Source organism: Juglans microcarpa x Juglans regia, chromosome 3S (genome assembly GCF_004785595.1).
Source record: "Juglans microcarpa x Juglans regia isolate MS1-56 chromosome 3S, Jm3101_v1.0, whole genome shotgun sequence".
NCBI lineage: Eukaryota > Viridiplantae > Streptophyta > Magnoliopsida > Fagales > Juglandaceae > Juglans > Juglans microcarpa x Juglans regia.
In genome coordinates this window covers 11,834,313-11,906,401 of record NC_054599.1, presented here as the reverse complement: position 1 = coordinate 11,906,401, position 72,089 = coordinate 11,834,313, and the positions used below count along the sequence as shown (strand labels likewise).

General features: G+C 39.9%; 3 protein-coding genes across 7 annotated transcripts in view; 2 read left to right on the top strand and 1 right to left on the bottom strand.

The window, feature by feature from the left end:
- Window positions 1-5,674, top strand: part of LOC121257130 (cyclin-J18) — a 9,496-nt gene extending 3,822 nt beyond the window's left edge. For both annotated transcript variants that reach the window (XM_041158029.1, XM_041158030.1), the window contains exons 9-10: window positions 5,177-5,269; window positions 5,375-5,674. In XM_041158029.1, coding sequence (XP_041013963.1) covers window positions 5,177-5,269; window positions 5,375-5,454 — 173 coding nt within the window. In that variant the 3' untranslated portion in view covers window positions 5,455-5,674. The remainder of the gene's footprint in view (window positions 1-5,176; window positions 5,270-5,374) is intronic.
- A 21,049-nt stretch (window positions 5,675-26,723) lies between these two features.
- On the top strand, window positions 26,724-38,045 carry LOC121257128 (65-kDa microtubule-associated protein 6-like). 3 transcript variants are annotated; one of them, XM_041158027.1, is made up of 13 exons: window positions 26,724-26,831; window positions 27,085-27,487; window positions 29,017-29,220; window positions 34,208-34,471; window positions 35,384-35,599; window positions 35,676-35,831; window positions 35,918-36,077; window positions 36,183-36,334; window positions 36,564-36,651; window positions 36,727-36,800; window positions 36,891-36,965; window positions 37,219-37,569; window positions 37,761-38,045. In XM_041158027.1, the coding sequence occupies exons 2-12, from the start codon at window positions 27,407-27,409 to the stop codon at window positions 37,552-37,554; spliced, it is 1,806 nt and encodes a 601-aa protein (XP_041013961.1). In that variant the 5' UTR covers window positions 26,724-26,831; window positions 27,085-27,406; the 3' UTR covers window positions 37,555-37,569; window positions 37,761-38,045. The 3 variants fall into 3 exon arrangements, with proteins under 3 accessions (XP_041013961.1, XP_041013960.1, XP_041013962.1); XM_041158026.1 differs by having other exon boundaries at window positions 26,767-26,886; XM_041158028.1 differs by having other exon boundaries at window positions 26,770-27,487; window positions 37,767-38,045.
- An 11,180-nt stretch (window positions 38,046-49,225) lies between these two features.
- LOC121257127 lies at window positions 49,226-52,371 on the bottom strand. Of its 2 annotated transcripts, none has more exons than XM_041158024.1 (3): window positions 51,675-52,371; window positions 51,319-51,510; window positions 49,226-49,668 (listed from the first exon to the last, which is right to left on the bottom strand). In XM_041158024.1, the coding sequence occupies exons 1-3, from the start codon at window positions 51,711-51,713 to the stop codon at window positions 49,405-49,407; spliced, it is 495 nt and encodes a 164-aa protein (XP_041013958.1). In that variant the 5' UTR covers window positions 51,714-52,371; the 3' UTR covers window positions 49,226-49,404. The 2 variants fall into 2 exon arrangements, with proteins under 2 accessions (XP_041013958.1, XP_041013959.1); XM_041158025.1 differs by having other exon boundaries at window positions 51,319-51,505.
- Window positions 52,372-72,089: the final 19,718 nt, after the last annotated feature.

The window sequence follows — 72,089 nt, the reverse complement described above, 5'->3', positions numbered from 1 at the left end:
TTAGGTCGAACCTTGTTTCGACGTGATGTGGCAACAGTTTTGGTGTTAAAATGCTATAGAAACTTATCTGTTTGCTCAAATAATTATTCAGCGATAATAATTCTGTCCTAAGTGGCAGCTTGCTCCCTGTTTCACATTCCAGCCATTATCAACTTCCATGTAGCAAGTGTAGTTTAAAGCTTGAACCCTTGGATGTCACTAAACTGATGCATGCTTCTATTCTAGACACAACTCTCTTTTCTGTTTTTGAAACAATATTTCCATGTTTCCTTTTTAGGCTTTGGGCTTTGTTTTAATGTCACTAGTGTAAATGTTGCGCCATGAAGTATCAGAAAAACAATTGAATGGTGAAGTTGTGACACTCAAGTTGGTTCCACCTAGAATCTTTTGAACTTTTTCCAATCATGATTCCTATCTCAACTATATCTCGGGGCAGGGATGCTGTCATCCTACTGCGACGCTGTCATGTGAGCTGTCGGACCTCACATCGACAGAGAAAGTGTCGCCTGTCACCGGCGACCGCCTTGGTGGGGTGAAATAGTCGCTGGGTTGAAAGGAAGCCGAGGAGGGTGAGCTGGTAGAGGAGCTCGATGGTGGGATTGTTTTGGCTGAGGAGATTAGGCTGCCTTCTGTGAAGCCCAGTCCTTCAGAGGGGGAGGTTCTCTTGAGGGAGATTGTTTCGTGGAGGGGTGGCATGGATGTTGGTGGAGAAGCTGAGGGTGCCATCGGGAACACAGAAGTGGCACGGTGCGGTGAGGTACAGATGGCGCGATTAACAGGGGTTGGGTTTTTAGACTCTATGCAGAAGGAAGTTAAGAAGGGTGGTGGATTTTTAGTGGAAGTGGAAGTGGAAGTGGGTTCTGAAGGAGAATTTGTGGATTCTCAGTTAGTGTTGGGCGAGAGTAAGGGACCTAATATGAAGGAGATGGGTAGCCCCATTCCTCTATGTGCTATTCTACCTAGTTCAGTTCCTCAGTCTTCGGATTGGGTGCTGAAAAAGGTGGTGGAGTTGCAGCAGTGGGTTGGGATTTCTTCCAATTGCTATGAGGAACAATTCAAAGCCCTCTTGGTGGCTATCGAATCGGGCAGATCAGCGGCATTGAAGTCAGCAGTTAAAAAAGACAGATAGTTGAAAAGATTGATGTGCACTATCAACTATGATAACAAGGAGGGAAGTGTTGGGAGGGAGAGAGTGAAGGGGCGGGGGAGTTGTTTATCTTATGAAGCCTAGAATTTTATCGTGGAATGTTAGGAGGATCAATGATGTTAACAAGAGACTTCGCATTTGATCCCTTCTACGTAGTTGGAAAGTTGATGTTGTGTGCCTTCAAGAGACCAAATTGTTTAATGTTGACAGAAGCATTATCCGAAGTCAATGGGGCTATTTGTGGGGTGGAGCTATTTAGCCTCTTTGGGGCTTCAGGAGGGGTGTTATTGATATGGGATAGAAGAGTGGTGGAACTAGTAGAGTTGTGCATAGGGGATTATTCTATTGCTGGTTCTTTCAAGAATATTGTGGATGGATGGGGATGGGCACTCGCAGGAGTTTATGGGCCTAATGTGGACAGTGAAAGAAGATATTTGTGGGAGGAATTGGCAGGGCATGATCTCTTTATGAGAACTTCCTTGGGTCGTGTGTGGGGACTTTAATGTTGTTCGCTTCCCTTGTGAGAGGGAGGGGGCCTCTTTCTTATCAAGGGCAATGGAAGAATTCTCAGAGTTGATTTTTGATCTTAACTTGATTGATCTTCCTTTGGTTGGGGGGTTGTTTACGTGGTCCAATAGTAGATGGGGGTCAAGGTTGAACAGATTTTTAGTCTCTACTTGTTGGGAGACCCAGTATCCAGACTTATGTCAGAAGAGAATGCCACGGGTATGTTTAGATCACTTTCCTATTTTGTTAGATTGTGGGGGTATTCATGGGGGTTGACGTTATTTCAAATTTGAGAATATGTGGCTTCAAACGACTGGCTTTGAGGAGAGGGTGAAGGATTGGTGGGCTTCCTATTCATTCCCTGGCACTCCTAGTTTCATTATGGCTAGGAAGCTTAAAGCTCTTAAGTCGGATCTGAAAAATTAGAATTATGAGGTTTTTAGACATACAAATGAGCAAAAGAGTCTTCTTTGGGATGAGTTGCATTCTCTAGAAGTAGAAGGGGGGGGGGGGGGGGGGGGGGGGGGGGGGGGGGGGGGGGGGGGGTCAATGAAGATGCTACTATGAGAAAGGTTGAGGTGGTGGCAGAGTTAGAGAAGGTGTTATTGTTAGAGGAAATTTCTTGGAGACAAAAATTTAGGATGATTTAGCTGAAGAAGGGTGATAGATGTACTAAGTTCTTTCACAAAATGGCAAATTCTCACAGGCATAACAATGTAATTGAGGCGATTCATTCTAGTAATATAGTGTATCAGTCCCCAGAGGATGTTCAAGATCATATTGTGTGCTATTATGAGGAGCTCCTCAAAGAGACGGCGAAGTGGCGTCCTAAACTGGATGGGTCATCTTTCGATCAGTGGATGACGGTGTTGCAAGTTGGTTGGAGAGACCTTTTGAGGAATCCGAGGTGCATCAAATGGTGTGCGGTATGTGTAAAGACAAGGCGCCGGGCCTGGACGGTTTTTCTTTGGCTTTCTTTCAAGAGTGCTGGGAAGTAGTGAAGGTTGATGTGTGCAGATGTTTCAAGAGTTATATCTTTGCCATAAGTTTGAAAAGTCCCTTAATGCCACCTTTATTACTCTCATTCCAAAGATTGCGGGGGCTATGGAATTGAAATATTTTTGTCCTATAAGTTTGGTTGGTGGGATTTATAAAATCATTTCAAAGGTGCTAGCAAATCGCATGTGCTTGGTGATGGAAAAAATAATTTCTAAACCTCAAAATGCCTTTGTTCGGGGTCGACAAATTTTGGATTCAGTTTTAATTGCAAACGAGTGCTTGGACAGCCGGGTGAGGGAGGGTAGACCAGGAGTCCTGTGTAAGTTAGACATGGAGAAGGCCTATGACCATGTGAGTTGGGATTTTTTACTTTATATGTTAAGGAGGTGTGGTTTCAGTAATAAGTGGTGTGGTTGGGTTAAACACTGTGTTTTGACGTTTTCCGTGCTTGTTAACGGCACACCTTGTGAATTTTGTTAGAGTTCAAGGGGTTTGAGACAAGGGGATCCGTTATCTCCTTTCATTTTTGTTTTAGTAATGGAGGCTTGAAGTCGTATGATGGAAGCTGCTGTAAGGGGTTGTTTTTTGGCTGGTTTTTCAGTGGGAAGCAATAGTAACGGGTTATCCATCTCTCACTTATTGTATGCGGATGACACTCTAATTTTCTACGATGCTGACAATGGAAATATTCAAGCTAAGGGATGTACTGTTGTATTTATAAATGGTTTCGGACGTCAAGGTGAACTTAGGAAACTCAGAATTGGTTCCGTTGGGGGAGGTGGGGAATATTGATTATCTAGTTGATTTGATGGGGGTTGTAAAGTGGCAGCTCTTCCTATGAGCTACCTTGGTCTTCCTTTGTGAGCATCTTTTAAAGCAAAATCTATTTGGGATGGAGTGGTAGAGAAGGTAGAAAAAAGGTTGTCGGGGTGGAAGCGGCTCTATCTTTCAAAAGGTGGGAGGTTAACGCTTATCAAGAGCACACTTTCTAACCTTCCTACATACTTTCTCTCTTTATTTCCTTTACTTGTGGGGGTGGCTAATCGGATTGAAAAACTTTTTAGGGCCTTTTTGTGGGGAGGTATGCGTAACGAATACAAGTTTCATCTTGTGGGTTGGCCAAGAGTGTGTTGTCCTAAGGAGATGGGAGGTTTAGGGGTGTGTAACCTGATTACATTCAATAAAGCCCTTTTAGGAAAGTGGTTGTGGAGATTTCAATTGGAGGATTCGCTTTGGAGAATGGTGGTGGATGGGAAGTATGGTTGTGATTGGGGGGGTTGGTGTTCTAAGGAGGGTAAGGGGACTTACAGAGTGAGTCTTTGGAAGTTTATTAGAAAGGGGTGGAAGGAGTTTGTAACACATACTAGTTTGGAGGTTGGTGAGGGCACAAGGATTGAAGAATGGTTGGTGAAAGAGCCCTGTTTTCTGCATTTCCTAGAGTTTTCCGATTAGCTGGAAATCAACAAGCTGCAGTGTCAGATGTGTTGCGTCGAGCCAATGACACAGTGTATTGGAACCTGTCCTTTTCAAGAAATGTGCAGGATTTGGAAGTGGAAGAGAGCAGGTTTTTACAGCTTTTTGTATTCAAGGAAGATAGGTGGTATTGTGGGCGACAGAATGTTGTGGAAACACTCAAAGAACAAGAAATTTTCTGTCAAATCCTTCTACAAGGTGCTGCAAAAACACCAGCCCTTAGTGTTTTCATGGAAGGGTATATGGAGAGTCCCAGTACCACCTAGAGTTGCATTTTTCATTTGGACTGCGGTTTTAGGTAAAATTCTGACAGCTGACAACTAAAGAAATGAGGGTTGATTATTTTGGAGTGGTGTTACTTGTGTAAGAAAGCTGGTGAATCGATTGATCATATTTTTCTGTATTGTGAGGTGGCGAGGGAGTTATGGGATGGCATTATCAGTAGGGCTGGGTTGTCATGGGTTATGCCTAGGGGTGTGGCGGAACCTCTAGCTTGCTAGAATAGGCAACATCTTAGTTCACAGTTGGCTGCGACATGGAGGATGGTCCTTTTGTGTTTATTGTGGTGTATATGGTTGGAAAGAAACGAGAGATGCTTCAACAACAAGGAGAGAACGACGGGGGAAATCTGAAACTTTTTTGTATTTTTTTGGGTTCAATGGTTTTCTGCTATTGGATTAAAGGGAGGGAATGTTCATGGGTTTTTACTTTCTTAATTTCTTTTCAGTTTGCTAGAGTGTAATTAGGGGGTCTCTTTTGTATACTACCTGTGTACATGGGTTTTGCCTAGTTGCATTCGATCAATAAAAGTTTATTACTTATCAAAATATGTATATATATCTCAACTATATGAAGTAATCTCCCTTGTCCGATTTATCTACATCACATCAGAAACTTCTGATGGCATGGCAATTTTATGAATTGTTTCATTAAGTTTATTCTGATATGTTTAATCTGTCAAGCAAGGCACCCAAAGCTGAGTCAGTTTGTCACATATGGATTGCAAGGCATACTATATAAGCACTAATAGAGGAAGTTTTGTGGTTGCAGTGAAGTTTGTAACCTCATGCGATGAAGAGCATATTATAAGGATCGTAACCGACATTCTCAGGCATGTGTTTGGGCCTTCTTGCTTGCTACAAGGTACTGGATTTTAACCAGAAAGCACTAAACACTTATGGATACGTTGTAAAGCTACTTAGATTTTACCCTGTGTTGAGGTTTTTATCTGTTAAAGTTGATGTAAAGATGAGCCCAGGAAACAAAGGAGAAAAGATGGTGGAGTGCCATTCATCCATTTCCAGAAAGTACTTTGTGGCACTTTATGAGCTATGGGCTCTACCACACGACCAGTTGATTCCATAGATAAAGTTCTTTAATTTCCAGTGTCTTGTGGTGGGGCCCTTTTGGATCAAGGGAGAGATGCCAAAACTTTTTACTTGCTGGTATGGGCACCACCGCGCCGTACGTGGTTTCTGTTCTTATTTCTTGTTTGTTCTCGATTCTCTCGGTAAAGGCTATGCATGTCTTCTCTCAGTTGAAACCTCTGCCCCCCTGTTCGTTTCACATTTTCTTCTGCCATATTTGGCATCATATGACTAATAATTCGTACTTCCAACGCGATATAGTGTCTATTATTGCAGTTCTACTACTAGATAATGTTTTTCTGATGATTGAAATAACACTTAAGGGCCTTACTCTTCAATTAGGTATGTAGTTGAAGTGTTTAACCCTAAAAGTTTGTACATGTCTGGTTTAATTTGACAGAGATCATCTTTCCTTGTCCACAAATCTTGTGAAGCATTTGGGTGAGCTATCATGTATGATAAAACACATGACAGCATTGTTCAGTCTTAGGAACAACAATTCCCATAATTGATTGTCTGCAATTTCATTTATGGGCGTCATGGTCTCACCGATTTCTTCTAGAATTGTCTTGTGAGAGAACCTTTCCAGCTTTTTTAGGATTATTTCATAGGGGGCTGTCTAGTACAAATTCAAAGATTGTTTCGAGTACAATAGCATAAACATGTAACATGAGAAGGACGAAGAGGCTGTAGTGGTTGAAAACCTAATTTGAGGGTGAAATTATTTGTGTAGCGATGCTTAGTACCCACTAAAACATGATTAGTTAGTCCTTAATAGAGTACATGATATCGCCCTCAGAGCTGTCCAAGGCCAAGTTTCTTTTGATTGTGTCGGCAAATAAACCAACCACACAGCCACTTGGTGCACAACTGTATTTCTTGTCTCCCCCACCCAGCTACCTCTTTTTTTTTTTTTTTTTTTTTTCTTTCCTGTAGAGTGGGTACCACTGAATTTGTCGTTCTTATTATTAATTGACTTCTTATTTTAGTTTTACCCTTTTCCTGGGATTCTCTCTCTCTCTCTCTCTGACATTAATATTCAACTCCCGATTAAGGAATTTGGTTGTTCTACATCCTTGTCATGTGTCCTGGTAAGTAGGAAAGTGCTAAGGAACTTTCAAAACTTCTGCTAGGGACATGATTAATGAGTAGGAGTTCAATCATTCAATGTGACTACTTGCTATTATCGCTACTGTTTTTTACAACTACACTTCTCAGACAAACGCGGCCTTTGGCAAGTTGTTTTGAAACGGGTTTCATGTTTCGAAACCAATATTAAGAGGAAAATGCTATTTGTACGCAGTCTTTTACGCGGTTCTCGTTACGTGCGATTTGAGTATTCTAAAAACAATCAAATGGCCTTGAAAGCACACTTGAGTATGGCGCAAAATGGCTAAGTCTGGTTCAATACTACTCATTTCAGTGCTCACAAAGTGGGCATTTATCCTTTCTTTTTGCTGGAATAAAAAGGTAAAAGATGTGCATCGTTGCATCCAGATTCAATCCAATACCACTAAAGTGGAAGTAGAAAATAGAGATCGAATTCGAAAGAAAGAGCGAGCAATAGCAATATGGCGTTCATGAGAGCCCAAGTACGAGTTTCTTCTGGAAGCCATGCTCGCTGCCCTCATTTACTCCTCCCCATCATCGTATCACACGCCCTATTGTACTTCAGCGTTATCTATTCCATATCTCACACGTCTTCTGGAAGTCTGATAAGTCCCCAAATCCCTCAAGGCTCCAGCGTTATTCTTTGTCCTAAATTCTGTAATTCCCATTGTGACTAAAGATCAAAATATAATTAAGACGAAGAAGAATATTATTCTATAATATACTAAATTTTTTTCCAAAAAAAAAAAAAATTATTATAAAATTTATAAAAGTAAATTATTTTATCGTGTGAATTATATTTTTATAAGATTTACTTTAGATAAAACATCTTCTCTACAATTTTCACATATGCTTTGCTTATTTTTCTTTTTTGAAGTTGTTTTCTTTTGTCAAAAGATAAATGGATGGATCGATATCATTTAGCAACTTCCAGTTGGATATGATTTGATGGGTGGTTGGGGTCGGAAGAATAGTAATAATTAATTGTCACATTTTTTATTAAAAAAAAAGTTGAAACATTTCTTTACCTAAAATTTATAAAGAGAAACTGAAAAAAAAAAAGGAAAAGAAAGGAAAAACACAAGCGGGGACCATGAGGAATCGTTTTTAAATAATCAAGATGGCAGCTTTCTTCCCATGTCATTATCGATGTTGATAACTTAATTGGTATGCTCTTGCCTTTTCGCAGTTTCCGAAGCGAGGTTAGGATGAACAGTAAGTTTGTTACGACTCCACGTCAACTATAATATCCATAGTCATCCTTCCCTTGTAAGCCCATTTTTAAAGATAAATTCTATCTTGTGAGTTTATAACAAATGGTATTAGAAACACCTCACGTATATAGATCATATTAGCACGGTTGCAATCGTACAGCACGGGAGTGATGCCTACATGACAGTGTTCATCCAGAATTAGGAAAGACTTAGCACACAGTCAACCCGTGTGAGCATCAGGACCGCCATGGACGTCGGCTACGGAGCGTGGTGGTTGTTACGATCCCACATCGACTAAGTATGTGATTAGTTGATGGTCTATAAGCTCCTATACACCTTTCCCTTGTAAGCTGATTTTTAAGAGTAAGTTCTACCTAGTGAGATCATAATAGAGTTTTTCTATACTCACAAGTGTATTTTCTCCCTTGATAGTAATTAAATACAATGCATCTTGTCTGTACTAGTCTGGTCCCCAACTACACTATTATAATCTGTCTCTCTTCCTAATCAATAGAGTAAGCTTGTATCATCACTATTACGGATATGATATTAGTGGCGACTAATTAAGCACTGGTGTGTCCTAAACCACCAAACTAATAGCAACTACTTATATTTTTGGTTTGGGGATTTCCTAGGGATGATATCGATTAAGCCTTATAAGTAGTAGATGAGACGTCAATCATTTTTAGTAGTTAGATATGGTACCCTATGCTTGTCCATATGATCTGTTTAATTGGATTTTGAGCATGATTGTAATTTAAAATGCTTTTCTATGATGTCTATCTTATATGGTTGATGATATATGCATGTTGAGCACAATTATTTGTTTCTTGTATTTACGTTCAATTCATTCTAGCCTATCAAAAGATTTGTTTTTTAAATCAGTTTTATATTTATTAGTTAATTTATTTTTATATATATATTTTTGATATATTTGGGGAGTGGGGTTTCGAACCCAAGACGAAGCTCTATTTTGAAGGTTGAGAGTTTATGTCAATCAGACCATATGTCTTTATTCGGGATCCTATAATTTTCTTAGGGTTATCTAACGGTAGGAGTTTTCTCAAAATTAATTGAAAAATCAGACTAATATTTAGGCAATCACGATATAAAACCAAAATTTTGGTAGTAAAAGCAATGAACACATGAAGATTTTGGTCCTGAAAGGAAAACTTTTGAAGAACTCTGGCAACTCTAGACCTCCGGCTTCTTCTATATATTCTGTATGACTACCAACTCGATTTTTGCAACTTGGCAGCTATGGAAATCCTTCTAGCCAATCTATTCTGCCACGAACCTCAATTCGATCTCTACCGTTGGTGGTTAGGGAAATGCTTTCGCCTAATGAACACGTCCACACCAATAAACTCAACAATCTAACATAAATTGAGGTATGTTTATTAAAAGAGGACTTGTTTTGAATGCTTGATAAATCTAATTAGGATTTTCTTTCAAGAATACAACGAAAATAGCAATTTTAACCGCTCTCCATACCTTATAAGTTATGCATAATGACCAATATATATTTAAGGTTTTTCTAGGTCATAATTTAGAGAACAAGTGAAATTGCGTTTCCTACAATTTTTGCTTGAGCCAAGGTCGAGTTTTTCGTTTAAAACAATGTTGAGCTATTTTGACAAAATAAAAGTTGAAGTTTGAAAACAAATCTAAGTTTTATAACAAGGAAGGAATACAAGAAGGACTAGTCTCCTCCATGTGATCAACACTAACATCAGAAATTCCTAAAGCATATTTTGCTAGTACATGGACCACAACATTTGCCTCTCTATTAATGTGTTAAGCTGACCAATGATAGAAACTTATGAGCTTTTATTTAATATCATTGATAATCTGTGCGCCTTCTTTGAGATTGACACCACATACCACACTTTTTTTTTTTTTTTGGTTTTATTCTTATTAAAGTTATTGAATTCTTCTACTCATCATCTATATACCGCACATTTGGTAAGAGAGAAAAAAAAAAAGTGTGGTGTGTGCATGGGATGATGAATATAATTTTTCTTATATTTATTTGCCTCATAATTTATATACAATTTTATGGTGACATTAGATTAGTTAAAGTCATTAAAAGAAAAAAGAAAACAAAAATTTATTAATGCAAATTGCTCAATATTTCCAGTTGCTTAATATATATTTGCAATAATTCCTGTTAAGAGTATCAGGATATATATAATATAGTAAATTAAAACATTACTTGGGTGCATGATTAATCAATCGTTGTTTAGGTAAAATAAAAACTTGTAAATATTGGCCCCTCCTCAATTCCCCTTCAGAAGATTTTTTTTTATATATATATATATATATATATATCTTATCCTAGGTTTGATCACCTTGTGCGCACAGACAAAATTGATGTGAAAAATATCTCACGTGTCATTAAGGGCATGATGCATTACATGGTTCTTTAGTTTTTGGATCAAATGCATTACTAGCTTGCCCACTTAGAATTGAGATTCTTAATAATTTTTTCTCTCATATATCTTCTACAATTCGGATAGAGATAAATAAGGACGTGACCCACACTATAAGAAAAAAGAGCAATTGTGACAAATTATTTGTAATGATAGTAACTAGTTGCGACGAAAATAAACTTATTTTGACAGAAAATAATCATTTTTACAAGAAGTAACTGACAAAAAATAAATAATTTTCTTGTAGTACCACTACACGAAATGTTGTATTAAGTGCTACCTACATAGAATGGTCTATATATTATTATATCTATCTCTTTCTAAATTATTAAAAGGTATTTGGATAAAAAAAAATGTAGGAAATCGTTATATGTCCAAGTGGCTCATTCATTTGAGAAGGGATTTTCTTTCCTGGACTCAAACCAGCTTTAATATATGAATTAGCCCATAAGCTGGAAATAATTTGCAGGAAATAATGAAATTAAAGAGATGGATGCTGATGACTTAACATACATGAATAGATGCAATATTGAAACCAATCAGAGTGAACTACTCATGAATGCGATGGCGTGCAACTAGGGTTGTTAAACTTGTCAATGGCATATAATAGAGGGTAAAGCCATTAATGGTACGTACATCAATTCAAACTGAAGTGCTTCTTGGAAAGGTGAAATCGACTTGAGCCCGTTTGGATTCAGAGAATCCAAATAATCATTGCAGAAATAAATAGTCTACCAACTTCTCGACCAGGCCTGAAAGGGCTTAATTACTATGACGAATTAGTTAGTAAACATCATTGATTATAAATTCATGTTGCCAAAGTAAGATGGAAGCAAATCATCAAAGCTGTCAAACTCTAGTATAAACAGCTACGTACATGATCGTGCAACTAAGACTTCATATATCATATCAAATTACCAGGACGTACGTACCGTTAGAACTAACCAAGTTTAATTAAATAAATCTCCATGCATCAACATGCAAGTTTGATGGAAGTACTCTTGTACATGTAATATTAGAATGCAGACCCATCTATTAGATTTGAATATTAATACTCTAGTCTTATAATATAAACAAAATTATAAAAATAGAAGTATATGGGGATGTGTAATTACTCAGTAATCTTTTAAGTACGGACAAGTGGTACTCCCATTGTTAAGACATGTTTGTAACCACCAATTTTGAACCACGCCCAAGACCCGTAAAAGGAATAAAATGGGAGGGTTGGGAGTTTCTGGGACATTTCCGATGCCCAAGTCAGAAGATGGTTTCCGTGAGAAAACCAGAGAGAAAAAAGAAAGTTAGGAATGCATACAGAGTGATTAATCCTTCATTTGTCAGCTTTAACGCTACTTGTACCCTCCCTGTCAGGGTCTTGTCAGCTCTAATTGCCATACTGTCGCATTAACTGCGGCAGTTCATTGTCTACAACAAGATCTTCAGCCAGGATCTCCGGCTTGCGCTCCATGCCGGTGCATTTAATGCAGCGCAACTGTTTTCCCATTACTTTGACGAGGATGTGCCATCGCTTATACCTGTCTAGTACATTGAAGGGGGAGGAGGGAAATATTCCCTTCCAATTATCACACTAATTCTTACCTTCCGAACAGTGAGAATTGTCCTTGATGCCACTGCGATGTTTCCATACCCCCAACCATGCAACGAGAGTATGTGTGACAGATACATGATTTTTAATGCATGTTTACATTATGAAAATACAAAAGTGAATAGACTAAGTAAGAGCTTCATCCTTCAAATAAGAGTAGATGAATCTTCCATTTCCACGCAATGTATCTTTTATGCGATTTTTTGGTATGTAGTTGGAGGAAAATGCTTTGTACAATTATAAAATGTGCAATCCTACTGCATTACTTTTGAGAAAAAGTAGGTGTTGATGTAATTTCCATCTATGCCTACGACGTGCCCTAACAACCTACAACTGGAAAGGAAAACTCGAGGAACCCAATAAGGGATGCCTTTAATGCTCAAGTTAGGGAAGTGTCTAGCTTTTTCAATGACTGATGAATCTATGAATCAACAGTATGTACGGGTAGGCTATTTATAAGGGTTGAGGTTTTCTACTATGGCAAAACCTCTTCAGAGGCCCGATTCTCAATGCCTAGTTTGTTATGTTATCTTTTAGAGCACGATTCGTTCGTTGATAGAGCCCATCCAGCGTGTATATCTCTCTTGGACTTATCTCTATAGATTTGTATCTTATCAGTATACATATAGATGGATTTCCATGTTGGTTATGTCTTTTAGGGTTTATCTCTATAGATTGATCCCAATATTAGAGAGCTGCAAGTAGTTGTCGTTATCCTTGAACACAGTAGGTGCGTTTGATGTAACTTTATGATCCTTTAGTTGCTAGTTATTCCTTCCTCACCTACTATGCCAGTGCGTTCCTCCATTCATTGATCTACGACTCTTTTCTCGCCCATAAAGAGTATTTATATCCAATAGTAGGCAAATTTGAGACCAACACGAAACAAAATTCACTTTTTAATATTATGACCATTTTTTTTTTCAAAAGTACGCAATATGCAAGCCTTACACACCTAAAACTTTATCTAGCATTACGTACTCATACTCATTAAAACTTTTCATCATCTAAGGTGTGGTCCCACTTAAGAATTAGATTTGAGCTATATTTTAATTGTTATAGACAATTCTCATAAGCCCCTTTTACATGGAAATAATGAAAACACAACGATGTCAGCATTACCCTTCACTATGGTAGGAAGGTGATTAGTTAATTAGTTAATCTTGATGTCTAAGGGTGCCTCGGCTTCCATTGTCTTTTTAACTTCCTGATGGTTGGATTTGGTGGGAGCGTCTCCCTACATTCTGCGTCGTGTATTGGTATTGCCTTCTACACGCCCAACATAGACTTCCCAGGTCTATGCGGATTCGCTTCGATTGGGTTCCATAAGGCCACCTACCCACGTCATTAATGTTTGCGTCGCCTTGGTTTCCATGGCCCTTCCAACTCCTGCTGGTTGATTTGGTCCCCAGGGGGGTCTCGCCACGTCCCGATCCGTGCATTGGTCCTTTCTCCCCACGCGCTCGACGTGGCTTCCCACGTCTATGCAAACTCGCGTCGGTTGTGCTTCACGAGGCCACTCGCCTGCTTCCTCAGCGATGCCTTGATTTCTACAGCCCCATTGAATACCCATCACTATATAAAGGCCCCTTCCTTTTTCATTTCCACCATTGCTGCCTCTTCCTTCTCTAAGCTCTTCACCATCACATTCTCCCTGGTTCCTTGAGCTTTTTATGTCTTTTTTTCTTACTTTCACCGTGGTCTTCAACTGTTACCATGGCCCCGAAGAGTTCTTCCAGTGCTAAGCCTGGAACTTCTCTAGGAGAAGTTGGGAGTCGTCAGTCCCTCCCGATGACCTCCGGGCATTCAAGACGAAGTACAACATCCATGCATTAGTGATTCTGGAGGTCCCAGGGCATTGAGTACACGTCGTGGACTCTGAAGGAATGGCCTCTCGAACACGAGGCTCTGAAAGTCTAAGGACTTGTATCCGAGAGGCCATGCTCTGGGCTCGACCAATCTAGGGACTTGTATCCGAGAGGCCATGTGGGGCACCTCGTAGCGAGTCTAGGGACTCGACTTTGTTGGGCACGAGGTTCGGCAAGTCTAGGGACATGTATTCGAGAGGCCATGTGGTCAACCCCACGGCGAGTTTAAGGACTCAGCTTTGTTGGACATGAGGCTCGACAAGTCTAGGGACTTGTATCCGAGTGACCATGTGGTTAGAGCTCAGGATGCTCTGGGTCCGACCTTAACCCCACGGTAAGTCTAAAGACTTGGCTTTGCTGGATACGAGGCTCGACAAGTCTAGGGATTTGTATCTGAGAGGCCATGTGGGCAAAGCTCAGGATGCTCTAAGCCCGACCTTAACCTCGCGGTAAGTCTAGGGACTCGACTTTGCTGGACACGAGGCTCGACAAGTCAATGGACTTGTATCCGATGGGCCATGTGGGCAACACCGCGGTAAGTCTAGGGACTCATCTTTGCTAGACACGAGGTTCATAAAGTCTAGGGACTTGTATCCTAGAGACCATATGAACAATGCCATGGCGAGTCTAGGGACTCGGCATTGTTGGATACGAGACTCGACAAGTCTAAGGACTTGTATCCGAGAGGCCATGTGGGGCACTCTGCGACGAGTTTAGGGACTCGGCTTTGCTGGACACGAGGCTCGACAAGTTTAGGGACTTGTATCCAAGAGGCCATGTGGGCAGAGCTCAGGATGCTCTGGGCCTAGCCTTATTCCCGCAACGAGTCTAGAGACTCGATTTTGTTGGACACGAAGCTTGGCAAGTCTAGGGACTTGTATCCGAGAGGTCATATGGGCACCCCGCAGTAAGTTTAAGGACTCGACTTTGCTGGACACGAGGCTTGGCAAGTTTAGGGACTTGTATTCGAGAGGCCATGTGGACAGAGCTCGGGATGCTCTGGGCCCGGCCATAACCCTGCAACGAGTCTAGGGACTTGGCTTTGCTTGACATGAGGCTCGGCAAGTCTGGGGACTTGTATCCCAAAGGCCGTGTGGGCAACCCGGGCGAGTCTAGGGACTCCACTTTGCTGGACACAAGGCTCGGCAAGTTTAGGAAGTTATATCCGAGAGGCCATGTGGACAACCCCACGGTGAGTCTAGGGACTCGACTTTGTTGGACACGGGGTTCGACAAGTCTAGGGACTTGTGTCCTAGTGGCCATGCGGGCAAAGCTCAAGATGCTCTAGGTCCAGCCTTAACCTCGCGGCTAGTGTAGGAACTTGACTTTGTTTGTTTCTAGTTTTAACCATTTGATGAGTTTGAGATGAACATCCATATATCTTTACTTATAAGTCCACTGGATACATTTACAAGTACACGGGTTTCATTCATGGATAACATTCGTAATCCATCGGTGAAGTACCTATTCAAGTGCTCGGCATTCCACGGATGGGGGAGTTCATGACCTTGATTGTCTTTGAGGTAGTAGAAACCAGGTTTATTACTTGTCATTATCATGAATGGGCCTTCTCATCGCGACCTCAACTTCCCCTCCTCCTAGGTGGTCACTTCGATCTGTTTTAGCACCAGGTCTCCTATTTTGAAGGAGTGTGGCCTGACTCGCTTGTTAAAGTACTGTTCTGCTTTCCTTTAATTACTCACCATCCGCACCGCAGCTTCTTCCCGTCTTTCTTCTAGGAGATCCAGGCTTTCTTTCAATCTCTCATCGTTGACGCTCGGGTCAAAGTGCTGGACTCGGTATGTGCGCATCCCTACCTCCATGGGAATAACAGCTTCGCTCTCGTAGTTGAGGGCGAAGGGAGTCTCTCTAGTGGGGGTCTTAATGGTCGTCCAGTATGCCCACAGTACCCTTGGAAGTTCTTTAGCCCATCATCCTTTATGGACCCCTGACTTTTTCTTTAAGGTGGACAATAGAGTTTTGTTAGCTGCCTTGGCTTGACCGTTGGCTTGTGGGTGCCTTGGGAAAAAGTATTTGACCTTAATCCTTAGCTCTAAGCACCATTCCCGATAGTGCAAGCAATCAAATTGTCTCTCATTGTCCGATATGAAGTGTTCGCATAAAAATATATCTACAAGTGTACAGAATCGTAACAAGTAGTAAAGTGTTTTAAAAAAAAAAAGATATTGAGCCTACAATGAATAATTATGCTACTGAGTATTGAAATTGACTAAATTAATTACTATTTGGAAAATCGAAATTAGAAAAATGGATTATCTAAATTAAACTAAAGAAAATAACATCAAAATTAAGTTTTTAAAGATAATAAGAATAGATTTAGAGCATTTGATTTCATCTAACAAATCTCACACAATTTATTCTTCCTTGTCATAGAATTTCGATTATCCCAAGTTGATGATAAAAATCTCTTAGCTATTCAATATCGAACAATACTAAAAATATCTTCAACTAATAACTTCATATCTCTATACGAATTTAACTAATTGGAAACTCATTAAGTTCTTTAGATTTTTCTTGAAAATCACACTAATCTTGGTAAAGTATCTCTACTTTCGCTCAACTAATAGTACTTAATTCTAGAGTTTGAATCACAAATCACCTCTCAGTCTCATTGTGATTCAATAAATTGAACAATAATTAGGTAGAAAATTGCAAGCATTAAGAACAAGGAATAAACACTCAATCATGGAATATTGAAATAAAATAACTTAGAATATAAATTGTATATTCAATGCTAGACTGCATCAAAACTCTAGAAAATAGAATTAGTTCATAATGAAATTGAAAACAAAAAGAATAAAACTAGTGTTCTTCGTTGAAGTTGGTTGATGAAACATGCGACTCTCGCCTCTGCTCTCCAGATCTGCCTCCTTCAAAGAAACTTCAAGAGTAAAATTTGAAATATTTTTACTCTAAAACTCAGACTCTCATCCATTCATCCCACAAGACGGGGATTAAATAGATGTCAAAATTTAAATAAGAAACAAGATAATTGTGGCTACAATGTAGCCTAAAGGTCTGGAAAATAGTTTCTAAAGACAAAAGTTAACATAAAAGGAATTATCCCAAGAATAATGAAATTATTTAAAATGGAAGATTCAGTGATATGCGACTTGATTTACGGAGTTCGGAAGGATTTGATAGTCAGCAAATTGATTGGGAACTCGGAAAGGTCCCATCGGGTAGATGCCGTATACGCTGAATATAACTGGTCTGCTCCCCTACCGAGAGGAAAGAATCCCAATCGGGATGATAGAACCATCTCACCAACCTACCTAGGGGTAAAGCTACTCGCATTTACTAGTTATTGCTCACGATGTCGTTTAAGTTGGTCGTTTAAGTCGATAGTTTAGATTGGTCACCCAATCTAGTTGCTCGGAGCCTTGCGCCAAGTCTTCTCACCCAGAAGATAAAATATCTCGCTTATCTCCTAACTCTTATTTCCAATTCTGGTCGCCATTGGGTTTCCTCGCCTAAATCTCCTCAGTTCTCTTCAAATTTCTTATTCTCTTGTTAGTCTGGATCCATAGTCTCTTATTTTATACCAAAATGCTCTCCTTTTAAACTAAATCTTCTCATTCCTTCAAATCCAAGAAAATAAAGAAAAATATATAGAAATAAAATAAAATCAATAGAATTGAAGAAAAACTGACACTTTTTATGATTAAAAGATTAATAAAAATCACACTTATCATGAAACTTTGGGGGATACCAAACCGACAAACTATCGACCTCTACAAGGACTTTGTGATAGCTCGGGCGGTGATGGTTGCCAAGGCCTCTGCTTCGACCCATTTTGTGAAGTAGTCGATTGCTACAACCACGAACTTTGTCCTTCCTCTAGTTGTCGGGAACGGGCCAATCAAGTCTAGTCCCCACGGCATAAAAGGTCATGGAGAGGTGATCAAAGTCAACTCCTCTAGCGGGCTACGCGGCGCGGGCATGTGTTCTTGGCATCTCGGACAGTTATTTGGGAAGTTCTCAGCGTCATGGAGGGAGTGGGGTCCGTAGTATCCAGTCCGGGTCACTCTCGTGGCCAATGCCCTTCCCCCTGAGTGGTTCCAGCAGATGCCTTCATGTATCTCGACTAGCACATATTGGGCTTCGTCCAACGAGATGCATCTTAGGAGAGGTTCGGAGAAACCCCTCTTGTACAGTACCCCTCCCAATAATGTGAACCATGCAGCCCTATTCTAGACTTTGCGCCTCCTCTAAGTCGCCCAGGACTTCGCCTTTCTACAAAAACTTCATGATGTCTATGGCCCACTCAGGAGGTGCCAAGGAGGTAACTGACACCTCGGCCTCGATGGCTGGGGCCTCGACCGTCCTGACCACTGTGTGTTCTGGAAGGGGGAGCTCCTCCTGTGCTGAGGCGGCATTTGTCAAGCGATCTGCCTTCTAGTTCTTTCCTCTCAGGATTTACAGTATGCAGAAGTAATGGAAGAGGTAGTGCCCCTCGCACACTTGCTGGAGGTACTTCTTCAATTTCTCGCCTTTTGTGGAGAATTCCCCCGACACCTGACTGACGACCACCTGGGAATTGGCCTTCACCTCGATTTCCATGGCTCCCAACAACCTAGCCACTGACATTCCCGCTAACAACGCTTTCATATTCGACCTCATTGTTGGTCGTATTGAAGGCGAGCTTTATCATATAGTTGTGCTCTCCCCTATGTTTGCTGACAATGTGCACCCCTACAACCAGTTAGAATGATCCGTCGACATAGACCTGCCAGGGCTTCGCCTAGGGTGCAACTTGTATGTCCTCAGGGAAGCTTGTGAACTCAGCCACAAAATCCGCCAGCACCTGCACTTTAATCGTTGTATGGGGCAAGTACTCTATGTCAAATTCACGTAGATCGATTACCCATTTGGCAAGCTGGCCAGACATGTTGGGCTTTTGCACGATCTTCTTGAAGGGAACATTGGTGAGCACTTTTCATAGGGTGGGCTGGGAAGTATGACTTCAACCTTCTCGCGGCAACTACCAACGCAAACACTAGCATTCCATCCGTGGGTACCTAGCCTCGATCTCGCGGAATGTTTGACTCATATAATAGATCGGCCGTTGTGCCTCTTCTGTATCTCGGATTAACATCGCGGACATGGCATGTGGCGACATGGCCAAGTACATAGTCAGGTTCTCACCTGGCTTAGTCTGGCTAAGAAGCAGTGGGTGGGCTAGGTACTTCTTCAGTTCGGCGAATGCCTCTTCATAGGTAGTGTCCCATTTCTCAGCATTACTCAAGACCTTGAAGAATGGAAGGCATCGGTCGATTGATTGGCCGATAAAGTGGCTTTAGGCCGCCACTTGGCCGGCGAGTCTACGGACTTCGTGAAGGTTCCCGGGGGGAGGGGGGCCATCCTAACTATTGCCTCAACTTTCTTTGGGTTGGCCTCGATACCTTGCTCAGAGACCATGAAACCCAAAAACTTGCCTGACTCTACTCCGAAGGCGCACTTTAGTGGGATGAGCTTCATCTAGTAGCTTAGGAGCGTCGTGAAAGTTTCTCATAGGTCCGATAGGTGCTGTTCGAGTTTACTGCTCTTCACCAGTAGGTCTTTTACATACAACTCCATCTTTTGGGCAATCTGCTGCTTGAACATCTGCTTGACTAGCCGCAGGTATGTGGCGCCAACGTTCTTTAGGCCGAACGTCATGGCCTTGTAACACTAGAGTCCTCTATTCGTGATGAAAGTCGTCTTGTCTTTATCATCGGGACTCATCTGGATTTGGTTGTATCTGGAGTATGCGTCCATAAAACTGAGGAGTGGGTGACCGGCCGTTGAGTTCACTATCAAATCAATACGGGGCAAAGGGAAGCTGTCTTTTGAGCAAGCCTTGTTCAGGTCCGCGAAGTCGAATCACATTCTCCACTTCCCACTCGCCTTCTTGACCAGCATCACATTGGAAAGCCATTCGGGATAGTGGGCTTTTCGGATGAACCCTACCATAAGGAGATAGTACACTTCCTCGACCATTGTCGCGTACTTTTTCGCGCTGAGACTTCGGCGCTTTTCCTTGACCTTTATAGCTATAGGGTCCACATAGAGAAGGTGTTTGATATTGAGTTGTTGATCCCAGGCATCTCGTCGTGACTCCAGGCAAACACATCTTGGTGCTCAATGAGCCGCTTCATGACCTGCCTTAATTTAGGAGCCATTTTGTTCCTTACCCGCATGGTGTGCTCGGGCTTTTTTCGATCTACAAAAACCAACTCCAAGGGCTCATTGGGTTTCGCCTGCCGCAATGCTTGCTTGTCTCGGATTGCCTCATCCCATTCAGCTAGGGTTGACGGCGGAGGTGGTTTGACTGCCTCCCCCACTTCCCCGATCATCTTGACTTCCTTAACTTCGTACCTTAGCCCTCGAGAGTAGCATTCCTGGGCTAGCACTTGCTCACCGCGGACCTTTCCCACCCTCAATGTTTTGGGGAACCTCATCTTGAGGTGGTAGGTGGAGGTTACCGCTCTCATTACTGTTAAGGGTCGGGCAGACCAGTGTTGCATTGTATGAGGATGGGGCCTTCATTATTAGGAAGTTAGCCATCGAGGCTAAAGTCTTGGGGGCTTCCCCGACTAGGACGGGTAGTGTGATGGCCCCAATTGGATGGACGATGTCACCCGGGAAACCCTTGAGCAGCGTCGATCTGGGTTGATTCCTATCCTGACAAAAGCTTTCCAGAATAGGATGTTCGCTGAACTATCATTGTTGATGAGGACTCTTCAGGTAGTGAAGTTGGCAATCTGTATGGTAACCACCTACGCATCATCGTAGGGGTGGAGGATGCCCTCCTCATCTTTCTCACTGAAGGTTATCGTTGTTCCCCCAGCGTGCTTCCTAGTGCCGATCGCAACCCTTCTCGTTGTGAACACCTCCTCGTATCAGGCCCTTTGGGCATGGGCCCTCCGAGCCTACAAGGTGGAACGTCATCCTTCATACCCTCCCACGATCGTGTGGATCTCACCCACTGGACTGTTTGCCCTCTTTGGGCTCCGGCGTCGCAGGCTCCTTCGGGCTCTCGGATGACCACCCTCTTGGCATTCCTATCAGTCTGCCATCTATTGCCGTTGGTCTAGTAGGCCCTCCAACACCTCCCTCCTTTGCTTCAAGGTATAGCAGTCCTTAGTATTGTGCCGGTCAGTCAGGTGGTAGGCGTAGTACTTGTAGCTCTCTTGGCCCCTCCATGGCTCCTTCCGCTGGCTCCCAGCGCATTTGCCTTCTATGGCCAGGCTCATGTGCATGGGGCCCACCGCGCACCCGAGCTGATGCTTCACCCCTTCTCTTGGCCTCTTATGCTCCCTTCTTGCCCCCTTGTGGTTCTATCCGCCTTTCTATCCAACAGCCTTCTTGTCCGCTTACTCTAGCATGGTCTCTGGGGGGTCGTCAAGGCCTTGAGAATGTCTTCAGCATTAATGAAGCCGTCAGCTCAGCCCATAAACTTTTTTAGTGTTGTGGGTGTTCTCCTGGCTATCTCGGTCATGAACAGATTTCGGGGCCAGATCCCCCCAGCAGGGCTGCCAGGGTGATCTTCTAATCCTGGTCGTCCATGGTCATATGCTCCGAATTAAACCGAGAGAGGTATGACTTCATGCTCTCGTCATCCCGCTGTTTCACTATTAGGAGGTAGGCGACCGGGCGCCTCCTCTTCCAGCTCGCCATGAACTGCGTCAGGAAGAGATAGGCTAGCTCGACGAAGCTGTCGATAGTATGTGGCAGCAAGGATCCGAACCAAGCCCTCGCCGCCCTTTCAATGTGAGCGAGAATGCTCTGCACATAACTTCTCCTGGGAACCCGTGTAGGGTCATGTGTGCCTTGAACGTTTCCAAGTGCTCCAGGGGGTCCTTGGACCCGTTGTACACATCCACTTGCGGAACTTTGAATCTTGGGGGGAGAGGAACCGCCATGAATTCGGTGCTATACGGCAAGTCTGTACTAGTGAGCAGTTGTTCCACTGAGGATGACGTGCCTATCCGTTTGGCCATTTCAGCGTATTTATCCCCAAGCTGCCGAAGTTCGAGATGCATTTTGTGACTCTCTTCTTCGGCCAAGGCAGCCTCCGGGATTCACCGTGATTCAGCGTGTTGGCTGGGCTCATCTCCCTCCAATCCCCCTTCGATTCTCCGCAGAGCGGCATTCTCCTAGCGGAGAGCCGTTACCTCTTCCATCAGTTTCCATATGGTTTCACCCTTGCTTCCATCACTTCGAGATGTTCTTCTTCTCGTCATGATGCTTGGGAATGTGTGGTTGCCGGCATACGAAGAACACACTAGTATAGGAAAAAGGATCCCATAGGCGGTGCCACAATTAATGTCGTGTTTCGTAGCCCTAGCAACTCCACGGGGGCCCAGTTTGTCCACCTGCAACTATGAGGAAATTGGAGTTTCGGGGTGGTGGAGGACACCTCCGGTGCTACAGTTAGCATGCGATCTCCTTATGAAAATTATGAAATCAAAGTACCCAAGAGTTTGAACCCCTCCCCTTGTGGAGGGAGGGGGTATATATATCTGGTCGAGAGCGATCTTTGGGAATGAGATTGTGGATGTGTCGCTGCGTACTCGAGCCATGTGTCCCTGCCAGCTCCTTATTGTGCAACCCAGGGGGCACGTTGTGCTGTGCTCGTTTCCACCATTCATTAAATGCGGCATGACTCTGGTTAGATGCGTCCACTTTTTAGGACTGTCTAGACGTCGGGCTTCAGGGACAGAGATTGTCTTTGACCTCGCACGCTGGGGCTGTCGGCCAGTAGTGGTATCAGACAATTTTGCCTTCCATCCTCTGGCCAATGTGTGTTGCCTGACTGCTTCTTCTTCTAGGCCACCCTTTCCCGGCCCACCCCTTGTCCTTGGGCCCTAGAACTGTTCAAGCCTTGTGGGCCATGCCTGTTCGTCCTGGACCAGCCCTGGGGATTACTCCCCTCACAATTCATTTATTGTAGAACTTCTGAGTAATATTGTTGGATGATTAATCTTGTTTGACCACTACAAGATTAATCTTGTGAGATTCTCAAGCGAAAAGTTCCCATATCATGTACTTATTGTAAATTTGAAAATTATGAACACAAAAGTGAACGGATTCATGAAGCCTCATCCTCTCGACTTACATAAACAAATAGAAAGCGACAGACAATGCTGGCTTGTTAACAAAAAGCTGCTAGCTTTCTCCGACTTGAGTTGGATCGACTGGCTCACTTTTGCAATTTCCATTGTTGTTGCAGTTAGTGAGATAAGTGTCGGTATCGGCATTACTTTTCTACAAAATATATATGGTATTGGCATTTTGATCATATATTGAATTCACACGAGCAAATTAAAGAAAAGAAAACGTTATTTTTCTAAAGAAAGAGAGAGTTTAATGCACTCATTGTATTTAAAAAACGAAAGGAAAAAAAATCTCCTTATTAATCCAATGATAATATTATTAAGAGGGATGTAACTCATCATCCTATATTACCACACTTTATATATTTTAATATTATTTTTTATCTTATTTTATTTTTGTTAAATTAATTGAGTTATTTTACTTATCATCCATACACTATATATTTATTATAAGAAAAAAATTAAAATAAATAAAATGTGTGATATATAGGAATGATAAATATAATTATTTTATTATTAAATTCACACGAACAAAAGAAAAACAAACGTTCTTTTTCTAAAGAAAGAGATAGCTTTAATGTAATCATTGTATTTAAAAAACGAAAGGAAAACATCTTATTAATCCATATCGCTATGATTGAACTATCGTTTCATCAATAGGTGTTGTATATTTTCGAAATTGACAATTCAGCTCAACATGATGAGTGCGAACGTAATAAACTAATGGAATGATAAATAAAAACTATAGACATGCATTATTCTTGCATGGAAAAGGTCGAGTACTAGAAACTGTAAAATAACATACATAAAATTAAAAAAAAAAAACTCAATCATCCCAGTAAAGCGATTTACGATTTACATTATAAAGGAAGAATATATATATATATATATATATATAACATACATATTGGATGTGGGTGAAACGTCGACCCACCCACTTGATGAAGACCTTGAGTCACATTAATTGGCAATCTGTCCCACCTTCCCACATTAATTGGCAGTATTTCTCCTATATTGTTTATTTACAATATTAATATAATCAATTAATCAACCATGCATATATAGGACATAGCCAAAGCAAATGATGAGCATACACTACAGGTAGTAGTATCAGGAGATATTCATGGAGAATTTTGAGGAACCCTAGGTCAGACGTCATAACTCCAAGTATACTTCATTATCTCACTCTCCGTTGGTCTCCTGCGCGCAGCTGCTTACCTTTGTAGGCCCCTACATCGACTTTATGAAACTTTTTGCCATTGATTAAAATCTTCTTAATATGCGTGCATGCAGAACATATTCGAATTTCTGTCCGTTTTAAATGCTAAATTTGGACGTACGTACCATATTGATCTATTCATTATGGGTGAAATGATTACGATGGTTAAACACTTTGAATATGACGGAAATATACAGAGTTTTTCTGTAAATGGGGACCAAACTTTCTGAAATATACAGAAAGTTTTTCTGTAAATGGCCTTAATCTGATACATGTTCATCGGTTATTGCGTTCCATGCTTGTTTCTTTCTATCTTATTGCGGGTTAAAGATGATGACACTTAGGGTTACATACCTTCTAATGATTGTTGAGGACACAAAGGATCAAGGATTGAAGTTTCTTTTGATCTCTTCTTTTATTCTGTTGCATGGTGAAAAGCTTTTACCCTATATGTGGTGTCAACTCATCAATGCATTAACATTTACAAAAATTAAGAAAAAAAAAAAAAAGGAAGGAAGGGAGAGCTTAGAACAGTTTATAATTAGTCCCACTTTTTGTCGGCCGTGTTTAGATGTTGAGCTGAGTAGAATTCTTTATGAATAGTAATGAGTTGAGATGGTAGAGTGAATTTTGTAGAGTCTACCTAAGATGAGTTTAAATGTATTTAGATGTTAAAATGAATTTAGATATATTTATGTAAAGTTGTGAATCTTGCGTGTAAAGAAATGTTAAATTGAAAAAGGTTATGAGTCTCATGTATAAAGAGGTTTTGAGTTGAGATGAGTTTAATAATTTGAGAGTTGAATATTTGTATGTTAAACTTAACTTAAAATTAGATTGAACTGAGTTGATTTAAGTTGAGTCTATCAACCAAACGTAACCAATTTAAGTTAAAAAAATGTAGTTGTCGCTTTAGTTGAGTCTATCAACCAAATGGGGCCAATTTAAATTAAAGAGTGTATTTGTCGCTTTAATTTATTAATGATATAATAAATTAAACAGAGCACCATCTATAAGTACCTTGACATGCATGAATGAGTTGCCGAGTTAGAACACAATGCGAGAAGAATACATGATGAGCTTATCCTGAAAACATTGTATTAATTGCTTTCAAAGTGATCATATATGCAATGCATATAGAGATGTTTTAGAAACATACAGAATTTAATTAGAATAACTCATATTATATTGATTATAGCAACTTCCTAGATAATAAGATGATACTATCTTATGCCCAGCTGCATTTTTTGGCCAAATAATACAGGATAAAGCCTAAAGGTGCAAGACCCTTATCTACTAAGAAGTAGTAGCCACTGAAAAAGATATGCATGATTAGATGGTTTCAAAATCAATTAAAAAAGAGAAAAAGACTTAACTACCAATATTATTGAGCATAAACCAATAATTGGTGTGTATATATATATATATAATGTATCTTATAATGTTGACCCCTAAGAAATATTAATGTTGTTACAAAAGATAATATAATGTGACAACATTAAAAGAAGTCGTTGTAAAAAAAGAATTTGGGACTTGCGTACTTGGTATGTATTCATAAATAATATCACGAGGGTTTCTTAGAGATATCTCGCATGTTCTTAACTTGAGATTAATAAAAATATCATTGAGATAAAATATAATTAAGAAATACTCATCTCCAATGATATTCCTAATCATTGTTGTGTCATATTTTAAATAAGAAAAATATTAAATGTATCTAAGAAAAATTAAAAAAAAAATTTACTTCTCTACATATTATTTATTAATATACTGAAAATTATGAAATTTGAAATTTTTATAAAAAAATTAATAAAATAAATTTTATAAATAAGACTATGAGAATATGTAACACTATTTATTAAATAATTATTGTTTTAATTGATTGACTTAAAAAGTCACATCACCTAAAACATAATTCATTATTACTTTGCATGGTAGGATAGTTACGCAAATGACACTTGGTGGTGCTTATAATGTTAATCTTGTAAATGCTAATATTTAGTAATGACAAAAGTTCAAGGAAGTAACCCTTTTACAAAAGCAGGACAAACAGGAAGTTGCAGATTAATAAAAACAAACTCCAATGTCCAAACACATGCAGCAAGGAGAGTTACTGTGTACTTTGGACTTCGGGAACATCCGCTTCGGCTCGTACAAAAGCCACTGAACCCGCTTTTAGGTTCCGTGTAACTAAACCCCATCCATCCCTCATTCTATCATATGATCACGTGCTTCACATCGTGCATAGAAAAAAACATTTCTGGCTCTTTTTTCTTTAATTTCTAAGGACAAAATGACAGGCCTATGAGATATATGTTACACCGTCGAAGGTGTGTTTTCTTGTATAACTGTTTAATTTGGTGTAGAAGCGGAGTGGGAAATTGTATTATTTTTTACGTAGCTTTTCTAACTTCGATAATTTCTTTTTTTATATATTTAAAAAGAGATTTCAAACTTTAGACTTCTATATAGGAAGTTAGAGGTTATGCCAATCAAAATATATACCTTTGATTATATATATCAATATTAATTGTAATTAAACATTGCTGTTCTATAAATTGGTCGAGTTCGATTATCTTAAATTTAAGATCAATTTGATTTATTTATTGAATAAATTATTTATGAATACAAAAATAAAAATATATCCCAATTCACTTGCTTAATTAAGTTCCTGCTTGACTTGTACTCCAATGCTCCCTACCCCTACCACACCAAAGAATACAGTGAGAGGACAGAGAGAGAGAGAGAGGACCCAGCAGCATTCCGGGTAACTCTAAGCTGCGCCTAACCTCCAAACCCTGAAATACCATTATACTCCTCTGGTTTGGCTTAACCTCTTCCTTTTACATTTTATCAAATATATCCAATATTATCAATAAAAACAAAAACTATGTGCGAATGATAGTTGTTTTCTTCCACTGAATCTTTCACTCATTAGCTTTACTCTCTTCTTTCATTTCCGTTCCCTTCAGTTCCGACTAATGCTGCTACTGTTATTTTTTGGTTCTTTGAAATTACAGAGAGTTCAGATCTGAGGGAAGCTAAGGTTATTTTGGAGCAATGGAAATTGGAGACACCAAATGTCTCTTGGGTTTTTTTTTTTTTTTTTTTTTATTCCTCTGCCTTTGACTTAGAGTAGAAATTCCCATCATCCTGCTTTCTCCTTCTTTTGGGTTTTCTTTTCAGTATTTTTTTGGTTTAAGCTTTCTGGGAAGCTGTGGTGGTTGGGTCTCGCATTTTGTTGTCGGCGTTTTGTTTCTTTAAAGACCACCAAAAGAGCCAAGAGCTTTCTGGGTTTTCTTCAATTTCTAGCCCCAGAGAGAGAGAGAGAGAGGCGTAAAAATGCTGGCGATTGGTATTGGGAGCCCTACAACCATTATGCGTAACGGCACTAATTGCAATGTTTTGCTCAAAGAGCTTCAGGTGTCTGCTCTTTCTCTTTCCTCTCTCTCTCTCTCTTTCTCCTCTTTTCTGGTTTCACTTTTGTCTTCACTTTTTTTTTTTTTTTTTAAATAAGAAATTCCTTTGTTATATTTTGGTTTCTGGTGGTTTTGGAAGGCTGGTGTTATGAATTAGGGTTCTGGTGGTGAAGGGTAACTGTGAGTTTCCGGTTCTCCTTCTTGCTGGAAATGTGCTTTCCAGTGATGGGATTTTCAGCAACTTTGCGTTTGCTTTGCTGCGTCAGAAAAGAAAGCATGATTGTTTTCTTTTCGAACTGTCTCTCATAATGGGTCTAGTGGAGTTATGAATTTAGGGTCTCTTTAGCTCCTGTTAGTGTTTGTAGGGGAAAGAGGACTTCACTCTGTACTTTAAAGTTAAGAATGTGATCTTTAATCTACAATTTTGAGGCTCCTTTCTTTATGGTGGGTAATTATTGAAAATTGACCAAATAGTTTTTCATGTAAAATGTAATGTAATGCCTTTAGGTTGAGTGTTCTGTTCACTCCAGTTTCTTGATTCTTTTAACAAATTTCATTGTAAAATTATGTCAATTTTGATGGATTCGCCGTTCCTTCTGTGCACATCTTCTCGTTTCTTTTCTGGTGTTCGGGGTGTAATTGCGATGGTTTTCTTTTTGGGAATTTGCCGGAGGGTTGAGGTGTGGTCCGAATTAGTTGGGTTTTCAAGTGATCTTTTTAAAACTTTTTGTTGTTTCATCATCCCGTTTTAAGGGTTTCTGTTGGCTTCGAGACGCTTCGTGTTCCAGAGAAGAACAGTAGATAATTGGATTTTTTTTTTCTTCGTGGGGTTTACAAATTAGTTTTGTATCAATTTTTTCTTTCCTCATATCAATTTATTTGTTTTTCTTTCTTTATTATTTATTTTATTTTTTGTAACATGTTTTCTTTTCCCGCTTTATTTTCTTTTAAGTTTGACAAGATATTTGTATTCAGTTGGGGAATAGGCTGGCGTTGAGGCTTTTGGCTGAATTATATTGAGATTTTATATTGGTTGTAGATTTTATAAGTTATTGCTTATTTCACCCTAATTTACCATCAAGTTTTCAACCCTTAGTTGGCTCAAGTGGTAAAGACCCTTGGGCTTGGGGGTATGCTCCCCCAAGTCTAAGATTCAAATCTCCTTTGGTGCAAACAATCTCTAGGGGCCATCGGACTGGGAGATTTTCTCCTTGAATTACCGGAGGTGCACTTGTAAGAAACTCCTTGCCGAGGGCCTGTGCACCCCGGGGATTAGTCGGGACGTTAATCCTGGACACTCGGTGCCAATAAAAAAAAAAAAAAAAAAAAAAAAAAAAAAAAAAAAAAAAAAAAAAAAAACATACCATCAAGTTTTGAATTGATTTGATTGGTTTTTATCATTCTAGCTATTTTATAAAAGAGTTTTTTTGTTTCTCATTTGCTTGCAATCTATTCAATCTCTCTTTTTTGGAGAGAGAACACTGTTCACATATTAAAATTCCTTAATTGGTTTGGCTACTGTTATGAGATCAGCAAATATGGAATGACATTGGTGAGAGTGAAGCAGAAAAAGACCGCATGCTGCTGGAGTTGGAGAGGGAATGCTTAGAAGTGTACAGGAGAAAGGTTGAGGAGGCTGCCAATGCCAAGGCACGCCTCCATCATTCTGTTGCAGCCAAAGAAGCTGAGCTTGCAACTCTCATGGCTGCTCTTGGGGAGTTAAATCTTCATTCATCGGTATAGTTATCACGCATCATCAATGCATTCTGGTGGTTGCACTTTTTTCTCTTTTGCAATTAAAGCCTTGGCATTTTTTTTAGTTTTTGAAATATGAATGAATCAGAGTAGTTAAGTTTTGAATATTCTCCGTTTCAACTTATACCCTTTTACTTTCTTTATTGATACGTGAAGCCCCAATCCCCTAGTTTTAGTATAATTCTGGTGGGGAGCAAGGCTATGTTTGTATTGTATTTGTAATTCTCCTATTTATAAGAGTATATAGGGGGTAGTTATACCTTATTTACCCGTGTACACATTACTTTTCTCATTGTTTTGTAACTCTCATTTTTTAATTTTATGAGTAGTTGAAGTATCATTTAGCAAAAAAACTACACCCTTTCTATTTTCAAGATATTAATGGAAGTTTTAGCTTTGGCATTGAGAATATGAGAACATAGGCTGAGACTACTTGAAAATTTTTTAGCATACATTTCTAATTGAATTTGGTCGTTGCATGGCATGTAAAGTGGGATTGACCTGATATGAACTACTGTAGTTTTTTGCTTTCTCATTGACATGCTCATTTAAGCTCTGATCCATTCTCAGAACCTTTACTTTTTAATTGTACGATTCAAATGTCAGAAACAGACAAATGGTTGTTGTTTCGCTATATCCACATCATAACTCTGTTGCTTTTTATTCATCTTATGTTTTTTGTTACCATAAATATGTTTACAAACGTTTTGATGCTTTTTATTTATTTTTAAACATAAAATCAAGAGAAAGCATACCTCCACATATACATTTTTTTTTAATGTATAGTTGCTTACTTGCTGTCATGTTGTATCTGCTAAAAAACTACTGTATTGGTGTTTATGCACAATAGATTATCTGTGCTCTGTATGGTTATTAGTTCTTTTTAGATATCCCCATGCTTGGCTTTCAACCCCTTTTGTGCCTTCGATTAAATATTTACTCAGTTCTATGTAAAACAGAAAATATATGTTTGGAGTGCAGCTTGAAATTGGCATTACATATTAGCTATTGTTGGTACCCTATGGATGTTGAATTTTTGACATCTAGGGCTTTGCCCATCTTTCAATAATATGACGAAGTTAATAACTTGAAAAACGAAACATGAAGTGTCAAGCTAATCTTTGAGATAGTGCATATACAAAGCGAACAAAGAAAGAAGTTAATCTTCGAGCAAGGGAGAAAGGAGTGGGGCAAAGTGAAATGATCTCCGGGGTCCTTATAAGTATTGTGGGGGTGGACAACATCTGGCCTAACTTGCACAGTGAAGGGGGGGGGGGGGGAGATGAGTGAAACAAAGTGAAGATAGCTGGGGTCAGCAAACGAACTGAGCAAAAACAAAGGGGTGTATGCGTATGTATATCATACATAATATGATTGATATATATACACAATAAGGGGCTATTAATAAATATATAGTCTTCTACACACATGTACTGTAGGCATGCACACTTGAAAGGCTTACAGTGTGTTCAAAGGAAGGTAGCTGGAGTTTTTTTTTTTTTTTTTTTCAAATCAATGGTAAACGAAAAGATAGCTGCTCAATCATCTTGTGGGAGAGGGGGGGGGGGGGGGGGGCGGTACTTTGTGAGGTAACGATCTGCGCTATTCCTCTTGAGGGGTAAAAGGGGGTAAAGGTCCAATCTACTCAAAGAAAGAAGCTAAATCTGGCAGCTAAAAAAAAAGGAATAGGTGTTGCTGCTATGGCCATTTTTATTTCTCATAATCTGGAGTTTAGTGTAACACCCTGTCCCTCTAGGGTTATTAAAAACTAGAGGAACTGAATGCTACTAACCTTAAAATTGTTTCAAATTAGGGCCAGGTATGAAAGGTTTCATCATAATAGTTAGAAAATCAAAGTACTTTATTAAAAGAGAACAAACCCAACGAAATTCATATGCTACAATAACTCAGTACTAAAATAAACAGATAGATAACTCAGTAATCCTTCAAATCTTCGTCTCGTCCCCCTGAACCGTATCCTGTCTTGCAGCATCCTCATACTTATGATCACCTGGGTTGGGTACACGTAAAAACAGAAATGAGTTGAATGCTCAGTAAGAACTACATCATATAGTAAACATAATAACAGTCTAGGTTTTCAGTCAAGCATAAAACAGTCTCAATCATTATCATCATCATAATACAATACACACAATTAACCTCAAAGAAAAATGCATTCCTTGACCTCATATCCTTAATGGCTGTTACACACTATTAACCACTGTATGTTGTTAGGGTTAGTAACCCTTGCGGTCTTGGCGCTACCTGAGGGCTAGAGGGTAAGAACCTAGCCCTCCTCAAGAATGGGCATCACTAGGTGCACCGCTTGTGATGTATTCCGGTGTTGCAATTCACCCCTCCTCACTGTACCGTCTTCACAGTCATGGCTAGTTCATTTATTTCCTCAGCAGTCACATGCAATCATTCCTTTCATTTATTTTCTTTTCATATAGCCTTTCCTTACCTTACCTTTCATTCATTTAAAGTATATAGTCGTACTATATGCATATCAGTCATTCAACAGTCACACGTTCCTCAAATCACATGCATTCCATTAATAACAAGGGTTCATGTAACAGGGGCTGCCAAGAACAGTTTGTATATATATACTTGTAAACATGTACATATCTATACAATTATGAAAATGACATTTTTAGTTTACATAAAATGAACTGAAAAGTATGATCAAGTCACTTACCTTGATCCTTATGCAAAATAAGCCCAAATGCACGTGTCACAAAGCATCAATGGAACCTATAATAATTCATACAGTCAAATAAGCATTTCCTCACATTAAATAAAATATATAAATATGAAACATGCAACATGCAACTATGTTTAAAAAGGCTACCCATGACTTCTAAAAATCATCTTAACTCAACCCTAATTACCCATATGACTTTAGACCTAATTTCCTTATGAGTTGTACTCTTCCTTTATTCATCCATAAAATCACTACATGACCTCCAAAAATATCACAAATCATTCTTACTTAACCTAGAATCATCCACATAAAATAATGAACTCTAAAACTCAACTCCCCATCATTTTCAACCCTATCACCCGAAACACCTCAAGTGAGTTCAACCCTCGTTTATACATCTTAATTAAATCACACTTAACTCCTTAAACACACAACCAACTCATGCAAGGCTCACAAATCCTCAAAACCCAAACCACACTCATGGACACAGACTTATGACTAAACCGAATTGCACCTACACGTGGGACATGAACTCACATTTTATGCATCTTCCAATTCTTCCACCCAAGGCACCCTAGTATTTGGATCATATATATAACTACACCATACTCTTATACCAGTGAGCCACTCACAAACATGATCTGTACGCACCCAACCAGATCAAGCACATGCACGTATACAGTTCCATCCTAAACTCACACATGAACACATACACAGAGTTGGTCACAGCCCTTAGTAACACTTGGTTATGCTTAACCACATATAAGAGAGGGAGAGAGAGAGAGGTTTATACCTAGAGGGAAGGACCCAAGGTTGTGGTAAGGGGGGTTGAGCATAGGACCTGGACTTATCCTCCCTTGTTTCAGTTGGCACTATAGCTAGATCACACATTACATCAAGTGAAATGCATCAAATGCTTAGCCATTGGAAGAGAAAGGGAGAAGGAGTGGTACTAGGTGGAGGAAGGTGGTGGAGGAGGCAGGGGGCTTACTGGAATGTGGTGCAACCGCATGGGATGAGGATTTTGATTTATGGTTTTGGTTTCGTGGAATCGTTGCTCCTCACTGTTTGGCATTGATCATGGTGGTGCTAGGTCATTTAGGGCTATATTGGGCAGTGTTGTGGAGGAGGAGGGGTGGTTCAAGTCAAAGCTATGGCGGTTGGGTCACCTAAGTGTCAACAGGGCTGTTTTTTTTTTTTTGTGTGGGATAGATAGTGTGTAATGGGCGACGCAAGGTGGTCTCACCTAGTGGTGATGGGCGGCACTTTGGGCTGGGCTTGGTGCTGGAGGGGACGGTTGCAACGTGAGGCTTGGCAGCAAGGTGGGTCGACAGCAACCCTAGAGGCAGCAATGTTTTTATGTGCATGGAGCTTCTATAGGGCGGTCTATATATAGTGTAGTCGGATCTTGGGTTTTCAAACGGGTCATGGGTCTTGGGTCATGTACGTGAGTTTGGGTCCATCACAAGTGCCTTGGGTCCTAGTTTAAAACATGGACATGGGTCACAACCCTAATGCTAACCCATCTCAAACTAACTTCTAACCTAAAATCCTCTAGGGTCGAATCTCAAACTTTTCTATTTAACCTCAATAAAGTAAATTAAAGCCTAGTAAAACAAAAATTCTATGTACAATTACTTTTGCGTACTTTACTAATGTGATTGGCTGCGTCACTTTTTTTTTTTTTTTAATATGAAATAACTACTTTGGCCAATCACATCAGTGGAGTGCGCAAAGAGTACGCAAAAGTGACTGTACGTAGCATAACTCAATATGGAAAATCAATTTTGTAGGAATCATGGTGTGCACATAATCCCTTGTTTGCACACACGTAGGCACAAAAATGGAACATTATATAACTAAATATTAAAATTAATTAACTTATCAAAAACAATATTAAAATTAATTAAACAATGAAAATGAAGGTGGCTTGGGAATGTATTCATCACAGGGGCCCCACTAAACATTGGCATAGACTTGTCTAGCACAAAAAAGCCATTCCTGGCATGCCATGATTCTTTGGCTCGATATATCCCATGGAGTATTAGTGTAGCAAAGTGCTATTTATTAACAGTTCATTACCGAAGTTAATTAGCAGAAAAGCGACTAGTTGTCTTTAAACATGTCACATGAGAAGCACTACTCCGTAGGAGCTCCATCCCTTTTCTTAATGTGTATTGTTTGATTTTCATACAAAATTGAACTGTTGAGAATAGGCATTGAGATTATTAACATGCTTATCTGAATCTTGTTGTGAGTTAACAGATTCAGGCAGAGAGGTCGGCATCGTTGAAAGAAAAACTTGCATCTGTCACACCGCTGGTAGAGGAACTGAAAATGAAGAAAGAAGAACGAATGAAGCAATTTGCAGATACAAAGGCACAAATTGAAAAGATCAGTGGTGAGATTTCTGGATACAATCATTTCAACAATGGCATGATCAGGACATTAGAGCTGGATGAGCAGGACTTGTCACAAAGAAAGCTCACTGAATATCAAACACATCTTCACACTCTTCAAAAGGAGAAGGTACCTATATAATGATGTGAAATGGACCTTAATTGTTTTTTCAAAATCAGTGTGAAATTTTAATTATCTGCTTCCTGATTTTGGAGAAGATTAAAATCGTAGTATTCTTGTGGGGCTGCTACCAGCATGGTGCGGGGCAGGGGGTACCCTTCCCTGCACCCTGCCCCGCACCATGCGGGGGGTGGGGTTTTTTCCCCCGTCCCTGCCCTGGTGTCGGGGGGTGGGGGAAAAAACCCCATCGGCCTCGCCCCCCACCTAGGCCAACACATTGGGTCTAAAAATTTTTCTTTTAGTCCAAAAATATTTTTTTAGACCCAAATTATAATATAATTTAAATTTATAAATACAAAAAGAACTTAAACTCATTAGAGTTAGATTTTGGATTGTCTTGGCCTCCTAGGCCAACCTTTATATAGGAGGCCAAGGCAATACAATAATCATCCTTAAGTAATGTGGGATTTAGTAGATCCAATGACTTGAATACAATTTCAAGTCTTTAATAAATTGTATATATATATATATCTATATGCAATATATTTATATATATATATAAATATAAAAAAAAATTATATGTGGAGCGGAGTGGGGGGCAGGGCGGTGCCCCACTAGGGTCATCCCACCCCCCGCCCCTGCTAGGCCTTCTCCATGCGGGGCGGGGGCCCTCGCCCCCACATCCGCATGGGTGGAGCAGGGTAGCAGGGTACGGGGCCCCGCTGCCCACCTCTAGTGTGTTGTAGACTCATTAAGAGGGCCATTTTTTATTAGAGACATGTTCAAACTAATGAAAAAAAACTTGCAATTGCCTGTATAGAAGATTTCTGCATGTTCGATTTTGTCCAATTTGAATAAAGTTTTCCATCCTTCTAGTCATGTTTTGATAAGGTATGTGCATTCTCTTACCACCTTTTGCAGTCTGACCGCCTCCATAAAGTTTTGGAAAATGTGAATGAAGTGCATTCTCTCTGCGGTGTGCTTGGCTTGGATTTTGGGCAGACTGTGAGTGATGTGCATCCAAGCTTGCATGGGACAAGCGTTGAACAGTCCACTAATGTCAGCAATAGCACATTGGAAGGGCTAGAACAGGCCATTGCCAAGTTGAAAATAGAAAGGAAAGCTCGAATACTGAAGGTATGCAGATAATCCCATCATTGTTCTTCATATTTGTCTTGGCTGTTTATATTGACAATCTTGTTTTGAAATGCAGCTGAAAGATATTGTTGCATCACTGCTTGAACTTTGGAACTTGATGGACTCACCAAAGGAAGAGAAGAATAACTTTTCAAGGATTACTTCCATTCTTGGATCATCGGAGACAGAAATTATAGAACCTGGTGTTCTCTCAACAGATATAATTGAACAGGTCCAAGATCACTCTCGATTTCTTTCCTTTGTTTAATTTGCTTGTTCCTGATATAGATCCTCAAATTTTTCTGGACTATATTAAAGGCATCAGCGGAAGTGCAGAGGCTCACTAAACTGAAAGCAAGCAGAATGAAGGAACTTGTTATGAAAAAGAGATTAGAGTTGGAGGAAATTTGTAGAATGACCCATATAGAACCGGATACAAGTACGGCTGCTGAGAAATCGAGTGCACTGATAGATTCTGGTAAGATATCTTGCCTCCTGCCATAATGCTTGACACATTCCTGGGGTGTTAATTTCATCATTTACTTGGCATACAATGATACTTTATGGACCTTACTATGTACAGGTCTTGTGGATCCTTCTGAACTTCTGGCAAATATTGAAGCACAGATTGCCAAAACAAAACAGGAAGCTTTGAGTCGGAAAGAAATAATGGATAGGATAGATCGATGGCTTTCTGCCTGTGAAGAGGAAAATTGGCTCGAGGACTATAATCAAGTAAGCGGGAAATGTTGTTACGGCCTTGCACTAATTTGGCGAGGACCTGCGCATGGTTTTTGATGAATTCTTTCTTCCTCATCATTGTTGTCCTCTTTATTCTTTTGTTTTTTAACATAGCTTGTGAGTTCATGTTTCATCCAAATGGGCTCTGATGTGTTATACAAGAGCTATTGCTGGAGGGTCATGGAAACTGGAATCTGACCTCGAGCATTTTGCTGAATTACAGGATGAGAACCGTTACAATGCAGGGAGGGGTGCTCACATTAATCTTAAACGTGCAGAACGAGCTCGAGTTGCTGTAAACAAAATTCCAGGTATTGTTTCCATTATGGATCATACCCTATCTGGTGCTTTAGTATCCTTTGGAACTAACCTGGTACCTTTTCCAGCTATGGTTGAGAATCTGATACACAAAACTCTAGCCTGGGAAGACGAAAAAAATATGTTTTTTCTTTATGACGGGGTGAGTTCCTTATTCAATATCCTTTTTTGGATGTGCTTTCTCCGTGGCATTACTTTCTCTCTAAGCTTAAAAATAAACTTTATTTTTCAGGTACGATTGGTGTCGATACTGGAGGAATACAAACTCACCAGGCAACAGAAAGAAGAGGAGAAGAAGAGACACAGAGTAATACAACTTTCATTATTATATATGCATCTTTCTGAAATTCTGTGGTACACTTTGAACTTTTGGTTGTGTAGTTTACTAACATGATAGGGCCTTTTCTTGCAACATTGAGATGGCTTGTTCTATTCCTTTTGATTGGAATACTATTTTCAAATGTTCCTGCATCGTGTGACCGATAAAAAAAAAAATGCTCCTGCATTGTGTGTTTCTCAGCTTTTTGCGGTAGATTAGACATTTTGATTTTATGTTTTAGGACCAGAAGAAGCTCCAAGATCTGCTTCTCACTGAGAAGGAATCCATTTATGGGTCTAAACCTAGTCCGAGAAAAAGTAACAGCTTTAGAAAGCCAAATGGGTATCGTGCAAATGGAAATGGATCCATGACTCCAACACCTCGTCGTAACTCTGTTGGCAGTGGAACTCCAGAGCTTCTCACCCCCAGATCCTACTCAGGACGGCAAAATGGATATTTTAAGGAAATGAGAAGGTTGTCTACAGCACCACTGAATTTTGTTGCGCTATCGAAAGAAGACACGATGTCTTATGCATCTGTTTGTGGCTCTGAGTTAGGGTCCCCTCGGTTAAATTGAAACACCTGGATATTGGTATGTTATGCCTACGTTTTGATCACTGTTTGTGCTTTTATTGCTATGCTTTTTCTTCCTTGCCTACTTGGACACCACCAAAATGAGGCTGTATTTTGGAAACCGTAAAATACGCACAAAATATATGGAGCATTAAATTTTTTTTGTCTAATTGGGTTTTTGTACTTGATATTGATAATATAATTGTGCAGGAACAGGTGCCTCTCCATGAGCTATGAAAGACTGTATAAGTGGTTAAAGCCAGTGGAAACTTTGTGAATATTAAAGGGTTTGTAACACTAGTGTATGCTTGTGATTTTTCAGAAGTAGTTTGGCAACAGTAACTGACAATTGAGGTGAATTTGGATGTCTTCTGGTTTGACGAACATCAGCCTCTCGAAAGAGTGGTGAAACTAGTAGATAGTTATTTTGAATTACTTGTAAACTTGAAGTCGTTCACCAAAATAGGGAAAACTGATATGGTTGTTACAGCAGTAGTACTTACATGGTTTTTTTTTTTAATTTAATTTTTTTTTTTATGAATTTTGCTTGTGTTTTGTGTGTCCTTGTATATATGTATCTCACTGTGATGTCCACAGTTTCATTTAGAAATATTGAGTTCTTTAAGATTCAAATTGCAGGATTTGGTGAAGCTGTCGTATCATATTAATCATTGATGTCTGGCATCTCTGTCACATTTTTCATCTTCTCGAAAAAATATACCCTTAAAGCTGGTTCTCTCAAAGCTTGGAAACCAAATGAACTGAAATTTATATTTGGAAAGAAAGAAAAATAATGATGAAATGATTGGAACCATATGATGTTGTATCAGGCACTAACACGGTTGAACATATTAACTGTTAGGTAGAGAACTCGACCCTTAAGGCGAGCTGAGCACCAGCATTGGAGTGGGCATTTGTTGCATTTAGCCATTTCTTTTGCATCCCACATGGAAGATGGCTTTTATCTACAATACTTAGGTATCTTTGTGCACCTATAGCTTGAGGCAATTAATTAAAAATAATCATTTTCTCTCTCCATATCAATGTGTGGTGCTGTTGTTTGTTGTAATATTGACCACTCTACAGATATATTTGCAAAAAGAATATTTGTTGTTTGCTATTGTGACAACCTGGATTTTGGCCAAAATCTTGCTTATTATTATTATTTTTTATTTAATTTGAGCTTAGTTAGAGTTGGCCTAATGTTTTGACAAGTCAAGAAGATGTTAGAACCATGAAAGATGTTTTTGTTTTGTCAACGGAAAATAGAGTTTCTTTCCGTACAAAGACCCAGTGTCTGCATGCATGCACGAAACCTCATCTCAGACGCTCCTCGTCGGAGTTGACTCTCATCATTCCCCTTCCCCTCTTTCCTTTTTCTCTTTTTATTTTATTCCAATTTCTTTTTTACGCATACTTTGATGGAAAAGTGTGTCGTTTCACGGTGGAATAAAAACTTTCATTTTCACGAAGATGGGTGCAAATAGCTTTCTCATCACTGAAAGAAATCGTCACATGGCTCTGTTTCTCCTCATTAACAGGGGGGCTACCTCATGGATAGTAAGGATGGTGGGGGAAGCTATTAACTCCCATCGGCGCGAAGGTTTTTTCAGGAAGTTGAGGGTGGGAAACGGGATACTCACTCTGCAACATCACAGAAATGCTAGGGGTTGTTACTTGCTTTTGGAATAGCTTAATAACGGCAGGAGAAGGGGCTCATTGATTGTTCCCAAAGGAGCTAAGGGGCGTGGCTGGGAGGGTTTCGTTTTTCATCTCAGAAAGGTGGCTGAACTTCTTGTTGTGCAACCAGAGGGTGATACGCGTAGGGATGGGAGCTCTGGTTTTGTCTTGGATTCAAGGTCCCCAGCCTCATATGCGTCTATCTTGGCTCCTTCCATGGAGCCGAAGGGGAACACACATAGTGGAGGTGAGATGCAAGGTCCTTGCCCAGTGGTCATGGAGGGACATTCTGACGGATGTAAAATGGTGGGTGAAGTTGAGGGCATTCTTTGGGCTATCAGAGCTAGACTTTCGGGAGTACAAAAGGAAGTTTCTTTTTTGATGAAAAAAATTAATCTGGGATTGAGCATGGTGATGGGACTGGGCAGAGAGGCGTTAGGATCTTCTGCTCACGCTGATATGGGAAGAAGGGAGGATGAAAGGACGAGACTTGGGGTTTTAAAGGGCCCCTTGGTATGGATGGACCGAGCGCACTTCTTAGGAGGCATGAGAGCCCCATTCCTTGTATTAACCCACAGAAAGGCTTCAGGCCTCAACCCGCGTCTCATGCCTCACGGGCACGGGCCTTGTGCCCTCAGTCATGGGCCTCAAGTCCATTTCCAAACCCGATTCCTTCTCCGGTGGAATGGCAGGCAAAGGCCCCCGAGCCTTCACCTTGTGGCCAGATCGAATCCCCCCTGTTGGTGGCCTCTTTGGCCAACCTAACGCCGTCACAGACCTCACCAACGGCCGCTGGTGGCTTCTCTGATTTGGGAAAGGAACTCCAGTCGGTCCCTTACGCCTCGTCTACTCCCGCGATAGTCGTACTGGATGTCGCCTATTGTCCCCGGGCTTTCGACACCTCGCCGTAGCCACATAACGGGCCGATGGTCACTGTCAACCCCGTGGTTTCTCCTTCTGAGCAACCACTAGCTGTCGCATGTTCTTCACGGGCCTCCGACACGTCGGCGCAGCCTCAAAATGGGTCGATGGTCTCCGCCAACCCCGCGTTTTCTCCTTCCGAGCAACCCCTGCCCTCAGATGGCAAGGCTAGTGACATGGGGCTCTCGGTCTCATCTGGGCCAGTCTCGGGGGAGGCTCCAGAAACTCCTTTGCACTTTCTGGGTCTCTCAGAGACTCTTTCAAAGGTCTTGTGCATAGAGATGGAAGACAATGATGATTCTTCTTTTGATGGGAGGGTCTCACACGTAGGCTCCTCCTTTGGGTCAGAACTTCAACTAGTGTGTAAGGAGCTTACTGACTCCTGTGACCTTGGGGATGTGCCTCGTCCTCTGTGTTCGTTGCCTCCAGCAGCTCCTTGGGATGATTTGCAATCTGACTGGGTCCTTCAGAAGGTTAACGATATGCACCATTTCTTAGGTTTGACCTGTGAGGGTTATGAGGACCAATTGCAAGCTCTCTTCATCGCAATAAAGGCTAACCATCCTCTGTTAGCTAGATCCGCAGCTAAGAAGGATAGGGAGCTTAGGAGACTCGCCTGCTCTATAAACTATGACACACGGGAGGGTAGTGCGAGCAGGGGGTGTCTCAAGGATATGGTGAATCTAGGTGATCCATGAAGCCCAAGATTCTTTCATGGAATGTTCGCGGCTTAAATGACCCGAACAAGCGCTTTAAAGTGAAGAATCTATTACGGGATTGGAAGGCAGACGTTGTTTGTTTGCAGGAGATGAAACTAAAGTTTATTGATAGGTACATCATCAGAAGTTTGTGGAATTGCTCTTATGCCGGATGAACATCTCTTGCTTCTAAGGGTGCTTCAGGGGGTATTTTGGTGTTGTGGGATAAGAGAGTAGTTAACCTTGTGGAGGACTGCATTGGGGATTTTTCAGTAGCTTGTTCTTTTTCGAATGTGGACGATGGCTTTAATTGGGGTTTCGCAGGTGTTTACGGGCCAAATGACGACAGTAGTAGAAAACTTCTCTGGGACGAGATAGCTGGCCTTTGGAGTTGGTGAGATCTTCCGTGGTGTATCGGGGGTGATTTCAACATCACTCGATCTCCGAGTGAGCGTTCGGGGGTTTCTAGCACAGGTTCAGCTATGGCTGATTTCTCAGCTCTTCTTTTTGAGCTAGACTTGGTGGATCTCTCTCTAGCAGGGGGGATGTCACTTGGTCAAACGGAAGGGCCTGGTCAAGACTGGATAGGTTCCTTGTTTCTCTGTCATGGGAGGTCCACTTTCCTTCTTTATGCCAAAAAAGGGCTTCCCCGACTGTGTTCGGATCATTTCCCCATTCTACTTGATAGTTGGAGGTATTCATGAGGGTCGGGGATATTTCAAGTTCGAGAACACGTGGTTGAAGGTGGATGGGTTAGAAAAAGTTAGATCATGGTGGGCCTCTTATCAGCTCACAGGCACTCCTAGTTTTATTTTAGTCGGGAAGCTTAAAGCATTAAAGTATGATCTAAGAGTTTGGAATAGGGAAGTTTTTGGGAACATCAATGATCAGCGGGACAAGCTTTTTAAGGAATTACAACAACTGGATGAGAAAGAGGTGTATAGGGCTCTATCGGCTGACGACAGGGCTAGAAAAATGACGGTAGTTGCGGAATTAGAAAAAATTACTCTTGTGGAGGAGATCTCATGGAGGCAAAAATCACGGGCACTTTGGTTGAAGGAAGGGGATAGGTGTACAAAGTTCTTTCACAGAGTTGCAAACTCTCATCAAAGGAATAACGCCATTGAGGTTCTTCATGAGGAGGGCAAGATTTTATTGGGTAGAGACGCTATCAAGGATCATATTGTCCACTTCTATGATAAGCTGCTGATAGAATAGTACATTTGGAGGCCCAAGGTAGATGGGCTTGATTTTTACTCCATTGATCACACAAGTGCGGTTTCGTTGGAGAGGCCCTTCGAAGAAGATGACATGCTTGGTGTACTAAGAGGTATGAATAAAGATAATGCCTCGGGACCAGATGGCTTTCCAATAGCTTTCTTCCACGATTGTCGAGACATTGCTAAAGAGGATCTAATGAGGGTTTTTAGTGAATTTCACTCTTTTATGAAATTCGAGAAGAGCCTTAATGGCTCTTTCATTGCTCTTATTCCCAAGAAGGCGAGGTCGGTGGAAGTGAATGATTTTCGTCCCATAAGCCTGATAAGTGGGGTTTATAAAATCATCTCTAAAGTGTTAGCGAAGTGGCTGGGTGAAGTCATGGAGAAGATCATTTCGAAGTCTCAAAATGCTTTCGTGAAGGGAAGGCAAATACTAGATTCGGTCCTCATTGCCAACGAATGTCTGGAGAGCAGAGTTAGAACTGGCATCCCTGGTATATTGTGTAAATTGGATATGGAAAAGGCATTTGATCCTGTGATTTGGGATTTCTTGTTGTATATTCTTCGCAGGTATGGCTTCGGGGAAAGATGGTGTCAGTGGAAAAAGCATTGTATTACAACCGTCAGATTCTCTGTCTTGGTTAATGGCACTCCTGAAGGCTTCTTCAACAGCTCTCGGGGATTGCGACAAGGGGATCCACTATCCCCATTATTATTTATTCTAGTTATGGATGTGTTGAGCAGAATGTTGAAAGGGGCGGTGGATGGGGGTTTCATCTCGGGGTTCTCGATGGGCGGTTCTACGAGGGAAGATTGACTGTCTCCCATCTTCTCTTTGCCGACGATACTTTGATCTTTTGCGACCCGGATCTGGATCAGGTTCGCTCTCAAAGGGCACTTCTACTTTGCTTTGAAGCTATATCTGGTCTTAAGGTGAATTTATCTAAGTCGGAAGTAGTCCCTATTGGCTTGGTTAACAACTTAAATGAGGTAGCTGCTTTATGGGGATGCAAAGTCTCGTCATTACCTATGAAGTACCTCAGACTCCCTTTGGGGTTCCCTTACAAATCTAAGGTAATGTGGGAAGGGATTATTCAGAAAATCGAAGGCAAACTAGCGGGATGGAAGAGACTTTACTTGTCTACGGGCGGGAGAATCATTTTGATTAAGAGTATGTTATCCAATCTTCCAACGTACTTTTTTTCCTTATTCCCTATTCTTGCAAGGGTGGCAAATAGACTGAAGAAGATTTTTCGTATTTTTTATGGGGAGGGCTAGAGGATACAAAGAAATTTCATCTTATCAAATGGGATAAAGTTTGCACCCCCACTGTCTTGCGGTGGGCTGGGTTTAAGAAATTTGAGAACCTTTAACAAGGCACTTCTCGGGAAATGGCTATGGCGTTACCATCACGAGGGGGACGCTCCTTGGAGGAATATTTTAGATGTTAAATATGGAAGCATTTGGGGAGGGTGGTGCTCTAAGGAAGTTAGAGGGGCATACGGAGTGGGAGTTTGGAAACTGATCTGGAATAGTTGGGATGACTTTCTCGTTAACTGCAGGTTTATGGTGGGAAAGGGCACGCTAATCAGGTTTTGGCATAATATATGGTGCTGGTAGGTTGCCTTGAAAACCACTTTCCCCTCTTTGTATAGGATTGCGTCTGACCAAGGCTCCTCAGTGGCTGATAATATGTGCAGAACCGTCGATTCCATTCATTGGTCTGTGAGATTCACCAGAGTTGTTCAAGATTGGGAGGTGGGTGCCATCATTGACTTCTACAGAATCTTATATGCACTGAAGACTAGTGCAGGAGGGGAGGATAGCTGACTCTGGGCATGCACTAGGAACAAGAATTTTTCAGCTCGTTCATACTACAAGGCCTTGGCGAACCACTCCCCTAATGCCTTCCCGTGGAAGAGCATTTGGAAGAGTAATGCTCCATTCAAGGTTGCTTTCTTTGGTTGGTTGGCCTCCCATGGTAAAATCTTAACAATCGACAAATTAAGAAAGCATGGACTTCACATAATGGATTGGTGCTACATGTGCAAATGTAATGGCGAATCAGCGGATCACCTTTTTCTTCATTGCGAAGCAGTTAAGGTATTATGGGATGTAATCTTCTTCAGGCTCGGCATCGCATGGGTCATGCCTAAAAGGGTGATAGATCTATTGTCTTGTTGGCGAGGGATTAGGGGCAATCGCCAAATTGCTACTGTATGGAAGATGGTTCCTTTATGTGTAATGTGGTGCACATGGAACGAAAGAAATGGTCGCTGCTTTGAGGATAAGGAGCGCTCTCCGGACAATTTTAGGGATTTCTTCTTTCATACTTTGTTGCTTTGGGCCTCTTCTATTGTATGGGATGGAACGAGCCTTAATGTTTTGTACGCTACTATCAGTAGCACGTAGTTTGTAATTAGGCTCTTTCTTGTACACTTCCTGTGTACTCGGACTTTGCCTATTTTCGTGGATCAATAAATCTTCTTTTTATATATCAAAAGAAAAAAAAAAAAAAAGAAGCATGAAAGAAACACTTGGACCTGACATCATAGGCATTCAAGCCCAATAGAGGCCCAAAGGGGCTAAGTGGTAATCAGCCATTAAGGGGCAAAAAGGAAATTAGGCAAAACCCTAACAAGGGTTTAGGGCATGGTGGTGCCTACTTGGGAGCAGGAAGGCTATTTTGTGCTTTTCGTATAAATCTCATCATTTGAGATCTGGGAAAGGGGACTCTTGGTTAGCACAAAATTGCCACTTGGCAACTATGCATAAAGGCTTCAAAAAAAAAAAAAAAAAAAAAGTCAAAGAAAGGGAAGAGGATGAAGGGTTAAGCACATATAGGGCACACACATCATTCAACCACCCACATGTCACATGGCTTACATGCAAGTTCACCTCTAAAAGATATAATGAGCCTAGATGTGAAAGTGGAAGAAGGGGAAGAGGCGCATGAGGGATACCAAGGGCCACAAGAATGAGTCTCCAAGAGACCTTAGGGATTCAGCTAAGGGCTTAATGCCTATCCAAGGGAAACTAGCCATCACTTTGCCATGTGTCACGCATGCACTAAGGTTTGGGATTTTCTAGAAGAAAGAAATGATGAGGAAGAGGAAGGGTTGCATGGGGAAGGGGGCACATGCACTCCCTAAGGTTCTAGAAGAATCTTTGTAAGAAGAGAGGAAGAGAAAGGGTCGGCTAGGGGCACAAACACACACACACGCCACTTGCCACATGGCAAGCATGAAAATGCCTAACCCTAGGTTTTGGTTTAGGATTTTTGTAAAAAGACATACATGCCTTGAAGGTTCATTGAACGTAGACACAAAAGAAGGATGCAAAAGGACTTTTAGGGTTTCGAAATTTGGGCAAGAACATGCCATTTGTCATGCATGATGAAGAGTCTTTTGGTTTTCCAAAGAAAAGCAATGATCATAAGGGAAAGTGGCAAGTTTTGGCCAAGAGAGGAAGGGCATGCCACATGGCGCCCATGCACATAGACTCTTGGGCCCAACCTAGGCCCCGCCCTTGCATGGCCTTACCATGCAAGCGGATACCCTGAAACCTGCATGGGATGGGCAAGGCCCCCAGAAGGACAGGCGGAGGGGCCCTACCGCCCACCCCTAATGAAAATTAAACCCCCCCCTAATATATCAAGATTCCATGTTTCTAGATATAACTGACTATATGGCTGCTTACTGAATATATAAACAAAATCAGGTTTGGGTTTGATTTTAGACCCAAAACATGTTGGACATGAAGTCTCTACACCATATTGTCTGGACTTTTCCATTCCCATCTGGACATTTAAAGTAAAATAGGAAAGTGTCATATGAATAAAGAAATTATCCGGATCCTGTCAACAGTTTAATTTGTCTCTATATGGTCTGTTCAGACATGTATAATGAAAAATCATTCAGAATAACCCGAACGAAGCACAGTCGGACTTAGTTCGATCGACCTCATTCCAAAAAATACAGTATCACTATATTGAGAAGAAAAATCTGTTGCCCTATTCATATTCCACATCTACCTAAAAAATGTAAACTCCTTTTCTTAGAGTTTCAAATATTTTCTTAAGCTATGTGAAGTAACCTGGCCCAATCTTATCAAGGCTGGAGCAAATATAATTTTATTTGGCCAAATTAGTTTTATTGAATCATATTGGATAAGTCCATGGGCTTCAAATTTATTAAGATTGGCTAAGAATTCTCATTAGGCTCGTAGGTCCAAAAGCTTATTTTAAAGCCAGTAGATATTTAGTGGATGATTTTGGATGGAAAACCTCTACTCACACCTGGGGTTGGGAACCCCACGTACACGTCCATCCACGTGTAAAAATTAAACGAGGCGTTTCGTTCAAACCCACAGGAAGTCATCAAACCACCATGCTTTGCTTGGTGAAGATTGCTTGAATGAATTAGGGGTGGCTTTGGAGGAGTAAGAAAATCTAAACCCAGATGCAGTTTCAGGAGAAGATGAAGAACAAGAAGAAAAGGAAGCTATGGTGTCTATATCTGAATTTTGAGCAAAATTTTCTAACAGTGCATGTATGAGCCTTTGCAGAAGACCAGATGAATCTACATGTGAGAAGAATGAATCACAGTTCTTCAAGCATACAAGTATATCACTCCATGACCAGTACAAAATTCGCTCTAGAAAGTTCTCTGTTTGTTGGAAGAGATTCTTGGTTGAAAATTTCTCGGTCATGCCAAGAAAGATTGCACAACAGTGGAGAAGAGACACATTTGAAATTGTGATTGAGATTCCGCCATTGTTATTACCGAATCTAGAAACCAGCTCAAACCCGTATGCACCTCTCGGGAAGTCATCGATTTCAATACCCAATTTTTTGATCTCAACTCTTCTCTTTTCTTGCTTGATAATTTTCTTTAATCTTCTTTAGTATTTCGAGATAATCTTATGTAGAAGTGAAGCGTCCACTTAACATGTTGACGATGGGGTTCGATGACGCTAGTTGTGTTCCTTCTGGGATGGGTTTGATTTGCTTCAGAGACTAATTTTGGTGCTGGGAGATGGATTTGATTTGCTTATGAAATCAATTTTATCTTATAAGATTAATAGACATGAATAATAAAATTAGAATTTTATGTTATATTAATTAGAAATTTAGTATATAATATAATATACAAATTATATATAAAATATTTTATTTATAATACAAAGAATTATATATAGACATATATATATATATATATATATATATAGCTCATAATTGTACTTTAGTTTAACCCATTAAGTTGAGTAATCATTTGAGATTTATTGCACCTTAGTGATATAGGATTATATCTTATTTAAGTTATGGTAAAATTACGTATGTAGGCTTGAAAGTTTAAGGGTCTTGTTCTGAAATTTTTCTAGACCCATTAGAATTTGTGTCCTTAATGGAAGGACTCTATAAGTTTACAATATATAAGAGGCTAGGTCTCTTCTCCTTTCTATCCGTCTATTAATTTACCTCATTGATAACTGATATTTTGTGAGGAGCAAGAAAAAAAAGATGGTACTATCTACATTTTTCAATCATAACTTCTGCAAATATATTTTTTATATTTCATATTCTGTATTCGTTCATTTAAATTCTGTTCTCTAGCATGTTTTTTGTGTTTTACAGCTTTTTCTTTTGTTCACCTACACTAGCAATTGATGAGAAATATGACGTATTACCCGACCTTAACGATAAGATATTAATCAAGGAGGGTGTCAGAATGTCAAACTTTTTACAGTCTCGAGTGGATGCAGAAAAAACAGTAGTAATGTTGGAGTGCAAATTGAGATTTCACCTTGTCCTTTTTTGTGCGCGTGTTTTTTCTTTAAAGTTTAAACTCGGTTGTAGAACTTGCATGCTTTTAACCATCGCTGATTTGCTATGCAATGGTCCAAGATTGAGTAGCTGAAAAGAAAACAGTGCCTTGTATATTGTTCATGTCTTCGTTTGCTGTCGGGGGCTTTTGTAATACACAAATTTTAACTTTAGTATGTGATTGTCCCAAGAAAAAGAAAAAGTAAGCGACTGTCGCAAGTGTATGGTCTGCATTCGTGTTGTGTGCACGGTCCCACACAAATAATAATTACCAACAGAGCTTTCTTTAATTTAGTGGGGGATGCTTTTTGTCTATTAACGTCCAATGTCAAATTTGTATCGTACAAGGAGTTCACGTCTTTTCTTGCTCATGATTCCCCTAATCTTGAATAAGTTGTAGGTATTGGTTTCAAACTTACCCCATAAGTGAAATTAGGGATTGCAGAATATAAAATTATTAATAAATTTGAATCGGCTATAAATGAGTTTATATTAAAACAAAATCATGCAGTAACACATTAATAAGAGAAGTACTATACAGAAATCTCATATTTTGTATATCACTTTAAAAATATATAATTTTATTTATTTTTTCTCATATTTTATAAGATAAATGAGTAAAATCATATGATTTTAATCTAAAATATGAGGATAAATAAATAAAATTACATACTTTTAAGTAGTGTGCAGGAGTGTGAGACTTATATCTAAAAATTTTTTATTAATAAATATGTTAATTGCGAGTCAATTCTTAAAACTTGCAATCCATCTTATAATACCAATAAATTCTATTTCTAAATTTTATAAATACTTAATTTTATGTTTTTTTTTTGTTGTTGGGATTTTATATTAATATTAATATTTCAAACTATTAATTTTTTTTGTTAATATGTAATTTTATGTTATAAAAATATTAATTTTCTTATATATTATTGGTTTGGATAGTGATAATAAAATATTTTTATAATAAATTCAATTATAATTATGAATGATTTATATAATTATTTTGTATTATATATAAAATTATATTAATTGGATTAAAATAAATATATGGATCAATTCCAAACATTTATATGAAATGGGTTAAATGGGTTGAAGGAGGATAAACCGGTCAGGTCCAGGTTAGTCTAAAAAAAGTAAATTATTAAATGAGTTAACCGGCTCGGGTCGTGTCACCCGTTATTTGTATGTGTTGTGTTAGGATTTTAAGGTCTGACCTATTTAATTAAATAGGTAGGGTTCAAGTCGACTCTTATAATCTCTAATATTCATGACTTAACATGACCGGTGTACTAGAATTGCCACCCTAAATGAAATTTTCTTGGAGCGCGATTTGGTGATAATATACAATATATGCTTGAAAAATAGGTGTAGAGTTACAGGTCTTTGCTACATGCATCTAGGATTTTTCTTCTAAATCAGCTACACCATTTGGTAATGAAGAAGAATTTTCTCATCGCTTCTTAAAGGGGCTGAGAAAAGCTTGGGACCAAATCTTTCATTATACTTCTTTATTCAGACTCAAACTTGTCAACCTGCTGCAGCATTTGAAAGATGGTGATGTTCTGCGTTGGGAGGGTGGCCAGAGGTGGCATTCTCATTAGAGGATTCGTCATAATATGGTCCCCATGGGTAAGCGTGTGATGCCTTTTTCGCACTGCTCGAACACGAGGTTGTTCATCCAGAACAACCATGCTTTCTCTGCTAATGACAGCTGGTACTTCTGCCCTTTTCTTCAAGCTTTCAGAAAATCTTTTATCATTCATTTCTCCATCCTGAAAATCAATTCCATATGGAAAAATTTAGTATAAATGTCAGATTGGTTAATCTTCAGTGCATGTCCTGCCGTACTTGTGAAGAAGACGTTGCTTGTTCAAATCTATAATTTGCAGGTCCAGTCCTTCAAATTCTCTAACAGATTGAGGATCTCTACTAATAAATAAATAACTTAAAATACTTAATTGTAAACTTAATGCAATGCCAGAACATTTGAGTATTTTTCAAAAGGAAATGTCCCCCCAGTCATACTTGGAAACACTGTCTGCAGCCTATATAAACCATATTCATGGCTAAGCCTTGTTATGCATTCATCCAAACTGAATTTCGAAAGGTTGACATCAAATTATCACTCAACTTTTAGGCATACCATGTAATATTTGATTCATATATGTCTATGTTTTTCTAGCACCACCCTGTTGTCATTGAAAAGAACAAACTGTTTTCATAACTTTGAAGTATTATTGTAGATTATTGAAGATCTACAAAATAGACATGTAAAAATAAGGTAATACCTAACCTGGTTTGTGGAAAGTGACATCCAAGAACCAAAAGTTTTCTCTTGTACTAAAGTATAGCATAAAGCTCATTTTGAAAGTACAAATCCTCTAGGTTTGCAGGAACAAATTCTAGAAAAAGGTTTCAATCTCCATGTCCAGTGCCTATTTCTCCAAATTCTACTGTAAGCATTCCTCTATTTACTAATTGTTCTGTAACACCGTACCTTCATGGTCTTTGATGAAGGCGATGCAAAAGTAACTTGAAGGGATTTTCTGAACAAGAAATACAAATTGCTCTTCGAAAGACTAACCAGATCAATTACAAGATTGTCAACTAAGGTTACTTAAAGAAGTTTTAATTCTGAGTGCATTAATCAATTTCATTCCACCAATGTCAAAATGCATTCTTCAAAGAATAGGTTCCTAAAGAACCTTGAGCTTTATCATCCAACATAGGCATAGCAGTTGTTCATGTTCCCATTAATTGGTGTTCATGTTCTTGGTCAATGCAACTTAAATCATGTGGCTAAAACTAAATACAATATTCTTTTTCCTTTCCCCCTCACGGGCTGGTTCTGTTGCAGACGATAACTATTTAACAGCCCAAAAATATTTCAAGCTGAAGAATGGTTCGAGAAAAAAAAAGAAAAAAAAAAGACAACATTAAAATATGTCGAGAGCTTGTTCAGAACGTTTTGGCTGTCAAGTGTCGATACTTTTCAGTTCATATAATTTCAAATTTGGGTAATATATATTTTTATTTGGATATTTGAAATAAGAATTTAGCTAAAACATCAACCAGAATGCAAGATTTTTCCCTCCCCTTAAAAATCCTGATCTCTAGTATGTCCCTAAAGTAGCTATTCCTCAATCCCCAATCCCGCCCTTAAAAACCCATTCCTGATGAAGGTGGGGTTATAATTTCCAGTTCCAGGAGGCTGCCAAGAGACTGAAGAACCGAACTGTTGGCATCAATTTTCATCAAACGTTGAGATATTTAAAGAACAATTTCAATAAGCAATAGCACATTATCTTTGGAAAATTTACCAAGAAGGCACGTACTCTTTCGGCAGCATCAATACAATAAAAAATTGGAGGATGAAACGTGCATGGGACTTGATATATGAAGGCGAAAGCATTAATTCTTACATTGAGAACAGAGGCGTCCGGCATTGGGCATTTCACGGGCCGATCTTCATCGTGAGGTTCCATTGGGTGTTCTACAGGCCAGAACTCCATTTCGACGAGTTCAACCCCAAGATTATGCCAATCCATGCCAATCCTGTATCTTGCTTCCCTACTTTCATCATCCGTCAATGGAACTTTGCTTTCCTCTCTATCCTAGAAACGGATGAAAAAATGCTGAAGTAACTTAACGTATGAAAATGAAGCCAAATTCACTCTTAATAAATACGTTTAACTAAAAATTAACAACGTTTAAATTACTCGAAGGAAAAGGGCTGTGAAAACGAGAGAGAGAGAGAGAGAGAGAGAGAGAGACTTACGAAAGCATCTCCACATGAAAATCCCATAGAAGGGTTCATTACCTCACGCCTGGAGCAGAACTAATACAATTTTGTCCGTATGTGTTTGAGAGAGAGAGAGAGAGAGAGACGAAAAGATAAAGAGAGCATGAAAAAGGAGTAGAAATGGGGTAAGAGAGGTGGCGCTGTGGGGAGTGCCCGAACAGTGGAAAGCGAAGAAAGATTCCCACCATTTTCTCCGTTTTGTGATTTTGTGTAGGTACTTTATTCTTAACCTTTTCCTTCGTTTGTTTGGACCCTACCCTTCTTTCCCTTCTCACCTCTGGGAATGAGAGCTTTTTTCCCCTTCCTTTCACTTTATTGCTACAAAAGCAGTAGCAGTTTGGTTGAAATTTACTTGAAAATCTCACAATCTCCCACTTTTCTGCTTTTCTTGATTTTGCTGAAGATGGAAATGTCGGAAAGAAAGACATACATTAGCTGTATGCTTTGCTTTGCCAGATACCTTCATAGTAGAGAGAGAGAGAGAAGAGCGAAGAGCACGAGACAGAGAACTGGGACCAGACCTGCAACCTATAGACAATTTTACCAGCTGTTTGTTCCCTTTCGATGAAATCGGTTGAGTGACCTAAATGGCTCGTAACCCCAATGCGTGTGGAGTAATCCTAAGAGAATGGTTTTATTTAATTTTTTTCAAATAGAGATACTTGTAATGTTGGCATTCAGCCATTACAAGATCTGAAATACAAGTAATCATAGATTCAGTATCAATCTTCTCTTCATCCAACAGCATTACTTGCGTTGCAAGTTCATGTGCAACTCGATTTGCATCCCTTTTGACATGTCTTACCCTCCAACCAGTTCCATCCATCATATGTTTGATGTCTGCAACAATAGGATTGTAACTGTACACAGCTTCTGTCTGCTTATGTTTGGCAGACACAATATTTGAAGGGTCACCTTCAAATATACAATTAATCAGGCCAAGATCCTTACACAGTTTTACAACTTCAAATAATCCTCTTGCTTCAGCCATATCAACATTTGAGCAAAATAGCATGGGTTTCATCAAACTCAATAACACAGCCCCTTCCCAATCTTGAAGCACAATACCAATTCCAATCCTGTTTGCATGTTTGAGAACAACAATATCCCAATTGATCTTTATAAATCCCTCTGGTGGACCCTCCCATATAACAACATCATTTGAAACTGAAATTTGCTGACAAGAAATGGCCTCCATAGCTTGCTGATATAAATCACATTCATTGACAGCATGTTGATTGCAAGTTTTGATGTGTAAAGCACATTTTCTATACTTTTGACATATTAAAAAGAGAAATATTTTAGTTACAAAAAATATTTATAAAAGTAAAATATAAATTGACATGATTTGATATTCTACGTTATATTGTAAAATTATTTTTGTTATAAAATAAATATAACGTATTATATGAAATCTTGTCAATTTGTAAATTTACTTTCATGGTTGTAATGCTTATCAGGTTAAGAAGTTATTTAGAAAAAAGTTTAAAAAGAAAAATTTATAATCTTCTCTTACAGATGTGTTTTCTTACAGATGAATTTCCGCCCACATCAACAATACGAAGGCTTATCTCCTCCGCACCTTATTGCGAATAAAATTTGTATAAATAAATAAATCATACATTTTTAGTTTATTTTTCATTGATCAAATGAAATGAAAAAAGTTTTGTTGAATATATATATTTTCTCACACCAAACACATGGTGTTAGTGCATTCGGATATTTGAAATGGGTCATATGAGATCAGCTCAATAGGAGCCCCAGAGTCTTAAGGGGTTCTGTGAAGGGAGTTATTCCCTGGGCCGGACTAGGAGAAAGGCCCGAGTCGAAACCTAGATGTGGGGTCTGGGCAGGGCCGAGTGTGCTAGGAGGACTTGCATTGGGAGCCATGCATGAGATTTGGGTCGGGCTGAGCGCACGTCGGAAGCCTAACTAGAAAACATGAGAAAGACTTAAGGAAGAAGGGATGTCAAATTCAATGCGACCCAGGAATGTGCAGGGCGGTGCACCCCTGCATTAATGTGGCGCCGAGAGACTTAAAGGAGAATGTATGCCTCATTCAATGCAACTCTGGAATATCCAGGGTAGTTCACACCGTGCAATAATAGAACAAAAAACTCTTAGGGAAGAAGGCACGCCGCATTCAATGCGGCTTGGGATGCGACAAGTGGACATCATGAATATCTAATCTCCTACAAAGCAACACCCCACTATCACGGAGACCATACCGATAGGTATAAATAGACGCCTCTGGCAATCGACAAGCAGGCTAACATCTGCACTTATCTCTATTATTATTTTATCTCTTCATCTCCTACATTGAAACTAACTTGAACATCAGAGGTACAATGGACCCCGAGATCCCCTTCTCCTCTGTGTAGAGAAGAATCCGAGCACTGCCAGCGTGGAGTTGCCCAGGCTCGTGAAACACGACATCAACAGGTTCCATTCATTCTAAAGTATATAATACGTAGTCAACTTGGGTCACAATTGCAAAACCATTACTAAAGGTCCCAACATAAAACCCCAATATGAAGTGTAAAAATGCCTCAGAAGACAAGAAGTTTGGCAACGTGTCGAGCATGCAGATTGAAATCAATGAAACAAAGGAGGTTTAGCTCCAAAGGAACGAGGTGCATTTAACCACGTGTAGAATAAGGGTGTGTTTGGATACTGGCCGATCTCAGATAATCTGTAAATAACAGTAAAAAATAGTGAATTGTAGTTAAAAAATAATAAATAATTTATAAATAGTAGTGAACTATTTGTAAATAACTTCACTTGCCAAACACAACCTATATTGTGTGTGCCAAGAGCACAAGAAGGTTCATGTGAGGCTAAACCCCCTATATTCAAATTTAATCTGTCACCTCCAACACGAGCAACAAAACTGAATTCCAATGAAATAACCATGTAGTAGTGATAGTCACCCTCTTAATCCAATAATATATTAGATCTACTTTACAATACAAGTAGTTTTATAATTTAATGTACCATATCAAGTTACATTAATTTGTGAATTTACTTTTGTATGATTTGTTTGTAGTTAAAGTATTTCATTTTATTCATATATCAAAGGATATCATGGTTCTGGTGTGATAATTAATAAGGAAACTGAAACTCCACCAGTCATGTCCCAAGAATCACGCTGTACAAACGATTGAATAGCTGGCACTGAATCATCTCTTGTACAAAATGCTTTCACGTAAATCCCGCACTTGGTGGTTTCTGGAAATTCCCTTGTATAGCTAAACCACTTGCTGTACATATCCAGTGATTTATGGTCTTACCGTATATAGCTAGACCACTTCCACTATATATATTCATGTAAAGCTTTCTTGTAATGTGTGAGAAAATATTTTATTCAAACCTCTTTATGGTATCACGAGCATTTTTTCTCTAATGAGATTTGATCCATACCTTCCACATCTATGGCCTCGTCTTCGTCCTCTAGTGCCTTTGACCTAATGGTTGCCTCTCACCCAACTAATGGCCCACCGGTTGACAAAGACAATCCCCTCATTGCCATCAACACCAATCAAGTGCAACGCTTGACCCCCTCAAATTTCCCTTCCTGGAATGCGACTTTTACCAGCCTTCTCTACAGATACAACTTGATGGGGGATATCTAGATGGCACTCTTCCATGTCCATCTATACCAGACACGAATGCTGACTCCACTGCCCGTGCTAGCTTCAATTTCTGGTTTCGCCAGGATCAACTCTTGCTCAATGATATCCTTGCCTCTGTTGCTGATACAATTGCTCCTCTCATTGCCACTTCAGCAACTTTACGGGAAGCTTGGTAGCGCTTGAAGTGTCTCTATGCCAACCGCTCTTGTACCCGTGTGATGCAACTCAAAGAAAGCCTCACCATGCTTCAACATGGTGATCGTTCTGTTTCTGAGTATATGCAAGCCGTTAAGGCTACTGTTGACGAACTGGCACTCATTGATGCCCCTCTTTTTTCTGACAATATAACCCTTTATGTTCTGCATGGGTTAGGTCCTGAATTTCGAGATGTGGTGGCCCCAATTTGCGCACGTGAATCTGATCTCTCATTTGAGGAACTTTATGACATCCTTCTTAGTCATGAAGTCTACCTCAAGCGCTTGGATGCCTCAAATCAATCTGCTGTGGTTACAGCTAATACTGCCAGCCGTCGGGATGGGCAATGCTATCAGAGCTACAATGGCTCTCGCTCCACTCGGTCTTCATCCCACAATGACCATCAGTCCAATAGGAACAATAAGCCTCGCCGTAAGCCCACATGCCAGTTTTGTGATGAACAAGGACATATTGCCAAAAACTGCCCGAAGCTCCAACCAGCCACTGCTCATTGTGTTGGCCGGTCTATCGGCAAGAAATGGTTATTGGATTTTGGTGCCTCCCATAATATTACATCTGATTTGGGCAACTTATCTATTCATTTTGAATATGATGGTACCGATGCTGTGGTAATTGGTGATGGTTCATGTTTACCTATTACTCATATTGGCTCTCTTGTTTTTCACTCTTCTGCCAAGAATTTTACTCTCAGTGATACACTTTGTGTTCCCCAGATTCATAAAAACCTTGCTTTTGTTCATCAGTTTACCAAGTCTAATAATGTGCTAATTGAATTTCATCCTAATTATTTTTTTGTGAAGGATCGGACCACAGGGGCGACTCTGCTTCGAGGAAGGTGTGAACACGGTGTCCACCCACTTCCCACCTTTATTCCATCTGCTTCACCCTCCATCATAGCCAATATTGGTGAACGAACGACTAGTTTAATTTGGCATTGTAGGTTGGGCCATCCGTCCCAACGTCTTGTTACCAAAATAATCTCTCAGCATTTTCTTCCACTTACTGCATCTGGTTCATTACCAACATGTCATCCTTGTCACATTAATAAAAGTCACCAATTACCTTTTCATTCCAGCACTATTCATACAACTGCTCCTTTACAATATATTTTTTCTGATGTGTGGGGTTCGGCTCTTGAATTATCATATGATGGTTATAAATACTATGTTGTGTTTATTGATCATTTTTCTTGATACTGTTGGTTCTTTCCCATGCATAATAAATCTGATGTCCGCACTATTTTTCCACAACAACATGTTTTTTTGGAAAAACAGTTTGGTCATTCACTTAAGAACCTATACAGTGATAATGGGGGTGAATATCTTGGTCTTCGATCGTATCTTCAAAAATGTGGCATAAGTCATCTCACCACACCACCTCACACCCCGCAACATAATGGTATTTTTGAAAGGAAACATCGCCACATTGTTGAAACTGGTAAAACCCTCGTCACCCAAGCTAATATGCCACCAAAATATTGGACTTTAGCTTTTCAGGCTACTATTTATTTAATAAACCGCCCACCCACCGCCAATGACCATGCACCGCCCCTCACACGTCTTTTTGGCCAACAACCAAATTATAAAAAATTACGGACATTTTGTTGTTTATTTTTTCCATGGCTTAAACCGTATCAACATAATAAACTTGATCCAAAGTCCAAATCTTGCATTTTCGTTGGTTATTCTAATTCTCAAAGTGCTTACAAATGTTTGGATATTACCACTAACAAAATTTATATTTCACGACATGTAACCTTTGATGAATTAGAATTTCCATACATGTCCATGACTTACACGGATCATGTTTGTCAAAATTCCCCTGTTGTGCTTGCTCAGGAGCCCATCTACTTGCCACAACAACCTAACCAGATCCTATCCGTGCCTCAGAACACTTCAGCCCCCACACCTGGTTCGCACCTCCAACTAGCAGAGCACTCGGTGTCCAGTCCACTCACTCAAAGCACATTTCTTGGTTCATCCGTACCTGTACCAAGTCCTGCCTTGCTCGACCCTCATGAGCAATCTCCCTCGACTGCCTTGCATTCCAATCCTAGCCTAGAGATTCTACGTACTCATCCCATGATTACCAGGGGAATGAATAACATCAGAAAGTCTAAGCGAATGTCTGCAGCCACCAAACATCCCATGCCATCCTCTCTTGAGCCTACCTACGTGGGCCAGGCCTTGCAAGATGAAAACTGGCGTTGAGCCATGAGTGAAGAATTCAATGCCCTTGTTCGACATGGTACTTGGGATTTAGTCCCTTCTCAGCCCAATATTCGGCCCGTTGGTTGTAAATGGGTCTTTCGCATTAAACGAAAACCTGATGGTTCTATTGATCGCTAAAAAGCCTGCTTGGTGGCTAAAGGTTTCCACCAATGGCCGGGTCTAGATTACACTGAGACTTTCTCTCCCGTTATCAAACCAGCTACTATACGAGTCATTCTCACTATTGCCTTATCTCGTGGGTGGGCCCTTCAGCAGCTTGATGTGAACAATGCTTTCCTTCATGACTCTTACTAAGGAGGTCTATATGGTTCAGCCTGCCAGGTTTGTGGATCCTGATAAGCCCAATCATGTCTGTAAGCTGCAACAGTCACTATATGGGCTCAAACAGGCCCCTCGAGCTAGGTACACTGCATTGAGTGGTCACCTGCTACAATTGGGCTTCCATCAATCCAAATCTGATGCTTCCTTGTTCATCTACAATCAAAATGATAAGGTGGCTTATTTTCTTGTATATGTTGGTGATCTCATTTTGACAGGCAACTTTGGATCTTTTAACAAGTCTATTATATCTTCCCTTGGTGCAAAATTCTCTCTCAAGGATCTCGGCCCCTTACACTACTTTTTGGGTGTTGAAGTACTTCCTATGTCAAATGGGCTTCTACTCAGTCAACATAAATATATTAGAAATCTGCTCCAATGCACGCAACTAGATGGTGCAAAAGCAGTTTGTACCCCTTTGGCAGCCACAACCAAACTCCACCTAAATGATGGCACCCCGGCGGCTGATAACACTGAATTCTGGCGAGTCATTGGTAGTCTCCAATATCTCTCACTCACTCGACCGGACATAGCCTTTCCGGTCAGCCGCCTTGCTCAGTTTATGGGCTGCCCATCGCAGACCCATTGGAGTGCAGTCAAACGTCTGCTTCGTTACCTCAAACATACCATGCATCATGGCCTACTCCTCCAAAAAGATTCCAGCACCACACTCACGGCCTATTCTGATGCCGACTGGGCAGGCAACGCAGACGACTGGACATCCACATCAGCATATGTTATTTTCCTTGGCCGCAATGCTATCTCCTGGTGCACTCGCAAGCAACGAGTGGTTGCTCGCTCTTCTACTGAGGCAGAGTATAGAGCCCTTGCCACAACGGCCTCTGAGGTAGCTTGGTTATCCTCTTTACTCACTGAGCTTGGGTTACAGTCCACTAAGCCTCCAAAACTTCTTTGCGAGAATGTGGGTGCAACTCACTTAAGTGTCAATCCCGTGCATCATTCTTGCATGAAGCACATAGCCATTGATCTTCATTTTGTGCGTGACTATGTTAACAAAGGAATCGTTGAAGCCTCGCATGTATCTACGCATGACCAGTTAGCTAATTTGCTCACCAAGGCACTGCCCTGTACCAGATTTCATTCACTGATGTCCAAGATTGGCGTCATCGATGGTGGCACCATCTTCCGGGGGGGGGGGGGGGTAATAAGGAAACTGAAACTTCACCAGTCACGTCCCAAGAATCACACTGTACAAACGATAGAATAGCTGGCATTGAATCATCTCCTGTACAACATGCTTTCACGTAAATCCCGCACTTGGTGGTTTCTGGAAATTTCCTTGTATAGCTAGACCACTTGCTGTACATATCCAGTAATTTATGGTCTTACTATATATAGCTAGACCACTTCCTCTATATATATATATTCATGTAAAGCTTTCTTGTAATGTGTGAGAAAATATTTTATTCAAACCTCTTTAATAATTTCCCAACAACCTGAACAAACCTCATATATTTATATTTCAGAGGCGTGGTTTTGTTAAGGTTAGGAGGGAAATCTTAGAGTTGGGCAATTGCGGACTAAGAACTCACTTTCCACCTTTAAATTTGATTTTACAGACCAATTAATGGAATTTGCCAAGGAACAAGTCTAGAGGTACATGAGTGTGATATGTACAAGAGTCATAGAATGAGTGCTTATCCTATAAATCCCATTAAATTCATACTTCCGTCATTGATTGCACATGAAAATTCATCTAACTAAAGTTGGGTTGTGCAAATCCTCTGCCGACACCGACTTCGGCCGACCTCTGCTCCGAATCCGACTATGATAGAGTCAGAATAGTTGGAATCGGAGAACCTCCAAAATTTCATGTCGGAGTTCAAAGCTGATCTGGGCTCCGAAGTCCGACTTAAAAAACAAAAAAAAAAAAAAATTTTGCTCCCATTTTTATTGCTTCTCTGAACAAAGAAAGAGAAGTCTATATTACTTTTAGTGTATTTTTTGTGTCTGTCTCAGTAGGTCTATCTCTGTCTCTATTTGTCACTATCAATCCGCCTGTCTTATGTCTCTCTTTTGCCTTTTCATGTTTACGTTTGGGTTCAATTTTCAATTCACCATCCTTTATTTATTTATTTTTTGAGTTTTTTTTATTTTTCTTTCATGGCGTGGTGTTGAGGCTAGAGAGAGTCGTAGACGGTAAAGGTAGACTTGTAGATTTTTTAGTTTTCAAATTAGTGTCAGTTTTTTTCTTTTTTTCTTTTTTGGTTTTTTTTTTAAAATTTTTGTTCTAGAACCTTGTGAGGAGTGATGAACTGATGTTAGTGTTCTTTGAGTTTTCAACTTTTCACTTTTCAGATCATTGTTTAGCTTTCGGCTTTTTCAAATTTTTCCTTATTTTTTTTATTACTTTTGGTTTAAGAACGGTGAATGTTAGTTTCAAGATTCAATCTTGACCGTTGATCCTTTACATCGACGGCTAATTTGAATATAGTGGAAACAATGCACATATATATAATTAGTTTTTAATCTTTTGGTTCTATTCATTTTGGTTCTTCACCATGGAGCATCTACTCTCTTCCTAGTCTCATTTCTTTTTACCTATTTCTATGGAGCATCTTACAAAGGAAGAAATGCATCGGAGGAGTACATGTATACCATTCACCGGAATATACAGGCTCCATATCATCACAGTGGTTTTAGCAGCGTCGACTATGCCATCGTTTGACGACGGCAGCCAACTTAGCCATCTCTCTCTCTCTCTCTCTCTCTCTCTCTATATGTGAAATCGACGCTTTGAAACTCTGACTCCAACTTCGACAACCCCGATCAGAGTCGGAGTTCGCTCCTAATCGGAGTCTAAGTCGGAGCCCAACTTCGACTCCGATAAAAGTTGAAGTTGGAGTTCGGAGATGGGCTTTCTGACTCCATTGGAGTCAAAGCCCAACCCTAATTACTAAAGGCTTACCTTATAAATGTGAAAAATCCACTCTCTCTCCAGAGTCTCTCCTCACTCCACAATGAATATCCACTACCCTCTTTTGAAACCTATCTATAACTGACTAGTACAAATCACCAGAAAATGGAAATGGATTCTTTGATCACTCGAACGGAAGTCCTCTCATGGCAAGATCTCAAGCTCAAACTTGCAACTGAAAAAGCAAAACAAGCCTCAGAGCTTGCTTTGGTGGATCGGTTAGTTGTTGCAAGACCTCTAAGTAAGTTAGCCATGCATGCACCATGGAAAGGTCACCTTCTTATACTCAAACCATGGCCACCAGGATCCATATTGAAAGATATACAACTGAACCACTCTACTTTCTTTGTACAAATTCATGGTCTACCCATTGATCAAATGACTCTGGAAAATGCTATAGGTATTGGAAAGGTGCTAGGAAACCTGCTGGAGGTAGAAGAAGATGCTCAATTCAGGATTGCATACAAAAAATTCATAAGAATCATGGTTGAAATTGACATGACAAATCCATTGAAGCAATGCTTTCTTCTCTTCCCAGAGATGTCTTCAACATTGATACTTGGATCTCTTTTAAATATGAAAGATTGTTTGACGTTTCTAATGCATGTGGAAGGTTAGGACATTCACAAACTTTCAGCAGATTTCTTGAATCCCTTCGAACACAACTCCCATTTGGCCCTTGGTTGCGAGCCAATAATACCAACTCAAGCCCTTCCCATTCAAATCTATTTCTATCCCAACAAACCTTTGGATTTTTAGCCGAACAACAAAATTTCATCCCTTTGAAAGGAACTCCCATCTATCAGCGATTAAAAGAACATATTTACTCCTCAAAAGGGAAAGAAAAGATGGGGAAAGAATCAACAAGGGATCTGACAATTCAATTTCCAGTTTTCAAATCCATGGCAATTACCTGTGAACTCAGCAAAGGGAAAGATGATACCCCTCTCCTAAAAATATGATCATCTAATTGCCAAAAGGAATTTAAGATGCTACACTCCCATCGGATGAGTCTTTTGACAAGATGTGGCAAGGAATCACTGTTTCACAACATGTCTACTGAAATTAATCCAAGCATACCAAACTCATGTAGATCATATTTTGATTAAGGTGCTATTTGATAGTAAGTTGAGATAAGATGAGCTGAGATGAAAGTTGAAAATTGAATAAAATATTGTTAGAATATTATTTTGTATTTATTATTATTGTTTTGAGATTTAATGAATTGTTTATTATATTTTGTATGAGAATTTGAAAAAAATGTAATGATGAGATGTGATGAGATGAAACACTTTCACTCACTATCCAAACAGAGCCTAAATATCTAATATCTACTCTGTGAAACCCTTACCATCAATCAAGCAAGGCTCATCATAGGATTGTTCATCCGGCCGGGCCCTTTTTTTTTTTTTTTTCCTAGCCTGGTCCAGAACTCGAATAACCAGATTCTGGTTATGGGTTCTGGCCTGGAAGAAATCCGGACTGGGTACTTCATAATTAATCTCGGTACCCGAGCTTTTTAAAAACATACCACCCATAGCAAAACGATGCCGTTTTGATAAGCAAAACGATGCCGTTTTGATACTCTTGTTAGGTTATCACTCTCAGATCGATATCTTCCTCTAGGCTCTCTTTGCAATTGTGCCTCTCTCTCTCTCTCACTCACTCAGCCAAAACCCTAGCCTCCTCTGCCATCGTCTTCATCACATCGCGTCATCGTCTTGATCATCATGTCGCTCCGTCATCTTCATCATGCTCCATCGTCTTCATCCTTGTGGCCGATCGAAGTTAGTTTTTCTTCATCTCTCGCTCTATGTTGACACTGTTGAGATTTTACAACTCATGGAGACGTTAAGATTTTACCATGTATCGTTTGATTCCATTTATGGGTCTTTATGGTTGAGTTTATTCACCTCATCATGGTTTGAGCATGCCTATTGTTTTGACATGTTTGCATTGAGTGAATGTCACAACTAATTCCCAAATTTCAGATGGGTTTCTATGATTAATCTTTGTTATTATTGCAGTTGGTTTATATGGGAGTTAGTGTTAAGTGTAGGTTGATTGCTATATGCCATATGTTCATCTGGTGGTTTGTGATCTAAAGCAGCTTCTGGGTTGTTTAATAGACAAAATATTACTGATACAGTGATTCAATGACTCGATAGATTGAGTCTTGTTGTTGTTGTTGATTATATCCTCTGCTTAGTTGGATTGAGTCTTGGATGGCTGGTATTTCATGGTATTGTTTGTTGTGTATGCAATTACCTGGATTTGTTTGCTGTAAGTTTTCTTGGAGCTTTTGATGTATTAATTTCATTTGCCTCAATTACATTTTGCATTTGGTATTTTAAACTATTGAAACTTTTTTTTTCTTTTTTTTTTGCACTTTTCAATAGCTTGAAACTTAGGCTTTGCATGAAAAGATAATCGTGCAAAATTCAAGAATTAAGTTTGCATTTTTCCTTCACTAAAATAACCTATGGTTTAATTGCATGAAAAGTGACTCCATTTTCAAGAGAAATTCCAAGTAGATATTTAGTGGTTGAAGTTGAAGGGTTTGTTATGTTGTAGTGGGGTGGCTTGATTGAGTCAACCCCCTTAAGTGGTCCGAAAACTCTTGTATTATATAAGCTTCTCCTTTTCTCAATAGATTATTATCTCTAGATTTTTTTTCCTTACTTCAAATTTAATGATAGGAATCTAGATAGGATTGTGAATACATTACGCCTAGGGGTTTGATTTTGAGTTGGTGTGGAATCTAAATGCGAGATGGCTCTAGGCATGATGGTTATGCTGGTGTGAATAATGAATTCATTTTTTTTTTTTGAGTATGGAGGATTTCCAGGTCATGCCATACAAAATTGTAATGTGTGACTTATAAATGAACTGCTGATGAAAATAGAGGATTAGAATTCATTTGTGTTTATAATATGTTATTAGAAGTATTTTCCTGCAATTTATTTTCAGGAATTGTTTTGTATTCAGTGTAACCATTGTGTAGAGTTTCTTAGGCCTGCACCTCCTTTCTTTTTTTTTTTTTTTTTGGTCTTATTTGATTATCACAATACTTACAACCCAGCTGTAATGTGTGTGTCAAGGAATAATCCCACATTGTCTGTTGATGAATAATCTCGCATTGTCTGTGGACAAGGTCTTGAACATGTTTATAAGGAATGAACAATCTTCTCTTAGAGAATCGGTTTTATGAGATAAGTTAGACCCATAAATTTCTTTAGTGTGAACTATGATAAGTAATGTATTCAGCACATCAAAGTGTGCTTTGGAACTTGGATATAATAATCTCATCTCAAGCTGAAGCCTGGCATCTCAATCTTGAAAATGTGGACCGTCCATTTTCCTGCACTCACTAGCAAACTCCATCCAGATTCCACCCTTTTCTATATGCAGGTGACAAAATCCGACACTCCTATTTATTTTGTAATCAGTAATTTTATAGCTGCATTGGTGATGGATGGATAATATTTAGTTTTGGGAAAATCTTCTTAAATTTTATTTTACAGTTTTCTTGTGGAAGTTGATGGTGAAAATACCCAGATAAAAATTCATGGTTCCTTTATCTGCAAAGAAGAGGCATGCTGAAGCTGCAAGAATTAGGGAGAAATACCCTGATGGAAAATTTTCTAGTTTTTTGTAGATAATTTGTTGTGTATTGAAGTTTGATTAAAACAATGGATGTATTTTGTAATATTCTTAGCAAATTAGTTCAAACAATGTAATATGTAGTTGATTGCATCGTATATGTCGCATGCATTTTACATGATGAATATTGCTTTTTGTTTTTTTGCATGCATTTAGTTAAAAAGTTAATTATTTGTTTATAGGCTTATAGCTTTCGCTATTTTTGATATAAATTTAGTTTTCGATTTTGATATATTTTTAGTTTTATAAAATATAGGCTTTTAGATTAAAAAAAAAAAATGCTTTTCAACACTACTGTTTTCTTGAAAAAAAATAACATATAAGCTTTTGTTAAAAAGAAAAAAAAAAGCCGGGTGAACAGCCTGAAACTTAGGGGTGTAAATTGGTCTAGTCTGGTCCGGTGATGGACCGAAATTCCATCATTTTTCCTGGAACAGACTGGACCGAACATCCATAACGACTGGGCCCCGGCCTAATTATTTAAATATTTTTTCCAACTTTTTTTAAATAAATTAATAAAAAAATTATTTAAATTACTAAATTAAAATTAAGTGAATTATTAATGTTGATTATGTAACTAACTCATTAAAAAAATATTTTACTATAATTATATTTAGAATGTTGATAGTTACTACTTACTAACTTAGACTTTACTATTTAGTATGTATAATTATAAATTGTTGGGGGTGGAGATTGGTTTTGGAGCTGAAACTTTCAAAAACAGTGAGTTCGCTCAACTGTTGCTCGACCTAGTGCTTGAGCAAAGCTCTAACTGTGTGTTCACTAGAGGTGTGCTTGACAGTGGGCTCGAACAAAGCTTAACCCGTGAGTTCGCTTAAGTCTCGTGTGATAGTGTGGTCGAGTGAGATACAAACCCCAGTGTTCGCTCGAGCCACGTTCAACACCTCGCTCAAGCCAATACTAATGACTATCAAATAATTTCATTATATATAGATTATTCATACTTGGTTACAACTTAGGTATTTAAAAGAAATTACGTAATTATTTTAATTAAGTGTAAATAGTAGAGTATGTATGAATGTATGATGTATTAACTATTTACATATAATGACATAAATTATCACATGATTTATTGATATCATATATTATTTTATATAGTCAATGATAATAAATTAGATGAAAATTATATCATTAATTTATATAATTATTATTAAAAATAATATATTAAATTATTAAAAATATTTAAAAAATATATATATAAGGGTTTGGTCTGGTCTAGGTAGTTTTTCCAGTCCAAACTGAATTACCTACAACCCTACCGAAACCCGAATTTCTGGGTTTCAACAACCCGGATTCTTCCTGGTTCCAGCCTAGGTCATACCCGGCCTAATCAGGGCTGGGTTTGAAACCCATGTACCGGTCCGGAACCTGGGTGAACAATCCTAACTCATCATTTACATCAACAAAAACCTACTTGTTATGGATCTCACTAGTTCCTCACTTGCTCTAAGTGTAGTGGTAGTAATGGTAGAAGAATCAGAGAATGAAGATGATAAAGGCCACTGTATTCATACGCATGGGTGTATTCGAGGTCACCCAAATTCCTCCATAAAAGTTCTTACAAGTCAAAAGATTCCAGAATGATCCCCAGCAACCCCTTAGGCGTGGGTTTTAACAATTCTAAGGACAATTACTAAAATGACCCTGTGGTATAACAAACTGGATATGTAAATGAAACAACATCATTTTAATATTGAAAGAACTACATTACTAATTAATTAAAACAGTGCCGTTTAATGGAGTGGTCAAAATGCAACCGTTTCCTCTTCTACACGCAAATGACGCCGTTTCCCTCCCCTTTACCAAACGATGTCGTTGGGCTACTGATAAAGCTCTACTCCCTCGATGCCTCTTCTTTCTTCTACATTATTCAACTTCTCTCTACTTTGTCACCCCCTTTAGGCCTTCAAGCTCCCTCCTTTCATCTCCATTTATCCCCCACTTGGAAGCCTCTTAACAACCTCCCATTCTTACAAGACCTTGTCCACTAGATGTGGATACAAAGCCTTTAGCTTCCAAAGGTTTTCCCAAATTTTCTCTTCCTCGGGTGCCCCCACCCATCGGACTAGAACCTTAGTCATGACTCGTGGTCCTTACTGCTTCATGTGATGGTCTATAATGGCTTCAGGTTCTGGTAGAACCTCACCATCATCACTGGTTGGTGGAAGAGAGGGTAGTGCCTAGATCTGTGTTCCTAGTTTCTTCTTCAAGCAAGAAACATGGAACACAAGGTGGACCCATGATGAAGATGGCAGTTCAAGGAGATATGCCACTATATCCAGCCGTTGGACCACCTTGAAGGGCACATAGAAGTTAGGAGCCAACTTTAGATTGCGTCGTGCAGCCACTGTTTACTGATGGTATGGCTGGAGCTGTCGGTACACCCACTCCCTTTCCTCAAACTCTCTTTCAGTTCTTTTCTTATCTACGTAGATTTTCATTCTATTCTTGGCTACTGTGAGATTGTTCTTTAGTAGATTTAGGATCTGTGATATGCTTCTTAGCTGTTGGTCCACTTTCACATTGTTTGGAGTTCCCGGTATGTTGTCCAGTAGTCTCGATGGAGGGTACCTGTAGAGGGCCTCGAAAGGTGTGAACTTTGTGCCAGTGTGGTAGGTACTGTTGTACCACACTCAGCTAGGGGTAACTAATGACTCTAGCACTTAGGTTCTTGACTCACATAGTACCTTAGGTATCCCTCCAACACCTTGTTCAATGCTTTAGTTTGCCCATCAGTTTGGGGATGGTAGGCAGTACTGAAATTGAGAAAGTCCCCTGGAGAGAAAACAACCCCTTCCAAAATGAGCTCAAAAATAGGGAATCCCTATCAGATACTATGGATTTAGGAAATCTATGTAACTTAAACATGGACCCCACAAAGACTTGACCTGCTTCTTGTGCTGTGTAAGGGTGAGCCAAGGGTATAAAGTGTCCATATTTAGTGAACTGATCTACAACAACAAAAATCACTAAATAGCCTTTGGATCTTGGCAGCCCCTCAATGAAGTCCATGAATATATCAGTCCATGCTTGATAGGGTGTCGGGAGTGGCCGTAGTAGACTAGTAGGGGGTAGTGTTTCATACTTGGTAGCCAGGCAAGTGTCACACTCCCCTCACCCATTTTTTTTTTATGTCTTTCTTCATGCTAGACCAATAAAAATCTCTCTTACCCCTTTGATAGGTCTTTCTCGAGTGACCAGCCATTGGGTCAGTGTGAATGTAATCAATGACCTTTATCTTAAATGGAGAATCTAGGACCTTTACAATCCTCCCCTTCTTAAGGATTAGGCCTTGCTGTAGGGACACCCCTTTTGGGGTTTGTTGGTTGTTCTTAAGCTTCTCCAACAATTCTGTTAACTCCTGGGATTGTTGGTAGCTCAGTTTTAATTTTGCCACCCAATTTGGTGAAGGACAAGAAATCTGGGCCAGCAACCCTCTAGCCTCACCCTTTTCTTCACGTTTCCTCGATAGAGCATCAACCACCTTATTCTTCTTGCCTTTTTTATACTCTATTTTGAATTCGTACCCCCATTAGTTTACTAAACCATTTGTGCTGAGCCTCTGTCTCGATCCTTTATTCCAGCAAATACTTTAGTGCTTGCTGATTTGTTCTTACAATAAAGGACTGTCCTAATAGATAAGGATGCCATTTTTGAACAGTAATGACTACAACCAGGAGCTCCCTTTCATAATTAGATAGAAGTAGTGCCCGACCCTTCAGCATTTTACGTAGATAAGCTATAGGCTATCCAGATTGCATGGGGACAGCCCCAATACCTTTGCCACTTGCATCACATTCTAGGGTGAAAGGTAGTGTAAAATTAGGAATTTTGAGAACTGGTTGTGTTGTAACAACTTGCTTTGGCTTAGTAAAGGCCTGATCTGCTTCTGTGGACCATGTAAAAGCATTTTGCTTGAGGAGACCCATGAGTGGGGCTGCTAGCAGCCCATAACTTCTCATATATTTTCTATTGTAGCCCATTAGGCCCAAAAATGCCCTCAAAGCCTTAGGGTTATTGGGAGTAAGTCACTCCAACATAGCATTGATTTTAGAGGGATCCGCCTTAACCCCTTGTTCTGAAATGATGTGCCCCAAATACTCCACTTCCCTAACCCCAAATCTACACTTGGATAGTTTTGAAAACCGTTGGTGACCTTACAGTAGCCTTAGGACCTGTGTGGGGTGTCCCAAATGTTTTTCCCAGCTTTTATTGTACACTAGGATGTCGTAAGAAAAAAAAAAAAAAAACTAATACAAATCTACACAACATGGGCCTGAACACATCGTTCATCAGCTCTTGAAATGTCAAAAGTGCATTGGTAAGGCCAAAAGGCATCACCAAAAACTCATTGTGGCCTTTATGAGTTCGAAATGCTATTTTAACAATGTCCTCGGGCACCACCCTTATTTATTTGATACCCCAACCTGAGATCCAACTTTGAAAACACAATTGCACTCCTGAGCTCATCCAGCAGGTCATCTATGATGGGGATGGAAAATTTTCCTTCATCGTCTCTTGGTTTAGTGCACTATAGTCGACATAAAGTCTCCACCCCCATCCACCTTATGCACCAACAATACCAGGGATGAAAATGGGCTGGAGCTGGGCCTCACTATCCCATTTTTTAGCAACTTCGCCACTATTTTTTCTAAATTTTTTATAGTAAGAGTACCTATAGGGTCGTGTAGAAATGGGTTGGGTACCCTCCTTTAAGATTATCCTGTGGTCACATGCTTTTCGGGGTGGTAGCCCTTAAGGCTCCTCAAACACCCCCTTGAAAGCCCTCAACAATTTTTCAATATCTGGGTATATTTTCTCTTCCTGCTGGCCCTTTCTACTAGGCTCTATTTGCAGTAGTAGCCCTCTATTTTTTTTAAGGAAGCGAACATGGCTCTATTGCTGCCCTTTAGGCTTAGAGGCTGGCATTGAAGTCTTGAAAGACTGATTTCCTTTACTTTCTCCACGAACTTCATAAATAAGTTGGCAAAGTCCCAAACTATAGGGCCAAGGTGGCCAACCAGTTTACCCCGAGAGCCCAGTCATACCCACCCAATTTAAGAATGTAAAGAGAAGGGGTAAACCTATTACCTTGAATCTTGACATTCATTGCCTCACAATAACCTTTTTCACCACTTCTCCATTCCCCACAAGCTGCATGGTGGTTGAGTTGGGAGTCCCAACCAATGCATTCAAGGAAATTTCTGGATCTGCTGCCACAGGCTCTAGTACCTTGCTTTCATCTTCTTGGTTGATATCCTCACTAGTTTCCAACAGTCCCTCTCCTCTTTCACCATCATAGCCTTGTAATAAATAAAGTTTGGGTGTCTTGCAAATGTGGGTTGGATTCCACTTTTCATCATAGTGGTAACAAAGGCCTTTCCTCATTTTGTCATCCATTTGAGTTAACAAGACTTTTCTTGCAGGAACCATGGGCTTAACCCATCTACTAGGCTCATCTTGCCCTCCCTGGGCTACACTGGCCGAGGTAGGTGAGGTGCCTTTCTCCCCTACTAGTTTGCTGGATTTCTTAGTACTTATTAAATACTCTTGTATTTTTGCCAACCCAAATGCAACATTTAGACTTACTAGGTTGAACATTTGTATGGGTAGGCAAATCTCATCTTTAAGCCCACTAATGAAACAACTGAGCTTGTGGTCCTTAGGCAACCCTTTCAGTCTGTTAGAGAGGGCCTCGAACTGGGCCTTGTATGCTGCTAGTGTGGAAGCTTGCTTCAAGTGTGTCAAGGCCTCCATTGGGTTGTCGTAAATCGTAGGACCAAATCGAAGCTGGAGGGCACGAGTGAAAGTCTCCCATGTATCGAAATGGCTGTTGTACCACGCATCTTGGTACCAGATAAGTGCTTCACCTTCCATATGATATGAAGCCATGAGTAAACGATGGCCTGGTTGTGTTTGATGATAGTTGAAATATTGATTGACTTTGAATACCGAACCTGTTGCGTTATCCCCATCAAAATGTGGGAATTTTAATTTAACCCCTCTATTGTCTGTTCTTCTAGGGTCTGGGATCTCCCCATCGTGCTTAAGGTGCTATTCTCTGTTGCTACCTGCTGTTGATTCTCGAAGAAGGTTCGGACCATATATGTGATTTGAGCCATCTGGCCTTTTAGATCTTGGATCTCCTCCTACATTGCTATTTGGCGTTGGTTTTCTTCTTGTTGTTTTAATTTGGTGCTATTAGCCATGGTGTTTAGGTATGGTGCTTGGATTGGCAGCTCTAGGATACCACTTGTTATGGATCTCACTAGTTCCTCACTTGCTCACAGTCTAATGGTAGTACTGGTAGAAGAATCAGAGAATGAAGAAGATAAAGGCCACTGTATTCATACGCATAAGTGTATTCGAGGTCACCCAAATTCCTCCATAAAAGTTCTCACAATTCAAAAGATTCCAGAATGATCCCCAACAACCCCTCAGGTGTGGGTTTTAATAGTTCTAAGGAAATTACTGAAATGACCCTTTGCTATAACATACTGAATATGTAAATGAAACTACATCGTTTTAATACTGAAAGAACTACATTGCTAATTAATTGAAACTGTGTCATTTAGTGGAGTGGTCAAAATGCAACCGTTTCCTCTTGTACAAGCAAGAGACTCCATTTCCCTCCCTTTTACTGTAACACCCGGAACCAGAAGTTGTATGCTTGGACTATGGAATTTATTTATTTATTTATTTTTTTAGAGCTTGATATTTTAGGTTATTTATCTTTTGGGTTTTTATGTTATGGATCGAGTAGTGATTTTTTTTTTTATTTGGAGATCTTGGCCGTTTGTTTAAATCTTGGAAAAAAACTATTGGTTTAGGAGCAGTTTCTCACCTGCACGACACTTCTCCATCCGCATGCACGTTATTCGCTCATCTCTAGGGTTTTATTTTTGGTCATCCATTCATCTATATATTTGCACGTTCTTCATCCTCAATGAAAACCTAGAGTTGCCGCTTCTTCTTTTTCAAACCTCAGCCTCCATCACCGACTGTACCCACTCGTTGCTGCGCACAATTCATCCACTCTCCACTGTGAACCTTAGTCCAGACGTCACCATCATACCCACTCCCCAGACACACGAAGTTGCCGCCTAACATCCCGTAGCCTCTACTGCAAGCTTTGGTTTCCTCTGTTTTAGTATTCAAAAATAGAGCACCGTTTAGCCACCATAAACCGCTGCAATACCCTCCATTGAGAGCCCCACCACGTTGTGACCCCACCTCACGAAAATCACGATGGTTAAGATTACCGCGAGCCACCCCTCTCACGGAAAACCCAGCCGTTTATTCCCCTGTTTTTAGCCACCTGAAACAGAGGTCCACCCACTGAACCACTGTACTTCACCGCACCAGCCACTCC

Coding starts and splice junctions, on each gene's coding strand:
- LOC121257128 (XM_041158027.1), top strand. CDS start 27,407: ATGCTGGCGATTGGTATTGGGAGCCCTACAACCATTATGCGTAACGGC. Junction 34,472..35,383: donor ACACTCTTCAAAAGGAGAAG/GTACCTATATAA, acceptor CACCTTTTGCAG/TCTGACCGCCTCCATAAAGT. Junction 36,801..36,890: donor TGTTTTTTCTTTATGACGGG/GTGAGTTCCTTA, acceptor TTTATTTTTCAG/GTACGATTGGTGTCGATACT.
- LOC121257127 (XM_041158024.1), bottom strand. CDS start 51,713: ATGAACCCTTCTATGGGATTTTCATGTGGAGATGCTTTC. Junction 51,511..51,674: donor TTTCATGTGGAGATGCTTTC/GTAAGTCTCTCT, acceptor ATCCGTTTCTAG/GATAGAGAGGAAAGCAAAGT. Junction 49,669..51,318: donor CGGACGCCTCTGTTCTCAAT/GTAAGAATTAAT, acceptor ATTGATTTTCAG/GATGGAGAAATGAATGATAA.